General features: G+C 53.4%; 1 protein-coding gene across 4 annotated transcripts; it reads right to left on the minus strand.

The window, feature by feature from the left end:
* Positions 1–698: 698 nt before the first annotated feature.
* LOC127039207 (peptide methionine sulfoxide reductase MsrA-like) lies at positions 699–47,918 on the minus strand. 4 transcript variants are annotated; one of them, XM_050932523.1, is made up of 6 exons: positions 47,816–47,918; positions 25,792–25,860; positions 24,910–25,029; positions 15,728–15,832; positions 10,559–10,665; positions 699–2,967 (listed from the first exon to the last, which is right to left on the minus strand). In XM_050932523.1, exons 1-6 carry the CDS (start codon positions 47,886–47,888, stop codon positions 2,710–2,712), a joined length of 732 nt encoding a protein of 243 aa, XP_050788480.1. In that variant the 5' UTR covers positions 47,889–47,918; the 3' UTR covers positions 699–2,709. The 4 variants fall into 4 exon arrangements, with proteins under 4 accessions (XP_050788480.1, XP_050788479.1, XP_050788482.1 ...); XM_050932522.1 differs by lacking the exon at positions 47,816–47,918 and adding an exon at positions 32,415–32,668; XM_050932525.1 differs by lacking the exon at positions 47,816–47,918 and adding an exon at positions 31,547–31,895.
* Positions 47,919–70,814: the final 22,896 nt, after the last annotated feature.

Below are 70,814 nucleotides of genomic sequence, written 5' to 3' on the forward strand. Positions count from 1 at the left end.
ATGTGAGGCAGGGGGAGTCCCCTTTGCTGGGCCCCAGCCAAGGTAACTTCCACAGAGACTCAGGGCAGACAGGCTCCGCCAGACTTTCGAGGGAGCTTCGGTGGGTGGTCGGGTTTATGGCTCTTTTCCTCCTCCCACACACCAGTTCGGCCTCCTGGCCAAGAATCACAGCTCCTCGGTGCTGAAAGGAAGAGCCGCAGGGGAGCAATCACTGTGCACGGACTGTACTGGGCACTACTGCCCTCTGCTGGACAGAATCAGACCTTCCCACTGGGCATGTCATAGATTCTATACTGCTAATGGGGATTCACCTCTGGCTGTAGGGGCAGGAGGAACCCTACTGGGAAATTGCTAGTGGCAAAGGGATGCAGATATCAAGAGCTATCAAGGATTTGTTACATCTGAAGCCGCGTTAACTCCCCCTTTCTCTACCCAAGCATGTAAGCCATAGGCACTTTACACTCATGTGCTGAATAGACCACGTCTTGTAACTGCACCGCTAGGCACGGGAGCTGTGCGCAAGCCAGCGCCTTTGGCTTCTGGAGCCTGCTGTGCACTACCCCTTTTGCCCTGAACCCCTGTAACATCACACCTCCCATCAAGTCCCAGCACAGGCTAGGAGCTGCATCAATGCTGAGACAACAACACATTCATCAGTCGAGACACAACACGAGCCCCTGCCATTAATCAATCAATCCTTTCATTTATTCGGTGCAGTCCAGGAGACGCTGGATCATTTCAGAGGATCAAAATGACATGGGGCCGATTATGAACAAGGCCAGCCCCACCCAGGTGAGCATCAATTTAAACACCACCTCTCTGCCCAATAGAGTTCAATGCCCACTCACCCGCTGGCAGTAGGCAACACCGGCCCTGAGCCAGACTCTGTGCCAAAGAACAGACTAGACTGGGTGGTGGCTGCTGCCGCTACGGTGGGGGAAAGAGGGGCTGGCCCTTTAAGGGGAGCTGGGCTCAGCCCCGCCTGTGCCTAGCGGGTGGTGGGTTTGGGCATGGACAGAACAGCATGTGATGGGAGCTCAGGGGCAGGGCAGCCTGGCAGACGGAGCTGGCTGGGTTAGAAAGACCGGCAGGGGGTTCAGGAAGGACGCAGGGCCAGGTAGAAGTAGGGAAGACAACGATCTCCCGCCCAGCTAGACAGCACGGCCAAGCTGGTAATCGCTGCAGTGAGGGGCAGGAGCAAACTCTTCAGAGGGCACCAGCAGGCCCTGAAGAAGCAATAGACACATCTGGGGTGCGGGGAGGAACTGCAGGTTCCTTGGGAAGAGTCTGTGAAATAAGTTGCTGGGGGGTGCTGCCACCGGCTGGGAATCCCGACGGAGGGGCAGGACCCTCAGGACCATATGAGCTAGGGCAGCCCCAGCAGGGAGCACAGGAACAGCCCTGGGCTAGCATCGCTCCCCCTTGGGCAGCCGGGGCTTGGGGCAAGTGACTCCTCAGGCAGTGGGAGAGCAAGAGAGTAAAGGCCAGGCGAGCAGACAGAAGCCCACGAGATGCATCTCCTTCCCTCCTGGGCTCAGATCGGGAAGAGGTCAAACCATGCACCAAGGGGAGCCCAGGGACAGCGAGTCAGGATTCAGCAACTGCTTTCCCAATCCCCTCAGGCAGAGCCCATTACAAGCTCCCCCCCACCCATGGCTGCCCCTGGGGCACATTAACAAACCCTGCTGCTCTTGGGCAGGGCAGGGCTGCTGGTTGCTAACCTGGCCAGCACCTGTGTCCACTGCTCGGGGAGCCTCGCTCTCCGGGCCACCAGGGATCCAGGAGACTAGTGGAGCAGGGAGAATTGGTGTCATTGTCAAGGGTGATGAGGGGGGAAGGGGAAGGCTGGAGGCCAGGGCTAAGCCCCAGGAGAGGGGACTTCTTGCCCTGAAGTCTAATGGCTGAAAGTTAATAGGTCCCCGCTCTCTCCAGGGGGAGGCATCAACCACCTTCAGTGATGGCCCAGCTCCTTCTCCACCAAACGTGAGGGGTGAGGCTCCCGCTGGCAGCGGGGGGGCTGGGGAGGGTGCAGCCTTCCCAATGTTGTCTAGCAAAACCAGGTGGAGAAAGCAGAGCATTTGCTGCCTACCCCGAGGCGCCTGCGTCCCCAGGGCTGGGCACCTCTGTCCAGACCCTCCCAAATCCAGCAGCAAAGGCGGCTGAAAACTTTTGGACTTGCCTCACGTTGTGGTGCCGAGGCTGCCCCGTCCCCTGGGCAGTCCTGCTGGGCCCTGTGTGACAGATGCTGTGGTGGCCGTGGCAATGGAGTGAGGAAATTCTCCAGGCAGTTAGCAAGCGAGTTACCCCCTCTCCTATGCTCCAGCCTCCCAGTGAATCTAAGTGACCCCAGAGGATGCTCTGGAGGGAAGGGGGCGCGTAGGCGTGAGCAGATCAGGACAAGGAGCCAGTAGCAGCTGCTGGTTGTGCAGGATCAGCTCTGGGAGGCAAGACCCCCCACCTCAGCCTGGAGGCCACCACAAAGCGACCAGGACCGAGGGGTGATCTCTGAACCCTGGAGCCTTGCCAGGGATCAGACCCATGCACTTGGACATCCCCTGCGCTATGGTAACCGTCCAGAAACGCAGGGCAGGAAGGGACTCAAGGGGCAGTTTGCCTGGTGCAGAACCCGTCACGTCTGTGAATCAGGCCGTCCAGCTGGGTCCAGAGGTGGCCGGGAAAAGAAAAGCCACCTGCGCTCCCGATGGTCGCTTAAAACGAGGTGCTAGGCTGCTTCCGTTCCCATGGCAACTGCTTGTGGGTGTTGATCGTCACGGCTCCCAGGCATACTCCCTTCATGACTTGTTCAGCTGCGGGGCGGATGGGACAGGCCACGCCGGTCCCCTTTTGGCCGCAGTATCCCTTGGGGGTCTTGTGCAGGTACTGCTGGTGGTAATCCTCTGCGTAATAGAACTCCCCGGCTGCCTGGATTTCAGTGGTGATGGGCCCCAGCTGCTGTTTGGCCAGCTCCTAACGAGAGGAGACAGGAGGAAAGGATGTCAAGCTTAGTGCTCCTGGAAGGGGAGCAAGCAGCATCACCAGCTGGAGCCAGGCGTACAGGTTGACAGGCACTGTGGGGGAAGCTCACAGGTCCAGGCCGGGACCTCGGGGCAGAGGCTGTGACGTGATCTGGGGAAAGGAACCGCAGCAGGGACACCACCGGCAAAATCCAGGAGCAGCTAGCGGGAGAGAGAAATGACAGCAGCTGCTGCTTCCCCTGACACCAGGGCCCCTTCCCAGAGCAGGGGCGCTGGACAGAAGCAGCAGTAGGCAGGGAATCGGATCGGGGGCAAGGAGCGGGAAGTGTTTTCTATTCACTTCCATTCAGGGATGCTCTTAGCCGCCAAGTCCCAAGAGCTGCAGCAACGTGCGGCAGCTAAGCTCTGCAGCACCCTGGGAGGCAGGCAGAAGGTATGAACCCTGCTTTACACAGGTGTATGGCCTTGGCTGAGTCAGCTAAAGGGCTGGGACTAGAACCCAGAAGTCCTGACACCCAGTCCCCTGCTCTGACCGCTAGGCAAGTCCCCCAAAAGGAAGCCACCTTAAAAACAGGAGCAGGAACTTGAAGGAGCGGGCTAGGAAGAGACCTGCTCGCAACTGTTCGTCTCCCTGGGAGACCAGAGGTGTTTGTGTCAAACTGCCCCTTCAGCCAACACAAATCCTGCCTGCCTCGAACTCCCACAGCACTTTCCCAGCGCCGGCCCTGCATGCCCAGCCGACGCCTCAGCGATGGGCCCACTGTGAACATGTGTCAGAGTAACAAAACCAGAGCCGACGAGCACCATCCAGGCTGTCAGAGAACAACTTTAAGACTAGGACTGCACCCACCACCCTCGTTCCTTAGACAGCCGCTGTCACTGCCGAGCTAACACTGCCAAGCTAAGGGACAAGAACCAGAGGTGGCTCTAGACATTTTGCTGCCCCAAGCACGGAGGGTCTGCCTGCGGGAAGTCCACGGGACCAGCGGACTCTCCGCAGTGAAGACTCTCCAGTGAAGCCACAGGACCAGCGGACTCTCTGCAGGCATGCCGCCGAAGGCACCCTGCCTGCCGCCCTAACGGCGACCGGCAGAGCGCCCCCGGCACGTGCTTGGAGCGCTGGTGCCTGGAGCCGCCCCTGACAAGAACTGTGTTTCTGAGGGTCTCCTCCAGCCCCTGCCAAGCCCATGCTGGATACCAATGGGACCTGTGCAGGGGTTGCAGTACACCAGACTGGCCACAAGGGGGCTGTAAGAGCCCCATTTCCCTAACAGGTTCTATGCCTGGCTTGGCAGCTACCCGCTAACACCCCCAAACAGAGGCATTACGTGAGCAAAGCCCTTGTGCAGATCCATCCCCCCAGTTAGGGTGACCAGACGGCAAACATGAAAAAAATCAGGACAGAGGGTGGGGGGTAATAGGAGCCTAGATAAGAAAAAGACCCAAAAATCGGGACTGTCCCTATAAAATTGGGACATCTGGTCACCCTAACCTCAGTGTGTTTGTGGGCGAGGCTGGGCTTATGGGATCCCCACAGGGAAGGAAAGAGGGGGAGGGGGAAGGGCAGGGCAGGCTGTGGGGTGACAAGGGAGCTGTCCACCCCCACCACTAATGCCCCTCTACAGGGTCTGAGCTCAGACCAAGCCAGGCCCCTCCACACCCACTCTGCAAAACACCAGGTGCACTGAGCAGAGAACCACCCAGACAAGGTGAGAGAGGGCGCCCCTGGGGCACCCCTCTCCGGCCTGCCGTGAATGAACCCCAGACAGTGTCTCATCGAACACCTGCTCCACCGCACAAGCCAGGCCCCCGCTGGCGGGAGCAGCTCAGCCAGCAGACCCGCGGCGTGGAACAGACAGACACGAGGAGTCTGCCAGGGCAGAAATGCCGCTGCTGAAATGGGGGAGGCTGAAATGGGGGAGGCATCTGCACTCGCTTGGGGAAGGACAGACAAGTTCTCGCACATCACAAACTCATTCTTGCTGAGGCACTAAGCCCCTTGGGATACGCCCCCTGAAATCCTAGCCCTCAACACGGTCCACTGGCTAAGCCGCAGGCGCGACTCTGTGCATTGGGCTCTCTGGGAGAAAGCCAGGACAGGGGTCTGTCCTCAGAGTTAGACAGCAGGGATGAATGCGCACTTCAGAGCTGTCCCTCCACATCAGTACCTGGGGACCCGGCTTCTCCTCCAGAGCCTGCCCTTTGGTGACCATGGGTAGGGGCTCCCAAGGCTGCGACTGGACTCTCACTATGCTTAGCGATTTCTGCCCCCCATGCGTGATGGTGGGTATTTCACAGCTTACATGTAATACCACCAGTCTCTAGTAATCCCCTATACACTAATGGTGGGCTCAGTCTCCCTCCAGTGGCTGGCCCACCTAAGATGTTTAGGAGTCTACTACTGCAGCTGCTCTTCTGACACCAGAGCCCCTAGCGACGGCGGGACCGACTCCTATTTCTAGATCCAGAGGTCTTTGGGTCAAGCCCTGCTCTAAGAACCCGAGTGCCCCCATCTTACTGGAAAGAGCTCAGTTCCCCCAACAAAGGCTTCTGTGGGGCAAGGGGTGAAGGGGGAAAAAAAGATCATGAGAACCGCTATTCTTCCCTTAAGGGAGAAGCGTGTCCTACCTCCATAGCGGAGTGTTATTAGATCCCCAGTATTCCAGCTGGCTTCCATGGAGCCAGTAACCCCACAAGGGCCACCAGTCCTGGCTGTGCAGCTCTCCATCCTGAGTGATTTGGTCCTTGATCACCCCCTTCAGCCAAGGGCTTCAAAGGCCTTTACTAACAGGTCGCCCAGGGGCTAGCTCAGCGGGGGAGGGAGAGCTCAGTGGATTGAGCATTGGCCTGCTAAACCCAGGGTTGCAAGTTCACTCCCTGAGGGGGCCATTTAGAGATCTGGGACAAAATAATCCATCAGAGAGGTATTTGGTCCTGCTGTGAAGGCAGGGGATTGGACTCAAGGTCCTTTCCATTTCTATGATTCTAAGCGCTCTCTCTCTGTAGCCCACATTAGGGCAGCCTCTGAGCCATCCCTGGGTTGGAGCTAAGGACTGTTAGTTTCATTTTACAGAGAGGGAAATTGACTTGCCCAAAGTCAGGCAGCGACAGAGCCAGGAGTTGGACCCGGGAGTCCCAACTCTCCGCATCTGTGCTCTGGTCAAACTCCCTTGCTCGTGCTCAGAGGTCTTAGTTTTGCAGTGTGCAGCTCTCCCCACTAGATCACAGCGCTGGGGAGTCTGTTCTGCTGCGGTGAAAACATACCACACACCAAAATCAGAAGAGAATTAGTCAAATCAAAGCAGCATTGCTCAGAAGGCAGGAGAGGCCAGGAGTGTAACCCGGGGACTGCTGTTAATGTTTACCATGCAAATCCTCTTATAGAGCATGGACACATCGAGGTGCAGCTCTGCTCCCCCCTGAACTCTCTTACGTTCCTTGTCTCCACAGGATACATCTACCTAGTTAGAGCCCAAGCCCCACACAGCCGTGTCTGACTTGGCTCAGCAAGCACTCAGGACCTAGGTCATAGGACCCTGCTAGGGGGAGGATCAGAGCCCAGATCCCACTCCTGACTCCGGCCTAAGCCCTGTCATTTTGCAGTGTGGACACAGGGCAAGCCACAGACCCGAGTCACGAGGTCTGCACAGTGCGGACGTGTTAGCACAACCGAGAGCGCCAGGGTCAGCCATTGTAAACCCAGGTTTGCAATGCAGCGTGGACACTCCAGCGTGAGCCTGGAAACACCGAGTTCCCCGGGCTTACTGCGCATGTAGACATATTCTCAGAGTGCAAGCCCTTTAGGGCAGTGTCTGGACCGAACTATGTCCACACAGGACCTGATACAATAGGGCATCTATTCCTATCAGCTATTTGCAAAGGCTTCTTGGAACCATTATCCCCCATTTGGCAGATGAGGGGAAACTGAGGCAGAGATGCCCCAGAGTCAGTTTATGGCAGAGACAGAATAGAACCCAGATCTCCAGCTGCCAAGCCCTGAGTTCTAGCCCCTGGACACAGCTACCTCTGAAAGGGCTGAACTGGCTGCTCCAAGAAAAGGAGGAATGCCACTTGTCAGGACCGCTGTCAATCACCCACTGAGCCAAGCCATGATGGGTGGAGGTGCTGAGAAGGGGGTTTTATGTCAGGGCGCAGGTATCTACTAGGAGGAGGATACTGGGGAAGGGGAGGGGCTGAGCGGGGTTTGTCTCCAGTCGGGTGAAAGCCCCTTGTGGCTCCCATCAGCGCTCGCCTGTCAGCCTCTTTGATGTGGGGCGCATCCTTAATTGCATTGAAGGAGTCGGTGGCTCTGGAGACTCCAGCGGATGGGAGGGATGGAGGGGGAGCGGGGAGACTTGCATTTCTCCGGGGTCCAGAAAAAGGCAGTTTATCAGCGGGCAGAGTTAATTTACATGCAGGAGGGGGGATGCCGGGTGTGGGAGCCGATAAGGAGGCCCAGTTAATTAACTGGAACCCAGCAGGGGCTGAAGTTGGGGGAGGAGCCGTGGTGGCACCCTAGCGAGCAGCAGCCCCAAACTACTGGCCACTGGAAACGAAGGGAGGGGGATTTGAACCTCTGCTGGTGGCAGCCCAGGTAGAGATGAGATGAGAGCCCTGGAGAGCCACAGCCTCTAGCCCCAGAACCGGGGCAGGGTCTCTCACCCCCATGCCTCTGCCCTGGCCTCTAGAGAAGCACATGGCCATGGGGTCCGTGTCCCTTTCCTGCACAGATCAGGTCAGGCCCCAGCTCCTCCCTGCCTAGGCGGGGGCTTTGGGGATTTTTTGCGGAGGAAATGCAGGACAGGGAGGAGGGCTGAGTTTAGTGGCTGGCTAAGAGGCTAGGTAAGCTCTTATCTGGTGCTTCTCATCCACATAGCTCAGAGGAGAATAAACAGAGGAGGTCAGGGGCATTACCCTCATTTTATAGATGAGGACACTGAGGCACGGAGCGGGGACGTGACTTGCCCCAGGTCACAGAGCCAGGAATGGGGAAACCCATTGGCAGCACACCTGTCACCACGGCAGCTGAGGAAGACGCCCCAGGGCTGTCCCGGGAGAGACGGCCAGTGCTGCGCTGGGTGCTCTTCTCCTCACAGTGGAGGTGGAATCCCAGGAGCGATGGAGCCAGAATCCCAGGAGGCACCTGTCAGCCACACTGCTTGGCTCCCTCAGTCCCATTAATAAATGCAAAGTTGCTGCTGTCACTGAGTCCAGGCCCAGGCTGAGCCTCAGGAAGGGGGTGATGGAATATTTTTCCCCCTGCCAGGGAATAACTTTGCACGGCTAATAGGCTGTGGGAAGTAGAGCTGTTGGCACAGCGCCTCGTTACATCACCGGGGATCCCCGAGACGTGGATGGGTTCTGATCTCCGTCATGCTTCTGGAAATCCACCGTAACCCCCTGGAGATGGAGGGACGCTGGATCAGTGCCAGCGCGGCGGCTCAGAGCCGGGCCCACTGTCACCGTGGAAACAGCAGAATTCAGCCCATCACCACCCAGGGAGGCCATAACTGTACGGGTTGGATTTTCATGAGCACTGATGCTCCGCCGAGCAGTCCCCTGAGCTCCCGGCGCTCCGCACCTCTGAGAACCGGGTGCTACATGGATCTATTTTATGGCAGGTGTCTATGTGGCTTAGGCATTAAGGGACCGATGGACAATTCTCCTAGGAGATTCCCCGGTGTGTCCCTGCTCTAGAGAAGAGCCAGGACTCGGCTGTGCAATAGAACAGGGGATTCTTTTGGGGGGGGTTAATAACACCAATCAGAGTCCCCCCAAGTCCTGGCCTGGAGGAAGCGGCCATAGACGGCTGACGGGGGCAGCATGCGCGGTGCGCACTCGCTCCCAGAGGAGCAGGGAGATGGTAACAGCTCGTTTTTTGTCACCTATACTTCCGCATGCGAATGGGAAATGCCAGATCACTTTTGCTTGGAAGGCTGAGCCCCCCCTCCCCACCCCTTGTCCCGGGGAGATGTCATGTGGTAGAGCAGTGCTAGGCTCACTGTCTGGAGAGGTGGTAAAATCTCTCGCTTTGCTCTTTCCATCAGTGGAGCCCGACCCACTTTAACGAGTGGGTAGGGATCACCCTGTTAGAGATGGGGAAACTGAGGCACAAAGAAGCAGTGACTTCAGCCTTGTCTATGCTTATATTTAGGCCCTTGTGTAGCTACACCGGTGCAGGCCCCTAATGGGAACAGGATTCACCAGTGTGGCTTTCCTCAGCATCAGCCCGAGGAGAGCTGCAAGTTTGTGCCCGTAAGTTTGTGCCAGTAGGTAAAATGCTAGTCCAGACAAGGTCTGGCCCACGGTCCCACAGGTCTAGAACTTGGCTCCCCTGGCACCCAGGCCAGTGTCCTGCTGCCGCAGGGTTTGCTCAACCCACAGCTCAGCACTCAGCAGAGATTGCAGGGGCCACTCTTGTAAAAACAGCCCCTTGATCTTGCAACTGGACTAGCCCAAGGCTGTGCAGCCCACCAGACACTCGCTCCACCAGCCTTGCCCGCGACCCCGTGCCCCGCCCACACACACACGTGCCGCGTCTGCCCGGCACGTGCAGGATTTAAACAGGTCGCCTTTAATTGTCCCAGCGACGGCGGCTGGGGGCAAACCGCTTAAGGCAGTGAATCATTTTCACGGGATGCTGCACCTGTCTCAGTCAATGGCCTTTGCCCCCACCCCCAGCTGCCAGTTGCCGTGGCGGCAGGTTGCCAAGGAAACTGGTTTTCCCCCCAGCCCCCTTCCTCATCAGAAAGGCACGAAGGGCCTTACTGGGGTAATTAACTAAGTAGGCCTTGCCTCCCTTTTGTCTCCCCTCCCTCCCCACCACAGGATGCAGCTCAGAGGGCAGAGCCTACCCAGCTCAGGGAGGGGAAGCAGCTGGGAATGCACGGACATAGCAGAAGCAAGGGCAAGAGCCCCCACCCCCTGCACCAAGGGAGACTCCCGGCATCCATTGCACCCACAGAGCACATTGCATTCCCAAAGCAGCCCAGGCTCGAGAAGCCTCCTTTGGCACTACAGCAGCGGCCCCAGACCCAGCGCAGATGCCAGGGCAGGGGTTCGATACAGCCAGCACACTACAGCAACGCCACTCCAGCCGGGTTCTGCAGAGCAGGAGCTCCCAGGGCTTTAACAAGTGACATTTCTAGGCCTGACAGCTGCAAACAAAGCTTTTCCAGCCCTTTGGCAGGCAACCTGAAGCAGCCGCTGAGAGGTGCAAACAGCTCCCTAGTCACACTGTTAACTCTGGAGCCTACTGATGGCAATACACATGGTTCACTATTTCATCGCCCATTTTAGCGGAAACATCTGGATATTCTGGTCTGCTGAGCAGATTTTGTGATCAAGGTCAGAGTTTGGATGCAAAAAAGCCCACTGATTTCCCACACCAGCCCCCTGCCTTACTGAGAGCTGAAGACCTTTGGGGACAGTAAGTCTGTGAGATGAGCATCCTCTCACACCTGCAGGTGAGTGGAATGCAGAGAGCAGCTCCCAGGCATCTCTCACTGAGGGACAAGATAACGTGTAAGCAGCCTGGTTTGCCCCACCCCATCCCAGAGGAACAGCCTCTGCTCCAAACCTGCCTGTTGATACATCGCCTTCGACTTCAGGGCAGTATCCCTCTGCTGGGCTCCGAATGTGTGGATTACTGAGCGATACTGTGTGCCGACATTCTCCTCTTGCTGCATGCCTGAAAGACAGCAAGCCCCCCATTAGGGGACAGAGGGTGCCCCATGTCCAGGCACACCAGGATCGCCAAAGAGCGGCGCCCAAGCTTAACTTTCAGCCCCGCAAAAAGAGCATTCACACTGAACTCAAGGGCTAACCTCATCCCTTCTGGCACAGTCTGTTTGATTCCTTTGGCTCAGGGCGGGCTGCTGATTTTCAGTGGCAGCCTTCTGCTCCACCATTCAAACAAACCATGACACTGTCTCAGCAGACAGTAGGAGATTCCATTATTAGGGCAGCACCAAGATCAGGGACCCAGCTGCGCTAGGTGCTGTACAGACACATAATGAGACAATCCCTGCACCAAAGAGCTTGCAACTAGACAAGACAAAAGAAGGATCATTATCCCTAATTTACAGATAGGCAATTGAGGCCCAGAGAGATTTAACTTGCCCAAGGGAAATCTGTGCCAGAGCTAGGAATTAAACCCCAATCCCAAGTCCCAGTCCAGTACCTTAACCACTGCGCCTTGCGTGAACACTCCTCCAGAGATACAGCAACAGAGGTTAGCATAAGTGACTAGAGCACTGTTGAGTAGTGCTAAGTTGGCACCCCTGCCAGCTGCCTCCTATCCACAGAAAAGGGATGTGGGCAGAGTCCCTGTGAGTCCCCCTCCCCACATCCTTAATCTGGAGGGCACGGCCAAACACACCAACCATTGGTCTACCCTCATATCCTGTCCCATCTCATCAACTGAAGAGCCAATCAGGAGACACATGGAGAAGTGGCCAGGGCAAAGCTCGAGTGCTTAACTGACCCCTGGGTTGGTCCCCATGAGATGGGGGAGACTGAGGCATGAGGTGGGGAAGCAGCTTCCCTGAAGGTGTCCATAGATGAGGCAGGATTGGAAGCAGAGAGTTCCCGGCTCTCAGTCCCGCTAGGCCCTGCCTCTCTGCAGGGGGAAGGGACACACAAGCCAATCTTGCCATGATCTGAACCTCCCTTTCCCTCACCTCCTTGCCCCGAATGGGCTGCACCCCTCACAGCGCTATCGAAAGGGGGATGGAGTCAGGCTAAACAGGACCCAGGGCCACCAGGAGCTTTTCCTCCCAACCCAGCCCCTAGCCTCTCTTGCTCCGAAATGGATTCTCCATCTCAGCCCTCCTCACCCTCTTCTTCGTCCCAGATCCCAGCAGAGTATCAGCCATCAGCTCCACTGCCCCCCACCTCCAGTACTGGGAGGGGCCCCAGGTGCTCGGAGGATCCTGCCATAACCCACTTCAAGAAAGGGGAAAAGCATTATCCCAGGGAACCGGCAGAGCTCCACCGGAGTCAGTCCATACAGCTGCCCAGCCGCAGAGCTCCATTGGACTTAATGCGGCCCCCACCCAATCCTTCCAGTGACCAGGAACTTCAAAAGGGAGAACTCAGCCCAGGCCAGGAAGTCAAATCAGTGGCATGACTGACCACACAGCCGCCCCCCGCCCCCAGCCACTCCAATTACTATTCCCATCACAGGATGGGCTGTTAATCACCACTGTACACAAATCTAAGGCACCCTCTGAGCTCCTTGTCAGCCCAGTGGCTGCTGCCGGTTATTAATCTGCATAAATTACGGTGCTCAGGTTTGCCACTTACTGGGAACGGTGCTCAGTGCAGTAATGAGCTGCACTGGAGGGGGGCTAGGAGTTATTGGAGGCCCCATGGGCATCCTCTCAGCCAGATACTCTGGGGAGGAGGGGCTGGACTGGCCATAGGGGCCCCTCAAGCTGCCAGGAGGGGGCTAGGGAAGGCAGCACCAAGCCATGCTCAGGCTGTTACCAGGCAGCACAGGGTGGAGGGAGATCTGACAGTGGAGCTGTTTCCTGCCCCTGCTAGTCCAGCTGCCCCAGAGAGAGGCGAGAGCCCCTGAGTTGCGTGGAGAAGGGAGTCAGAGCAGGGGGTGAGCAGGAGGGGCAGACGGTCAGGCTGGTGGGAGCTGGAAGGCTCCTGGCATCACACGCTAAGAGAAGGACGTTCTGAGCCATGGATGGGTATTAAACTCTCCCAGTGGGGGCGCATCAATATCCCGTCTCCACAGCATAGCTGGGGGTGATCTGGTTAAACAAGGAAAGTACAGTTCATCTAAGGGGAGGGGAAACCTCCCCTGCCCTGCAGGGGAGGGAGGGGGGTAATAAGGATCCAATTGGTCCCACAGGACATGGAAAGGGGGTGTTTAGGAGGAGCCTGCCCAGGGCTACCTATCCCTCTTCACCTCTCTCCTTCTGGGAGGACTTTGGCCCCACGGCGGGCACTCCCCGCAGAGGCTGCAGGCAAGGGGCAGCAGAGGCGAGAGCCAGGGGTGATGGCCCAGGGAGCACCTCAGAGCCAGGTAGTGCTAGGAGAGTCTAAAAGCACCACAGGTCCAAGCATTGGGACAATTCCCAGCTCCACCATGCATGTCTTTGGGCAAGAAACTGCACCCCTCTGTGCCTCAGTTTCCCCATCTGTGAAACTGAGGCACGTGCACTTAGTGTGGCGGATGAGCAATGCTATCAGCCAGAAGGGGATGTATCAGGCTTAGGGTGACCAGATGTCCCGATTTTATAGGGACAGTCCTGATATTTGGGCTTTGTCTTACATAGGCGCCTACTACCCCCCCCCACCCCTATTTTTCACACTTGCTGTCTGGTCACCCTAATGAGGCCAGACGCGTGACCATTCACACCCCTTCCACACCAACCCTTTGAGGCCAACTGCATCTTGTCCAAGGGCTTGTAAATCCAGCCCGGGGTCCGAGTGTTCCTTCAGAGGGTTAACCAAGCTCCTCTCCCGCTCCACCCAAAGGCTTGAGGGCCCAACTCCACAGAGTCAATCGCTGAATACGGGAGCCAGTCTGGGGGACATGTGCTGAGCTGCGAGGCGCTATTCCGAGGGCAGCAGTCCATACAGAGGGCACTGGGCCTGCAGCCAGCAGGGAGGGGTGGCCATACAAAACCATATGAGAAACACCCTGAGCTAACCAAGGAGCCAGGCAAAGAGAGTGCAGAGGCCAAGGAAGCTGTTTGGGGCCAGAGGCCCCCCGACTTGCCCTACAGCAGGGCCCAGACCTGGGGACCTCATGGGAGCAACTGCTTGGCGCCTCCCAACTCTGGGAGGATGCAGGACCCTGTGTGGGTAACTTGGGCGCCCAGCAGGGATAGCTCAGCACAGAGCTGGCTTGATGGGGGAAAGCGACCCCCCCCATGGCCCCTCAACCCCTGGAGGCACCCAGACTTTGGGGGAAAAAGCAGGAGAGGGCACAGGACTGCCTTCTGTGACAGGCCTCTTAAGAGTTCGGTGGGCTGGGGGGCCTATGGTCAGGATCCAGCCTGCTACCAAGGTGGCAGAGCCAAGACTGGGCCATTTACATCAGGAGTTAGAGGGTCTTGGGTGGGGTAAAAGGCACAATCCCCCACCCCCCATCGATCCGGGACTGAGATGTCTCCCTGAAGGTCCAGAGCGTAGGCCAGTGGACTGGGATCTATTTCCAGCTCTGCCTCTGACCTGCTGCGACACTGTGGGCAAGTCCTGTACATCGCCCCCCGCCTCCATTTCCCCTCCCACCCTTTCTTCTGTCAATTGCAAGCTCTGGACCAGGCCCTCTCAGAACACAAACCACCAGCCTCCCTCCCGGAGGCTGCAACCACCTCACCCAGTGTAAATCCCGCTTTCTTGGGGGGGGAACCAGGGAGGGTCCCTCCAATGCTGCGGGGCCTGTAGGTGGCCCTCCCCACTACTGCCCATCCGCAGCACAGGCGCACATTGCCCGTTAAAACACAAACACGCAATCAGAAGCCAGCCAGCGACACGCAGAGACTGCTAATCTCCTCATTAAAATTACGCTTCGGTACAACAGGGTCCCAGCCCGGCCTCTCCCCCTCCCCTCCCTGCCGCCGACGTGAGCGGGGTTTCAAACAGTCCTTCCTCCCTGCCCCCTCTTTATTCAATACCCCCATCTCTGCGCAGCTGAGCCCCTCCCCCGCCGGCTTTCCGAGGTCCCTTGTCAGCTGTAGCATCCCCATCAGTGCCGCAGAGCTTTCTACAGAGCTATCCTGGGGCTGGAGCCATTTAAAGAGACAGCGAACCCTTGGGGGGCGCCGGGGGGGGGTGGAACTGCTGCAGACAGTGGAATGAGACCACGTGATTTACAATAGAAAGATGTGGAAGGCCTGGTCAGACGAGGGATTAATAGCAGCACCTTGTCCATGTGGCATCGCTCCTCTGTGTGTGCCCCCGGCCCCCTCAAGACACGGTGACTTCTAGCGGTCAGATTAGATGGTCATGATGATCCCTTCTGGCCTTAATATCGATGAGTCGCTCTGGATGTCAAAGCGGGAGGGAACCACAGACAGACCCACCCCACCCCAAACAATGGCTGTGGGTCCCAGAGGATCCTTCACTTCCAATGCAGCCCATGGATGGAGAGTCAGGGCTTGTGGGTACAATACTGGACTAGGACTCAGGAGATCTGGATTCAATTCCCAGTGCTGACCTAGACTCCTCGTACGAGATCCTGGGCAAGGCACTGAATCCTTCTGCACCTCAGTTTCCCCTATCTGCAGAACGGGGATAAAGATACTTTCACTAGGTGTGTGTGCAGCACCTGGCACAACGGGATGAGTTCTCCAGGCAGCACATCACTGGCCAGGCCTGGCATCGGGCTGCTCTGATTGTGATTACACATGTCTCTGTCTTCCCTGCCCATGGAAGCAGGCGGCACCCATCGTGAGCAGAGAGCGTCTCTCATTCCCAACCACCTAATGTCGACAAGAGTCACAGGGGTAGCGAGCTACAATGTCTGGTGCGGATGGGCACCACAGCCCTTTATTCAGGGGTTTGAGCTCCTGTTACCCCCTAGGGGCAGGATCAAAGCCCCAAGACCAGTGCAGAGATCCAGGCCGGTGGTATGGGGGATGAAGATGGCTCCGGTTCCATCTCTGCTGATAAGGTGGGCAGGGGTGGCAGGGAGCTGCAGCCAAAAACCTGAGTCTACACAGGTAGTTACAGCGGCTGCCTCTAGCACCACTCGCTGACCCTACGGACACAGAGTCCCCTACCCTTACCTTGGGTGGGGTCATGGTTCTCCCAGAAGGCTTTGAGGAGGGCCTCGTAGCTGGTCTTCTGTGGGTCGTACACAACCCTGACCACTTCCGCGTGTCCGGTCAGACCTGGGGGGAGAGGAGAGAGGTTAAACAGCCCCCTCTGCTCAGCAGCGGCTCTTCCCCCTGCCACAGGAATCCGTCAGCAGCAGGACACTCGCCTGTGATAAATTAGCCCGAGATGCAGAGCGACGGCCTGTTCTGTGGCCCCCAAGCTTTGGGTTTTAAAGAAATTTGAACCACGATTCACAGGTTCCATGGCCAACAGGGGACCACAGGCATCAGCTAGTTGGAGCTCCTGCACAACGCATGCCAGAGAGTGCCCCTAAAATACCACCCAGCGCTTCAGCCCCCCGTGCTCAAGAGGGGACGCTGCTCGGCGGCGGTAAGGTGCGCCTGTCACACCCTGCGCCAATTCGGGCTCAGGTGACAAGGCTGGCGATTCGAGGTGGCTGACGGGGTGGGGGCCAGGCCTGGAATGGCAGGGGGGCCAGAGGCAGATGCATGGGTTGGAGACTGAACCTCGCTGGACTGTCAGGCCCTGGCGCCCAGCAATCACAAGACAGGGCCAAATGGAGGGGAGCGCAGGGCCAGAGATGTTAGGCTGGCCGTACGGTGTGGGGGAGGGGACACACCCTCAAGTCTGCAGACCACAGCACGTGAGAGAAACCCTTCCCCCGCCCCCCCAATTAATGGCATCACCGGCTAGAACACAGCAGCCATCCAGCGATTCCATTTCGCCCTTCTATAGCACCTTTCATCACAGGCATGGGGCCTACCTTCCAGCACCCGAGGCAGGTAGGCATCCGTCCCATTTCACAGACAGAGAAACTGAGGCACCGAACAGGTGAGTGACTTGCCCAAAGTTGCATCCCAAGTCAGTGGTGGAGCCAGAATCGTCACAGATCACAGTGTCCCAACACCCAGTCTCCTCCTCTAACCACTAAACCACACTGTCTTCCCGAGCAGTGACGGGAACCCAGGAGTCCTGACTCCCAATCCCCCTGCCCCACCAGAAGAGCACCCCCCTTGCCCCCGAGACAGGAACAGAAGCTAGCTTCCTCTCCTCTAACCACTGGGCCATGCTCCCTTCCCAGAACTGCCAAAAGGCCTGAATCTTGGTCTCTTCTCCAGCCATTAGACTACACCCTCTCCTTGGTGTGGACTGTGCTTGGGACATTTGGTAGTCAAGGGGGTGATAGTTAAAGCTACAGACGCTTCCTGCTCCTTGAGGGGCTGGGAGATGACACTGGTCTCTTTAGCATCAGCAACCTCAAGGGAGGTGGGGGCCAGCATAGAAATTGGGGAAGGAAGGGGTGCGTGGGGAGCCCAGGGAGGCGATAACTGCTACACAAACAGCCCAGCAAGCCGTGCCAGCAGCCGCGGCGGGGACGGGCAGCAGCCGTGGCCAGGGGCTGTTTTGCAGCAGCTCTGTGGGAAGGGCCCAAGTGCTTGCCCAGGATGGGGTCTGCATGCGCAGCAGCAGTAGCAGCAGATTGCAGCTTTCCTGGACATCCCCCACTTTTGGGGAGCTGCTGCAGGGCAGGGTGAAGAAGCAGCAGCCAGAGACAGAGCTGCGGCTGGCAGCCATAACCTATTATCCAGTGCAAGCCCCCACTGCTGGGCACAGCCCTGGCTGTGCAAACCCCACCGTCTTGCAGCAGAGAGACCGACCATCTGCTGTGCCCAGAAAAGGGACTTCACTTTTTCGCTTCTGTTGTGGCTAGCAAGTCTGCCCTGGATGGCATGGAGGCAGCACTCTCCAGTGTGTGTCATAGGCTCCATAAGACAGAGAGTCTGCTTTAGATCAGTTCATAGGGTCCAGATCTAAAGGGCAGGCAGCGTGGGGCTCCAGTAGGGGTTCTCAAGCTGTGTCTTTCTGAGGCCTTCCCAGCATGCTGGAAAAACTCCACGGCCACCTGGGCCACAACAGCTGGTTTTCTGCATATAAAAGCCAAGGCTGGCAAGCAGGGCAGTTGCTCAAAACCCCATGCCACAGGGGACCCCACAATTATCAGGCTTTGGCTTCAGCCCCGGGTGGCAGGGCTCGGGCTTCAGCTTTCTGCCCTGGGCCCCAGCGAGTCTAATGCTAGCCCTGCTCTCTGATTTATTTTGGTGACCCCCTGAAACCTGCACAGGACCCCCAGGGGGCCACACATCCCCAGCTGAGAACCACTGGGCTACAGGGTGGGGCACTGAACTGGGACTCAGAAGCCCTGGGTTCTCCACCACTGACCCACTGTGTGACCATTGGCAAATCATCTCTGTGTGTGCCACTGATTCCCCTTCTGCCCTTTGTCTGTCTTGCCTAGTCAGATTGTAAGCGCTTCAGGAACTGTCTGTACAGCTCCTTGCACAACGGGGCTAGCACAATATAAACCAAAGGATCACAAATGGAAACAAAATGCTTTGATTTTGTCCAAACAATTTTTTTCTTCAACTTATCTAATTTTTGCTCCGATTCAGAACTAAGCCAAAGTCTCAAAATCTCTGTGAAATGGAACTTTGGGCCTCTGCACAACCCCAGCTATGGTTATGCCGGACGGCGTTAACAGCTGCCATCAACCAGTTCTGCGATCTACCGACAATTACCGAGGCAGTTGAAGCTGATAGCTCTGCTCTCCAGACAACAGCTCCCCCGTTTTGCTACACCAGAGGGGGAAAACCTAGCCCAAGGCAGCAGCAGAGATGTTGCCGCTAGCATGCGATGGCCTTTTCCCGTGTTTCTGACACAGCCGGGCTGGTGCTAGCGTTGGCAGTTAAAGTCACAAGGAGCGCTCAGCCGTCTCTCAAGTTGTCTATTAACAGGATCTCCCCATTCCCACTGCGCTCGCTTTCCCTCGCCACCCAGCAGCCGGAAGAGTCCACCATTTATCGCTCTTTGCATCCCGAGGTCTGAGTAGGCATCACACAGCTGACCGACTCATACTTACGCACTCCAAATGGGAAATCCGAGGCGCAGAAAGGTGGCGTGACTTCGCTAAAGCGACTCAGCCAATCGGTGGCAGAGTCAGAAGCAGAAGCTAGGCCTCCTGACTCCAAGGTGCCCTGCACTTCACTACGGCTTTTTGTGCCGTACCTCCCAGTTGCATGACTTGCCCAGTCCACAGTGCAGTGTCCAGGGTTGCTAGCACTCCACCAAACTCCTGAAGCCCAGTGAGCCACAGCCATGTCCTTAGTGCCAGGTGCAGAAGCCAGGCAATGGCCCCACCTCTGCAAACGGCTTTTAAAAGCAATGCAGCCCCTAGGGTGCCTGGCAGATACATTTCACCTGGCCCCACTTCACAAGGCCGGGCCCCCGACCCAGCTCAAGCAGCACAGGAAGAAAGGGGGAAGCCCGAGAATCAGGCTATGTTGAGATGCCACTTTTGCCCAGCACAGATATGTAAAGAGGGAGGCCAGCGCCAGCTCGTAGCCTCAGCCAACCAGCTGGCAAGAGGAAAAGCATCTCCAGGGAGAGATGCACAGCAGAGCCATAAGGGTGAGCTAGGGACCCGCCACCGGCCACCGAGCAGCAGAGGTTTCCAAGTGTTGCAAAGACAGGGAGGTGTTGGGGGTGGCGGCGGGAGGTGGGGAGAGAGAACATCAATACTTCCCTCCCCTCCAGAAAGGCTGTTCTGCTCCAGAAAGATCATTCTGAGCTTTGCATCTGACCGTACCTTTCTCAGGAAATCTCCAGATCACCACTTCTGCCTCTGGGATCAGCCATTAGCTCTCCCTACAGGGGCAGGGCAGAGACATCTCTACCCAAGCCGACCATCCTGACCCACCCTCCTCAGCTATCTGATGACCCTGTGGGCTGGACTCCTGCCCACTCCCCCCCGCCCCAGAGTAATCTTCCCTCCCCTCTCCCTGGACCAGGGCCCAGCATCCCACTGGCTGGGCAGGAGAGACATTCTGGTGCACTGCTCTGCTCCTCCAGGCCAGCCGCAGAGCCAGCCATGTTCCCGTTCTTTGGCAACGTTCGGATTCCACTCCCTGTGCCAAAGATGGTGCTGCCGGGGCGCGGGGGGGGGGGGGGGGCAATCGAATCACACAGCTGCAGCTAACGAGAGCATCAATATGACCCCAAACGACTTTAGTGGTTGTCTCAAAGGCAAGTCCCAGTGAACCTCCTGCTGCTCTTACCAGGTCACAGGGCCGTGCTGCCGGAGAGGGGCAGAAACGTGGGGATACAGCGCAATGCCGAGCACGGTGGTTACTGTACGACAAATGCCCCATGGGCAGGAGTGCTACGCATCACTCCACCGCCTACCGGAGAGGGTCATGATCCGCCTGCAGGAGCGTCAGCTCTCTCTGCCGACTGGGACAGCACAAAGGGCCCTCAGGCTAAGTGGGCTGAGCGAGGGAGTCCCACTATCCAGGAGGGCAGTTAGCAGGTAAACATTGCATCTAGCCAGGGCTGGCTGCACAAGCTGCCTTTAGCAGCTAGGAGGCATGGAGATCTTTGGCTAGAAAGTGCTAGAGAATGGGAACAAACTAGGGGATCTGTCTTCCGCTTTCCCAGCTCCGGCTACCAGTACAGATGAAGCCTGAGCTTGGAAGCCGCCTGGTAACTACAGTCCATTTCCTTATGGCCAGCTCATCATAGACAGGGGTTAGGGTAGAGATAGCAGAGCAAAACCCCCCCCCCCCCAGCCCAGATTTTACAAGATCTGAGACACTGGCTTACATAAACCCTTATGGGGAAAGTCCTAACAGATTTAACAGGGGTGAAGTCATTTGGATGCTGCAGAAATTACTCTAAAACCAGCAGATGGAAGATGAGATCTTTCCCACAGGCTGTTTCTTTTTTTAATCCATCCTGTAGAATTCTAATGTTCTATTCACTTCCACAGGGGACTTTTCCCAAAGGCAATATTCTCTCGGCTGAAATTAACAAGCAGGTGAGTTGCAGGGCTGGGGAAAGGTGCTGGACTGACAGCCTTGCAGACAGAGGTTCTCTCCCCCACAAAGCAGGCAGAGCAGGGACAGGTCCCTTGCAGCACCCCACCCCACTGTCCCCCAAGCCCCAGTACCGCCACCAAACCAGCCTGCCCTGGATCATTAGACCTATCGAACCTTCAACCTGTCAACAAGGTGTTCAGGGAGCCAACGGCACCCATTGCAGTGGTGGGTTTTGTGATCTCTGCATTCACTCCACTAGGAACTGGACTGAGACCCAGCAAACTTATTTCACATGTGCTACCAAAGTGCACTGGGCAACAAAGATTTAGACTCAGACTCATAGACTTTAAGGTCAGAAAGGACCATTATGATCATCTAGTCCGACCTCCTGCACAATGCAGGTCACAGAATCTCAACCATCCACTTCTACAACAAACCCCTAACTATGTCTGAGTTATTGAAGTTCCCAACTCGTGGTTTGAAGAACTCAAGCTGCAGAGAATCCTCCAGCAAGTGACCCCTGCCCCACGCTGCAGAGGAAGGTGAAAAACCTCCAGGGCCTCTGCCAATCTGCCCTGGAGGAAAATTCCTTCCCGATCCCAAATATGGCCATCAGTTAAACCCGGAGCATGTGGACAAGACCGATTTGCTGACTGTCACCAACCTGGGCTGGATTGGCAGCAGCAGCCGTCAGCACATTCACCCACCCACGCCCTCACACCAGCTCACCTGACCTGCCCAGCCCCGCCAAACTCTCGCCAGTGCCCCTGCAGAGTCACATGCACCCGGGGACACCGCCTCCGCTTTGTGCAGTCATTTCAGTCGCTCCTTACATGCGGGAGGATAAGACGCTCTCTCCCCTACTGCATTATGTTAATACCCAGAACTGAGACAACAGACGCGGATAATATTTCTTGTAGACAGGTAATCCTCCGCACCAGTGTGCAGAATGCTTTTGCAGATAAGACATGAAACCGTCTGTTCAGATTTCTGATGAGTTTGTGGGGGCGGGGCTGGAGAGAGAAGGGGAAGTGGGTGAGGGGGATTAGCCTTCCCCATAATCTATTAGCACACTGCACTGCAGCACCTCATGCTGTTCATTAACAAAATCCCCCTCAAATTCATGCTAACAGCTGCTCTGGACTGTGGCTCTAGAGACTAGTGGAGGTTCTGGATAACATGGGGATAGGTAACCCGTGGCTGGGGAAAGCCATAAGCAAATCAGAGACTGGGTCAGTATCATTCCCACTTTACAGATGGGGAAACTGAGGCTTGGAGAAAGGTCACAGGAGAGTCATGGCAGAGCCAGGAGTAGCACCTGCTGCTGAGCGGGTGATGCTCAGGGGAGGGGAGAAGTCACTGATTGAATGGCCAGATTCCAGTCATTTTGCAAAGGAGATCACCAGAAAAAAAACAAACAAACCACCTCCTCCCTCCGTGGTTAGAGGGGGTTCACGTTAGCCCTCAGCTGACAGTCTCATCAACCAGATAATCAAGCCCTTATTAACACAAGCTGGGGGCGCTTGAGTGGCCGCCTCACCCCAAGACAACCCAGCTCAGGCTTCAGTGGGAAGCATCCTCTGACCCAACCCCCAAACTCTGAAGCAAGCCCCAACACCTCCAGACCCAAATACCTCCTGCGTCCCAAGCCTTTCTATTCAGGTCACTCCATCAGATCACCTTGAACGTCCCACCCATGGTCTGCATGGCTGGTTCAGCTGGGCTTCGGGTCCAGCCTGGCTTCGTGTTTGTTTATTGCTTTAACGCATCCCAGGTCCTGTTTCCAGAGGGTTGTGTTAGAAGAGGACAACGGCCTCCTCTTCCGGCTGCCCCTGCTGAACATTTGATAGCTTCCTAAAAGGATACATCTCTCGCAAGAGGTATCCCTCCGCCTCTTAAAAAAACAGGACACTAAGGGCAAGCAAAGCTATTACCCCTCTGCACAGCAGATGAAGGCCAGCACTGTCCCAAAGCGATGAGAGAGCTGGGCCCTGAGAGGCTGCATTTCGCATTAGGGTTGGATCCGTTGCTGGGGAAGGGGAGCGAAAAGCCACAAACCAAAGTCACGCTTAGGGAAATGGGCGTTTGGAAGGTCTGCAAGACAGTACCCACCGGCTCAGAGGAGACTCTTTCATGGGAGCCCAGAAGGGATGGCTGCTTCTCCTGCCACCTACACGCCATCTCTGACAGCCTGGCGTCACCACTTAAAATGTCGCACTTGTAGTTCTACCACTCTGGAGCCTACCTCCAAGCCCATCAGTTCTCATATGCTCAGCCGGCTTGGAGCCGATCCGAACACAGGTGGCAGATCTCCAAGGAAAAGCCAGGTGCTGCAGGAAGCAGCGCTGGCAATTCACTAGATGGCACTCTCCTTCCGAGTCTATGCCCTCACACTAGGTGGCACTGTGCTGCCATCTTCTAGAGGAGACGTAAAGCAGAAATCCCAACATGCAGCTTCCACTCACACACTGATTATTAAAAATCCTGCGACAGGGTATAAACCATTATGTTCCAACCAAACTGAACTGGTGAATTCGATTCTAACTCTCTAAATTTCAACTGCAATTTCAACCGAATAAAAGTATTTTACACTTCCGCTCCTGAGCCATCCCGTTGCTGCATCCTGTTAACAGTGGCCATGCTCTACCCCAGAAGCAGCTGCAGTTCAGCAGTACCTGAAGCAGTTACTGTACAGTGCTTAAAGCACTGAGACAGATGGCATTGTATAGACACGTATAGGATCATCAATAAGTCTCGGAATACTACGGAAGTTCCAGAAGACGGTAAGAAAGCTGCTGTGCTGCCAATATTTAAAAAGGTTAAATAGGATGACCCAGAAATTATAGAGGCTGGTCAGTCAGACATTGATCCCGGGCCACATAATGGAGCGGCTCACATGGGACTTGATTATAAAAAAAAAAGGTAATATAATTAATGCCAATCAATGTCAGTTTATGGAAAATAGATCCTGTCAAACTAACTTGATATTTTTTTTTAACGGGATTACAAATTTGGTTGATGCAGGTAATAGTGTTGATGTAATAGACTTCAGACTTCTGTAAGGCATGTGACTTGGTACCACACAATGATTTGATTAAAAAATTAGAATGGTATAAAATGAACATGGCACACATTAAATGGATTAAAAGCTGGCTGGCTAATAGATCTCAAAATGTAACCATAAATGGGGAATCATTATGAAGTGGGTGTGTTTCTAGTGGGATCGATTCTTGGCCCTACACTACTTAACATTTTTAATCAACGACCTCGAAGAAAACATAAAAACCTCACTGATAAAGTTTGCAGATGACACAAAAATTGGGGATGATAAATAACGAAGAGGACAGGTCACTAATCGGATACGGATCGCTTAGTAAGCTGGGCGCAAGCAAACAATATGCATTTGAATAAGTCTAAATGCAGATGCATCTATCTAGGAAAACAGATCATAGGCCACATGACCATGATGGGGGACTCTATCCTGGAAAGCAGCAACGCTGAAAAAGATATGGGGAAGCGGGTAGATAATCAGCTGAACATGAATTACCAGTGCGACGCTGTGGTCCACAGAGCTAATGGAATCTGTGGATGCATAAACAGGGAAATCTCAAGTAAGAGGAGAGAGGTTATTTTACATCTGTATTTGGCACTGGTGTGACCACTGCAGGAATCCTGTGTCCTGTTCTGGTGCCCACAATTCAAGAAGGCTGTTGATAAATTGGAGAGGGGTCAGAGAAGAGCCATGAGAATGATTACAGGATTAGAAAAAATCTGCCATATAGCAATAGCCTCAAAGAGCTCAATCTATTAAGGCAACAAAGAAATGTTAAAGGGGTGATTTGATCATCTATAAGAACCTTTCTGGGGAACAAATATTTTCTAATAGGCTTCTCAATCTGGCAGAGGAAGGTCTAACACGATGCAATGGCTGGAGGTCGAAGGGAGCCCATTCAGCCTGGAAATAAGGTGTAACATTTTTAACGGTGAGAGTCATTACACACTGGAACAATTTCCCAAGGGTCGTGGGGAATTCTCCAGCATCGGCCATTTTTAAAAGCAAGATGGGATGTTTTTCTAAAAGATCTGCTCTCATTTGCACAGGGAAGTCCTGCGGCCCGTGTATGGAGGAAGCCAGACTAGATGGTCACAGAGGTCCCTTCTAAGCTATGAATCTCCAGGCAATTAAGAGTCCGGTCAATAGGAACCCTTGTGGCAAAGCGAAGCTACAGTTCCCCAAGTAACGAAAAGGGAGGTGTTACCTGTACAGACTTCTTTGTAGGTGGGGTTTGGGGTGAAGCCTCCTGCGTAGCCCACCTGGGTGGAGAAGACGCCTGGCAAGCTCCAGAACATCTTCTCGACTCCCCAAAAACATCCCATGCCTGGAAAGAACAGGAGATCGAGAAGGTGATTTCAATGCAAAGAGCTTAATCTGAAACCAGGGAGCGTCAGTTTGTCCTCAGTCCAACCCTGGCAGGACACAACCTGCTTTGGGGCAGGTCCCTTTCCTGCTCTCCAGTACACCCATGTGCAACGGCCATTGACTTCAACGAGCACACCACGCCCAGGCATCAGGGCCAGGGTTGGGTCCTAGTTCAGCATGTGGCTTTTAACACCACAGACAGGTTTGCAGAGGAGGTGGGTGAACACTGCGTGCAACTAGCAGGGTGTTACAGAGTCTCTGGTCAGATCGAATTCTCCCACTGATCTGAAGGTGGGGGACCTATATGGCCCTTAATAGCCTTCAGGACTGTGAACGGGGGAGCCCGCCAGGAAGGGGCTGTTGACAGTGGGTGGAGGGGCTGACCAGAGATGATGAATGAAACTGAGCAAAGGACAGTTGCCAGCAATTGCTTGTCGGTAGTGAGATCTAGGCTGTGGAACAGCATCCCCAGGACAGAGGGGGCAGCTTCTGCTCTTGGGCTGGAGAATAGACTCCAGGGGGCCTGACAGCTCTCCTCCTCCCCCCCGCCATCTCTAACCTCAATGGTTCATCCTCCCCCCACACGGCCGAGTCTGGTCCCAATGGACAGTTGCTGCTCTGGCCCGAGTTCTAGAAGGAAGGAGGAGGGGGCAGCCCGCACTCTCACCCAACCGATGCCCCACCACCAAGTTAGAGAAGGGAGAGGGAACAAACCACACACCGAAAATGGCCATCTGCATTCCCTCTGGGAACGGCGGGAGCGTCGCGTTCCCGCTGACGGCATGCTTGGCTGCAGGAGGAGAGACAGACATGGATGAGCCCCTTTGCCAAGTCTTTAATAGCCATAATCCCTAGTTCTTATACAGTGCTTGCCATCAGAAGATCTCAAAGCACTTTACCAAAGGAGGTCAGTATCTTTGTCCACATTTTACAGATGGGGAAACTGAGGCACAGGGCAGTGAAGTGACTTGCTCAAAGTCAATCTGGAAGCCGAGGCAGAGCCGGGAATAGAACCCAGGTCTCCTGAGTCCTAGCCCAGTGCCCGAGCCACAAAGTATTGAAAGCTTGCCACCGAAGCGTTAGCTCCCTGCCCGAGAGGGGCACCCGGAATCCCCACCCCCAGCTAGACCCAAGAGTCATGTCAATCTGGGACGCCGAGACAATCTGTGATCCCAGACCCGTCGGTGCCATTCATTGTGCTGCACCAGGAGGTTTTCCAGCTTCCCCCAGAGATGGCCTTGTGGACTCCCCCCGCCTCCCACCGAGGTCTTACTCATTAGGCACAAAGAGCATGCTCAGCCCTGCTCAGACAGGTCAAAGAGACGTTTGGGACCTGGCCCATCGCGACGAACCCACCGCCTAAAATAACCCCATTCCTTCAGCCTCTGGTGCCCTTGTGCTGGGTGTGTCTGGGGTGGCTGCATTCAGATCCACTCACCAGGAAATCTCAGCTCATTTCTTGCACCTGGCTTCCAAGGAGGGGCCCCCCCACACCCCATTCCCCAGTTTTCACAAGGTCAAGGAACTCTCCCTCCTCCAGGGTCACAGGCAGAGCATCAGCAACTCAGCTGGCATAAGAACCCAGAATCCGCTTTTGTTACAGCGACTGGACCACACACACTGGGCTGCGGGTATACAATGGAAACCCAGGAAACGCAGCACGAGGCCCTGCAGCAGCTTCTCTTTGCCTGTCGCCCGGGGCTCCATTGCACACATGATCAGCCCCTCCGGCGGTGTGAAACTCACCCCTCAGGCCCCATGGGGAAGGCGTAAGTGGGACTCAAGATCTGTGCACCCCCCATCCTGGCCCTTTGCTGCACTGGGGTGAAATTTCACCTTCATAGCTCAGCCGTTCCTATAAGGTCAGTGGCACGGCAAGAGAGCACAGAAAAAACAGCCCTTCAGAGTCATCTAAACCCCCGAGTCCCAGGGCCTAAACAGCAGGAGGAACCATGGGAAGGGGAAATCAGCGCTTTGGAGGTTCCTAACGCTAGTTAATTTCATCAAGGACTCAGGGGTCCAAGCCTTTAGTCCCTTCTATCTAGATGCCCCACTGAACTGTATGTTTGGAGAGGGAGTAGCATACCCCGCCATCCATCCCACAACTGCTGGATCCCTGGCCAGGACTTCAGGAGAGTCTGTGTGGGACTATCATAGGCTGTGTTAGCCAAGAGCCAAAGGGGACCACAGGCTCTGTCTGGGTCCAGCAGCTTCCACAGGGAATCCTCTTTCCATTCATCACAGCAGAACCCTGGCCACAGGGGCATCCCCATCAGAAACATGATCTGCTGCAAAAGGGTCCGAGCTCACGGGCATCGGGGGGCGTAGAAGATCATCGGAACCACAGGACCGGAAGGGCTCTCCAGGGTCGGAGAACCCGGGTCCCCTGGTGTGGCAGGTCGCCCCATCCACAAATCGAGCCCCATTGATCTTAAAACGAGTTAGGTTGCTTGCTCGGATGCTGCCTCACAGCGCATCAGCACCACAGCCCCAACTGCTTGCTAATCCCGGACCTGTAATAGGGTTATCCAACACCCCCACCACCAGCTGGGGATCAGCCTGCACAGCCCCGATCTGCTCCTTTGTCTCTTCCCTATGTCTCTATTTTAAGCCTTTGTATCTTCCCGGGGCCTCACGTTCACTTGAGAAGCGAGGACAACTTTTGCAGAGACCTTCCCCGCCCCTCCACCCACACACACACCCACAAATGGGAGAATCCATGTTCATAGACAACCTGGGAGAGATCAGCTGAGAGTCACTGCCTTAGTGCTCCTAGCCGGGACCCCCAGGGTGAGGGGTGGGGAGGAGCACACACAGCCCTGGCAGATTAACACAGCTCAGCTCATGCTGCTCTACATGGGATGAGGATGGCACATAAGCCAAAAGCTCCTCCTGGCAAGCAGGAGATCACCATGCATAATGGCCTGAAGCCTGCTGCTTCGGTGTTAATAGCGGGGCCGCTCCCAGAGCCAGGAGAGCGATGGGGGTTCAACAGGGGCGTGGGGAGAAGGGTGTCTGTATATGGGGCTGCCCGGGGAGGCAGAACCAGCTTCTCTCCCCCAGCCGCCGGGGCAGGTCGCTTCTCGGGAGCGGACTGCAGGATGCGCAGATGATTTATGACCGTGCCTGTACAAGGGAGAGGAGGATAGAGCTGCTTGGCACTGGATGGTGCCAGTGGGGGCAGACGCCATGCTGGATTCCCACACACAGCTCTGTGATGCTCCTCGATCCCGACCCACAGCCCACCCTGTTATTCCAGTCCTGGCCCCTATTCCCAGCCTGCAGCACCTGATTATTCCAGTCCTGTTCCCCCACTTCCCCAGCACTGGCAATGCCCCTCAAACCCAACCCACAGCCCCCTTCTTTGCCAGTCCTATCACCCCAGCTCTGCCAGTGCCCCTCAAGCCCAACCCACAGCTCCCCACCACCACGCTAGTCCAGGCCCAGGCTCCTCACACAGGCAGTTCTGCAGCGATCTCTTTCCCCCCGCCCTTCCGCCTCTCCCAGCTGAGCATCTCCACAGAGGGTTTTCGGAGCTGCTCTAATTCCATAGGAATGACCTGGGGGCAGTTCTCTGGCCTGCATTATACGGGGAGGCCAGACAAGATGATCACAGTGGTCCCTTCTGGCCTCGGAAGCTATGAATAGCACACTGCCATTCTCGCAGCATGGACGCCCCTGGGTCGGTGACGCCGTGAAATACTGAGCACCGTCAGAGTGTTTTCACTTGTGTCCCAGTGATCAGGAGCCAGGTCTGCAGAAGCTAACGACTGGGAGCACGAAGCCCAACGGGGCTTGCTGAGTGGAATCTCCTCCCCCTCTACCCCAGGCAAAGGATCAGCCACTGAGTAGCTGTGGTCACAAGGCAGAGCATCCTTCTCCTAGACCCAGGGGTTTCTTTTTTCTCTGGCAGCGTAGCTCACAGGGAGCCACAAGCAATCACAGAACCTCAGGGTTGGAAGGAACCTCACGAGGTATCTAGTCCAACCCCCTGCTCAAAGCAGGACCAATCCCCAACTAAATCAGCCCAGCCAGGGCTTTGTCAAGCCTTAAAGACCTCTAAGGAAGGAGATTCCACCACCTCCCTAGGGAACCCATTCCAGTGCTTCACCACCCTCCTAGTGAAACTGTTTTTCCTAATATCCCAACCTAGACCTCCCCCACATCAAAACCCATGGCCCATCTCCCACCAAAGAGCCAGATCTGCAGGCAGCAGCGTGCGTGACACAGGTGTGCTCCCTGCCAGCCCACCTGAGGTCAGAGCTGTGTGAGGACCAGCCGAAGTGGGACTCTTTGGAGGAATGGAGTAAAGGGATCTCCACTGGGAACAGGGCGCCTGGCCCCACCCCAATCCAGAGCACCTTGCCTCCCCCATCCCATTCTGCTTACAACTCCCTCCCTGACCCCGCTCCAATACGCCTCCGCCTTCTGCTCCAAGGCAACCCACTTCTCCCACCCCATCAGGGCTTAACACCACACCTGGACAGGGCAGGGCAACACAAGAGGCATTTTGACCTCCCCACTCAGTAACATGGGCTTTCCTCACCCTGCCTCACCATCCCTGCTTCGTCTAGGTGGTAGGTAAGGTCTAGGAAGCAGATAGCCACTCTTACTGATCTGCAAAGTGCCTGCCACTCTGTTGGCACAATATGCAGGGAAAGATTGGAGCCCGGGGGCTCTTAGCCTTATACCAGCTGTGGATCTACTCTGCCCCCAAGTCCTACAGAGAGCTGGTGTGCACAAGAGGGCAGATAGTAAAAACTACCACGTGAAGAGATGTTCGATACACAGCAAAGCAATAAGTGACCCGTGAACTATAGGTGGGTGAGGACGGAAGAATGGAATCCTGCTACTCCAGCGAAAAGGGCATGCATGTTAGGATGACACAGGAGGGCCATAATTTTGGGAGAGGACATGTGTCTGGCCCTTCACAGGGGCCCCTTTTACTATGCGAGCCCACGTTTGATTTCACAGAGGCATAATATGTAAAACTCAGGTTCCTCATGTAGCATTCACACAGCATGTAGTTTGTCCTACATTGGCCCATGGTGGGAACAAATTAGATGAGGAAACTGAGGGTTTAAGACCAACATGTTCAAAGGTGTTCCATTAGTTTTGGGTGCCTGCCACAGGATAATTGGGCTGGATTTTTCATCACGTCTTGAGCAGCTGTTACAGCTGACAGAAGCAGCATGTGCTCAGAAATCAGGCCCAAAGGGTCTCATGATGGGCACCCAAAATTAACAGACCCTTTTGGAGAGAAAGTGGCTTAAGCGACTTGCCCCTGGTCAGACAGCAAGTCGGTGTCAGGGCAGAGAGCGCAACCCAGAGATCCCTGCCCTCTGATGCAGCACGTTACCCTCAGGATCGGCCTTCCTTCCTTCCATCCAGTAAAGGGTTGGAAGAAAAGACCTTTGCCTTAAATGTCTTCAGGGCTTCTCCTCCGCAGATCTCCTCGTTCTCAGATTTACACATCCCCACACAGCACTCCAAGCAACCTAGCAGCTACGCAAGCAATTCCACATGGGGGGGAGACTCCTGCCAGCCTTCACTTAATGCCATATACCGGCTTATACTGTATCTGCATCCGCCTCACGCACTCTCCTAACAGACCTTCTGCCAGAACCTAGCAACCAAATGGGGTGGGCTAGGGACCCTCCCCACTAGGGAATCATCACTAAGGGAACCCTGTGGCCCACCCTCATCAGCTCCCCGCGTCCGTGAGGTGTCGCTGCAGGGTAGTAAGAGCCAGCACCGGCACACAGTCCCACCCCAAGGGAGTAACCCAATCGCCCCCCCACCCCTCCCGGGGCCGTGCCCACCAGCTCACTCTGCAGCCCCCGAGAGCGACCCCAAACGGCCAGACGGGTGCAGCACTGGGACAGGAACGGCTCGGTGGGGCCATACGGGATCATCTCTGCAAGGAGGGGGCCCTACAGAAGGCCGGCAGGTCCCGACGCTGAGCTCTCAATCGACCTGAAAGATCCACTATGCCGATCGCTCCTAGATGGGCTTATCAGACTCTTTCATCCCGTCCCTGCTAATCAAGGAGCCTCCTCCTGCCCTCTCCCACCCCACAAGGCAATGCTGATGAGCCCAGTGTCTGTACATTCCCCCAGCCGTCCACTCAGATGGAACGATGACTCTCCATGGTCCTTATCCCACCTCAGCAGACATAACGCTTTCCAGCTCTAGCCACGGCCTCCCGCGCCGTGCCCCCACCCCCACCACAGCAACAGTGACGCTGCCAGGACACAGCCAAGGAGGCTCCTAGACCTCGGAGCCCAGTCGATCCCAGCGCAAGGGCCACGCCGGCGACTCCAGGGACCTTAAGATCAGGGCGTGTGATCACCATCCACTGCACAAGGGAGCACCTCCAAATGTAGGGAAGAACCCGACTTCACGCAACCCAGCCCCTTACAAGGAGGCCCAAACCCCATTCCCCACCCCGAGCCCCAGCTCCCTTGATCACATACCCGGACTGGAGCCATTTTATTCTGCTTCCAAAGCACACAGCTGCCGCGGAGGTGGGGGTGTCTTGTCCTGATTTTCCTAGCTGCCCTTGGCTACCTGCTAAGGACTCCGAAGGTTTAGTAGCCAAATGTGAACAGACTGGAGAGAGTTGGGGGCCAGGGAGGGGAAGAGACACAAAAGTCCAGAGTTGGGCTCGGGTCTGCGAGGCGTTTCGCTGGCAGCGCAGCCGGGCGGCTTGGCAGCTCGCAGACAATTCCTTCCCTGGCTCCGGCTCTCTCCCGTTTCCCGAGAAGGGCGGGCAGGCTACATAATTTCCTTGGCCCGGATTCAATTCAATCAGCGCAGGAGCGAGCTGCGCTCCCCAAACACCACTCCCGGCTCCGCGGGGAAAAAAAAGAAAATCTCACACAGCCATCGATGGTTACCAACAATATGTGGGAAGACGAGATTTGTTCGTATCATCTTCCCCCCCTCCAAAAAAAGCAAAGGCTTTGAGCCCCCCCAACTTCCCCCCACCTCCTACCCTCAACCTCTCCGCCCCCTGTATCCCCCCCCGCTCCCTGCACCATCAGCCCCGAGCCACGCCAGCCTTCCCTGGCATTGCTGCCAAGCAGCCTTGGCAGCCCTCCAGCCTGTGCCAGCTTTATTCTCTCCCTCTGTCTCACGCCTTCCTTGCCAACCTCCATCTCAACTCCCAGTGTCTCTCCGTCCCCCCAACCCCCCCTTTCCCCGCCCCTCTCTCTCTGGCTGTTTCCCCTGCTTTGCAGATCCAGGGCGTGAGCCAACAAAGTAGGAAGAATCAAAAATTCACAGCAATTAGTTTACTTAAAAAAAAAAAAAAGAGAGAAAGAAAAGCAGCAGTTTACCAACCTCTGAGCATGGGCCTCCCCCCACCATGCGGGCCGGTGCCCGTTGGACCCCTCCGAGATGCCCGCCTTGTGCCCACCGCCTCCGGGAGCTTCTGAACGCCGGGAAGTGGGCAAAGAGAGGGGGTGGGGCAGGAAGAAAGAAAGCGACAGAAGACCAGGCAAGGAGGAGGCTGGCAGGAGCTGGAGATCTCGCATCTGAGCGGTGCCAGGCTCTTCCCCCCCTCCTGCCATCGTGAGGGCATCTGCGGGCAGCAAAAGCAGCCACTCTTTTATATGGCACCAGCCTGCTGAGGTGCAGAGCATCATGGGACAGGGAGAGGGGAAAGATAAAAAAAGAGGGGGTGGGAGAGAGAGAGAGAGAGAGAGAGACAGAGAGACAGACAGACAGAGAAGGAATGAAAAATGACATGCAAGTTTCACCTCTGGAGAAGGTCACTTGGTGACTTCCGAGAACAGGGCTCAGACCCACCCAGGGGATTTAAAGAGAGGGGAAGCTAAGCTGCTGCCAGCTCTTCCTGGGTGAAAGGAGACCAAGGCAGGAGCCCCTGCTCACCACGCAACACCAGAGCTCATTTCCCAGCAGCCTCATCCTGCTGCACCCCCCGATTTGGAACCGGTGCTGACGGATTCCCCGGTCTCCCATGACGGCGCCTGTTGAGATGGAAGCCATAGGTCCCAGACACCGAACCCTTTGCTTTCCCCGCAGTTCATCTCTGAGCATCAAGCCATGCACCTCTGAACGCCCAATCCACGTGTGGGAACCACACACACACACACACCCCTTGAGGGGAAGGTACAAACTTTTTGAAAGAGGAAAATAGCACCCAGTCTAACTTGCCTGTGATTCACTTTAGGCGGGACACTGTTTGCGAAAGCATCTCTACTGCTGTTTACTATACTGCTGGCCTTATTATCAGCATTGTCCCTTATTAAATAGAAAAAGGATTGCAGCAAAAACCCCAAACAAATAGGGCCTGCTTTTCCAGTGCTGATGCCTGCTTGTATTTCAGGGGGCTTAAAGCTAGCCTGGTCAGTTTCACCCCGGTGGCTAGTTAGTTTCACTCGCCCAGCACAAGGCAGTTCCAGAAGCAAATTTCCTCCAAAAGTTAAAAACTATGGAAGCCTTCGCGTTCATTGAGGGACTGCATGTTTAGGGCTAATACTTTGGCCTTGCAGAACGTGGCAGCGTCCATTCCCAGCCTTCCTGGATTCTCACCTGTCGGCCACATTATCCAGCACCTTTTACCTTTCCATCTCTCACCGGCTTTTGGTCCCAGTGTTGGCAACTCTTAGGGTTTTATCACGAGTCTTGCAATACATTTGGTGTTTCTTCTTAAACCCCCAGATCCTGCAGTCCTGGGATGATGCGAGACTCTCTGCGCTCTCCAAAAAAGCAGGTTTCTAGCCCTCATAGGTGTGGAGAAAAGATTAAAACTATGATACACACACACCCCCCACACACGCTCCAGGTGCCGGAATGCAAATAAAGAGACCTCCACCATCTGTTTGGTTTTTAATATCTATGATTTTAAAAGCCTAGCTCATGATTCTGGGGGGGGTCAGCCGCACTGTTCTTCAATGCTTGGGGCTGGTAATGCTGCGGCCGTTTGCACGGTGGGGTTGGCAGAGGGCGGGAGTGAAGACCAGGAAAACCAACTGATGAAAAAGGGACAGAAACAGACATTTACATGGATTACTAATAAGGATCACTCTGGATATTTTTTGTGAAGACACAATTTGGGGAAGGGATATTAAACCTCTGGGCTCAAGCTGCTCTCTAATCACTAGGGATTAGGATGAGACCTAACGTAGGGGGCAGATTATCCCATACCTGTCTGCTGTGGAGTGCTTAAACCTGTTTCTGAGGCGTCTGGTGCCGGCCACCATCACAGACAGGACCCTGGGCTAGGCAGACCTCGGCCCTGATCCAGCCTGGCTATTCCTATGTTCCTGAAAATGCACTGGATTACAGGACCGAGCGACTGTAACAAACAGCCTGAGTTGGGGGAAGGGGGGAAGCACCCCCCCATTGCCAGGGATACAGTAATCAGGGCACAGAGCATTATTGGGACATTCCCCAGCAACCAGTCCAGAGACCAAACAAGACGAGAGGCAGATACAGACCACAGCAGATACAGCCTTGGAGAGAGACAGCCAGAAGCGTTAACACCTTCACTGCCCCCTGCTGGCCAGCAATGGCGGGGTTAGGGCATCAGCATGAAGGGCGCCTGCAGCACTGGAGGCTCCATAGCCAGGCGCGGTCATGCCCACCCTCATCTACCTTGTGCCTGGCTGAGGAGATTCCCCGGCACGTCAGGCAGCAGGAATAGGGGAGCTGCCTTCTCGCAGTGGTTCTCCGACATGGGCGAACATTTGCAAGGCAGGAGGGCTCTGTTCCAGTGTGAGTTCCTTCGTGATCCCAAGAGGAGGGGACTAGAGGTCTCATAAGAACATATGAACGGCCATACCGGGTCAGACCAAGGGTCCATCTAGCCCAGTATCTGTCTATCGACAATGGCCAATGCCAGGTGCCCCAGAGGGAGTGAACCTAACAGGCAACGATCAAGTGATCTCTCTCCTTCCATCCATCTCCATCCTCTGATGAACAGAGGCTAGGGACACCATTCCTTACCCATCCTGGCTAATAGCCATTTATGGACTTCACCACTATGAATTTATCCAGTACTCTTTTAAACGCTGTTATAGTCCTAGCCTTCACAACCTCCTCAGACAAGGCGTTCCAAAAGTTGACTGTGCACTGTGTGAAGAAGAACTTCCTTTTATTTGTTTTAAACCTGCTGCCTATTAATTTCGTTTGGTGACCCCTAGTTCTTGTATTATGGGAATAAGTAAATAACTTTTCCTTATCCACTTTCTCAACATCACTCATGATTTTATATACCTCTATCATATCCCCCCTTAGTCTCCTCTTTTCCAAGCTGAAGAGGCCTAGCCTCTTTAATCTTTCCTCATATGGGACCCTCTCCAAACCCCTAATCATTTTAGTTGCCCTTTTTCTGAACCTTTTCTAGCGCTAGAATATCTTTTTTGAGGTGAGGAGATCACATCTATACACAGTATTCGAGATGTGGGCGTACCATGGATTTATATAAGGGCAATAATATACTCTCAGTCTTATTATCTATCCCCTTTTTAATGATTCTTAACATCCTGTTTCCTTTTTTGACTGCCTCTGCACACTGCATGGACATCTTCAGAGAACTATCCATGATGACTCCAAGATCTTTTTCCTGACTCATTGTAGCTAAATTAGCCCCCATCATATTGTATGTATAGTTAGGGTTATTTTTTCCAGTGTGCATTACTTTACAATTATCCACATTAAACTTCATTTGCCATTTTGTTGCCAAATCACTTAGTTTTGTGAGATCTTTTTGAAGTTCTTCACAATCTGCTTTGGTCTTAACTACCTTGAGTAGTTTAGTATCATCTGCAAACTTTGCCATTTCACTGTTTACCCCTTTCTCCAGATCATTTATGAATAAATTGAAAAGGATTGGTCCTAGGACTGACCCTTAGGTAACACCACTAGTTACCCCTCTTCATTCTGAGAATTTACCATTAATTCCTACCCTTTGTTCCCTGTCTTTTAACCAGTTCTCAATCCATGACAGGACCTTCCCTTTTATCCCATGACAGCTTAATTTACGTAAGAGCCTTTGGTGAGGGACCTTGTCAAAGGCTTTCTGGAAATCTAAGCAGACTATGTCCACTGGATCCCCCTTGTCCACATGTTTGTTGACCCCTTCAAAGAACTCTAATAGATTAGTAAGACATGATTTCCCTTTATAGAAACCATGTTGACTATTGCTCAACAGTTTATGTTTTTCTATGTGTCTGACAATTTTATTCTTAACTATTGTTTCGACTAATTTGCCTGATACTGACGTTAGACTTACCAGTTTGTAATTGCTGGGATCACCTCTAGAGCCCCTTTTAAATATTGGCATTACATTAGCTAACTTCCAGTCATTGGGTACCGAAGCCGATTTAAAGGACAGGTTACAAACCTTAGTTAACAGTTTCGCAACTTCACATTTGAGTTCTTTCAGAACTCTTGGGTGAATGCCATCTGGTCCCGGTGACTTGTTAATGTTGAGTTTATCAATTAACTCCAAAACCTCCTCTAGTGACACTTCAATCTGTGACAATTCCTCAGATTTGTCACCTACAAAAGCCAGCTCAGGTTTGGGAATCTCCCTAACATCCTCAGCTGTGAAGACTGAAGCAAAGAATCCATTTAGTTTCTCTGCAATGACTTTATCGTCTTTAAGTGCTCCTTTTGTATCTCGATCGTCAAGGGGCCCCACTGGTTGTTTAGCAGGCTTCCTGCTTCTGATGTACTTAAAAAACATTTTATTACCTTTGGAGTTTTTGGCTAGCCATTCTTCAAACTCCTCTTTGGCTTTTCTTATTACACTCTTGCACTTAATTTGGCAGTGTTTATGCTCCTTTCTATTTGCCTCACTAGGATTTGACTTCCACTTTTTAAAGGAAGTCTCTTTATCTCTCACTGCTTCTTTTACATGGCTGTTAAGCCACGGTGGCTCTTGTTTAGTTCTTTTACTGTGTTTCTTAATTTGGGGTATACATTGAAGTTGGGCCTCTATTATGGTGTCTTTAAAAAGGGCCCATGCAGCTTGCAGGGATTTCACTATAGTCACTGTACCTTTTAACTTTTGTTTAACTAACTCCCTCATTTTTGTATAGTTCCCCCTTTTGAAATTAAATGTCACAGTGTTGGGCTGTTGAGATGTTCTTCCCACCACAGGGATGTTAAATTTTATTATATTATGGTCACTATTTGCAAGCGGTCCTGCTAGAGTTACCTCTTGGACCAGCTCCTGTGCTCCACTCAGGATTAAATCTAGAGTTGCCTCTCCCCTTGTGGGTTCCCGTACCAGCTGTTCCATGAAGCAGTCATTTAAAGTATCAAGAAATTTTATCTCTGCATTTCATCCTGAAGTGAAATGTTCCCAGTCAATATGGGGATAACTGACATCCCCCACTATTATTGGGTTCTTAATTTTGAAACATCTCTAATTTCCCTTAGCATTTCATCATCGCTATTACTGTGCTGGTCAGGTGGTCGATAATAGATCCCTAATGTTATATTTTTATTAGAGCATGACATTTCTATCCATAGAGATTCTATGGAACATGTGGATTCACTTAAGATTTTTACTTCATTTGAATCTACATTTTCTTTCACATATAGTGCCACTCCTCCCCCTGCATGACCTGTTCTGTCCTTCTGATATATTTTGTACCCCGGAATGATAGTGTCCCATTGATTACTCTCAGTCCACCAGGTTTCTGTGATGCCTGTTATACCAATATCCTCCTTTATCACAAGGCACTCTAGTTCACCCATCTTGTTATTTAGACTTCTAGCATTTATATCCAAGCACTTTAAAAACTTGTCCCTGTTTATGTGTCTGCCCTTTTCTGATGTGCCAGATTCTTTTTTATGTGACTGTTTATCATCTGATCCGGCCCTTACACTATCCTCTTCCATCCTCTGCTCCTCACTATAACCTGGAGATTCTCTATCATCAGACTCTCTCCTAAGAGAAGTCCGTGTCCGATCCACATGCTCCTCTGCAGCAGTCGGCTTCCCCCCATCTCCTAGTTTAAAAACTGCTCTACAACCTTTTTAAGGTTTAGTGCCAGCAGTCTGGTTCCACTTTGGTTTAGGTGGAGCCCATCTCTCCTGGATAGGCTCCCCCCATCCCAAAAGTTTCCCCATTTCCTAATGAACGTAAACCCCTCCTCTCTACACCATCGTCTCATCCACGCATTGAGACTCTGAAGCTCTGCCTGACTACCTGGCCCTGCGCATGGAACTGGGAGCATTTCTGAGAATGCCACCATAGAGGTCCTGGATTTCAGTCTCTCCCCTAGCAGCCTAAATTTGGCTTCCAGGACATCCCTCCTACCCTTCCCTATGTCATTGGTACCTACATGTACCACGACCACCGGCTGCTCCCCAGCATTGCACATAAGTCTGTCTAGATACCTCGAGAGATCTGCAACCTTCGCACCAGGCAGGCGAGTCACCATACGGTTCTCCCAGTCATCAAACTCAGCTATCTATGTTTCTAATGATCGAATCTCCCATTACTAAGACCTGCCTTTTCCTAGAAACTGGAGTTCCCTTCCCCGGGGAGGTAACCTCAGTGCGAGAGGCAACCCCAGCACCATCTGGAAGGAGGGTCCCTACGATGGGAAGGTTTCCCTCTGCTCCCGTTGATTGCTCTGCTTCCCTGGGCCTTTCTTCCTCCTCAACAGTGCAGGGGCTGTCTGAGCGGAGCTGGGACACTTCTAGAGTATCCCAGAAAGCCTCATCAACATACCTCTCTGCCTCTCTTAGCTCCTCCAGTTCCGCCACCCTGCCCTCCAAAGCCCGTACGTGGTCTCTGAGGGCCAGGAGCTCCTTGCACCGACTGCACACATACACCACCCGCCCACAGGGCAGGTAATCATACATGCTACACACAGTGCAATAAACTGGATAGCCCCCACTCTGCTGCTGGGCTTCTGCCTGCATTGTCTCCTAGTTAATGGAAGGGTGGTTTAAAGAAAAAGGTTTTGAAATGTGGTTTGGATTATAGGTTTTAAGGGGACTACAGGGGAACAGATAGGACCGACAAGGGACCCCCGCTCCCTTCCCAAACTTCCTTGCAAAACTCCCTGTCAGCAGCCCCTGGTTGCAAGCTCCCTGGTCGCTTGTGCACAGCTTTATAAAGCCCTGACCTGAGTGAATGCCCCACCCACCGATTAAGGCTCAGCCAATTACCAGAGGCTTCTAGCTTTCAAACCTTCCTTTGAAGCTCACAGCCTCCAACTGCCAGCCACAGCACATGGTCCTTCTCCAGAGACGGAAGGCCAGCGCCCAGCCCCTCCTTCCACACCGCCAGCCCCATTCACTCGAGCGCGATCGAGAGAGAAACCAGCTGCTCTGGGGCAGCCTGCGAGGCACTGAATGGGTCTGCCAGCCCCCCACTCGGCTGTGATTAGCCACTGGGACAGCAGACCACAAGGACCATCACACATCAAACAGGACTCGGGGCTCATCACTCATAGGAGAGAGCAGCAGGGTGGAGACGCTTCCTGGGTTTGCCTTATCCTGCCTCCGTCACCCTCCATTCACTCCCAGCCCCCGGCAGCAGCCACAACTCATCTGACCAGAGGGTCGGCCCAACTCTCCTTTCCCACCTCCCTAAGCCACCTGGCCCAAGGCTCCCTGCTGAGCAGCCATCCCTTCCTCACCCCCATTCCCCACTCACATCACCAGTTCCCAGCCTGAAGCATCAACTAGGAGACCCCAGAGTTTAGCCGGCACCCTGTGCCGGGAGGTGCAGATCATTCACTCCCCCACCTTAGTTGAGCCCTTCCCAAATCCCATCGGTCCCTATTCTCCTATTACAGTAGCCCCAGCAAAAAACACCACATGGCTCCATTGCGTTAGGTGCTGGCCATACATGCTAGAGTTAATCTGACTTCCCGTGGGGTGACCTACTCTGATCCGAGGCACAGGGAGATCAGCCCGCCCCCATTTCTTCTGATTTAACAAACAAGGGGGAGAGTAGAAAGAGCTTCGGGGGAAGAGGGTGATGGTGGAGGACTCGCTGTGGGGACCAGTTTACACAGGGATTGGAGAAACTGGTGGCGACTCCCAATAAGAGTAAGCCAGGCTGGCGCTAGCCCAGCCCCTACCCTGCTGCCCTCTCCTCATTTGCTAGGGAAAGGGGAGGGGCCTGGGTAAGGACCCCACCCCAGAACCAGTGGCTCTGGCTGGATAGAATTCCTCCCACTCCAGGGAGCAGGGCTGCAGGTGCCACAACTTTCTCCCAGCCACTGCCAGAGACTGAAGGCAAAGCTCAGGCTACCTTCACTGGTACTACTGCACCCGCACATCTGTCTGCCCCGTGTTAGCCCCTGCTGCCAGCTGGGAGAAGGAAACCCTCTTAATACCCCACTACAGACCACACAGGAAGAGGACCTGGCTTGTCCACTTCCACCTCAGACCTGCTGCTTAGCTTCATGACATACCTGCCTGACCCTGCCCAGCCTGGGCGTGCCCAGGTGGGCCTTTTGCATCTATACACAGCTGGGTGGGAAGGGCTTTGACACATGCCGGGGTGGGGCTCCTGCCCGGGGATCTTCAGCATAGTTAAGTCATTATCCACATTTTACTGGTGGGGAAACTGATGCAGGGACGTGACCTGCCCAAGGTCACCCAGCAGGCCAGTGGTAGAGCTGGGACCAGAACCCAGGTCTGCCTGAGACCCAATCCAGTGCTCCTTTCACCAGGCCACACTGCCCCTCTAATTATAATGTATGTATTATTAATAAGCTCACCAGCAACCCAAGATCACATTTTACACAAGCCAGGTTAAGCCTTGCCTACCTCCTGGGAGGAGATGGGGTGGGGGGTGTTCACAATCCGCATTTGCAGATGGGCAAACTCCGCAGGCACAGAAAGTGACAAGGCAACATAGACACCCCCTCCCAGCAAAACCGTGGCAGTGCTAGGCATAGAAGCCAGGAGTCCTGACTCCCAGATCCCTCCTCTAACCACTGAGCAACACACCCTCAGGTCTGTTTTGATCAGGATTGGAGGGGGGGTGTCAACGGGACGCGTTAGCAAGCACGCTGCATCCTGACACTTCACCATGACTGGCTCTGCATGTGTCAGAGTCGATGCTGCCAGCACGGGCCAATGCCCCTTTATGCCCTAGTCGTGCGAGGCCTTGACACCAGGGTTTCTTTCCTTGTGCTCCCTCCCGGCCTGTCCCCACCTGCCGTCTTGTCTCACATGTATATTGTAAGCTCTGTGGCATGGGGACTGCCTTTGGGCTCCATGTTTGTGCGGCTAGTACAACAGGTTCCTGGTCCAGGCCTGGAACTGCTAGCACGTGGGTGAGACACCTAATAACCAGCGTGCAGTGCCCAGACCACCGAGGCCTGGGTGCACAACTGGCCTTTCTAGGCACAACTACAACACAAACGGAGAGTAATAATCTGAAGAGCCTAGTGGGGTAGGAGGCCAAGCACTCTCACACTGGGGCCGGAGACACAGTCCCAGGGCACGCTGCCAACATCGCGAGTGAAGAAATCAAAGCCGCCTCGCTGCCACGGGGACAGAGTTCCCCCGGCGCCCGGACACACTGGGGAGGGGGCACCATTTTAGAACCGCACCCTGAGGCTTTCGGAATGGCCTCTGGGAATCATAAACCTGCAACTCCCCACCCCGCCCAGGGGCACGGCCAAGCTCTAGCGCTCTATTGTTCCCCACACGTAGCACCCATTTCATGCATCGCATGGAGCCAGATGCCACAGCAGCACAGGGACCCGTTCCCCCAGAAAGCCACAACAATAGGGCTCCACGGGCACTGGAGGGTGGCGTCCCCTTGTGGCTCTCTCGTACACCTCCCTCCCTTGTGCTCCCACCATCCCTCGGCCTGGCGGGGGGCAGCGTCTCCTGAATAGTCTTGTTCCACAGACACGTGGGGAGCGCTGGGGAGGAGAAGGCGGAGGGGGCAGGGAGGAAGGCTTCTGGGCATCCCTCTCATCCTTTCATTCCTCTGCTGTATCCTAGCAACACCATCTGTTGCCATGGTGAGCACAGCCCACCCTCCTCTCCCCCCATCAGCGTGACGGGAGCCCTGTTGGCGGCGGGGCCTCATTCCGCAGCACAGCCCCCCGCACAAGCCCAGAATACAAACGGGGGCGACCGAGCGCGAAGGTGGGGGCAGGGACACAGGAGGCAGCCCCTCTCACATGGATGCTCAGGGTGAGCTAACAGCATGAGGCACATCGGACAGGCCCCACGGCGCAGGGGGACTTCAGCAGGACATGCACCCCAGGGATCAGCTGCTGGGGGCTTCCTGCTGGTTCCTTCCCCCCAGGCACGCTCCCTTGACAATCCACTGCAGAGCTGGTCACTGGGCCTCCAGACTCCCAGAGCCTTTGGGAGGGTACAGACATGTGTGAGAGCCCCCTCCCCTCATCCTACTAGGGAGGGGGTTGCACATAGGGCCAAAGAATGACCTCTGGTCCCAGCCTTGCTCCCCCTGCCCTGCTCTGCCCTCGGCCCCAGCCTTGCCTCCCCATGGGGCTGACTGGCTCTGCTCCCACCCCCACACAGCCAGCACTCTCCTCCCACAGGCCTCCCCCATGGATAAGCTCGTGGGTGGGAATCCCAGCGAGGGAGGGGGGCAGCGGATGGCTCGGCAGGGCTGCTAACGGGATAGGAAGCGGGTCAGATGGATTGTGGGGTTGGCCCCAGACACCGCCACAGTTGCAGACAGGCTCCAAGGCAGAGAAGTCCCTGGCATGGGAGGAACGTAAGGCTGCCATAAACAGGCTTGCACTTCGGGGCAGGGCGGGGGACAGGGCATGGCCGTAGCAGTGCAGGCTGCAGAGCCGTCCCCAGGGAAGCTGCTGGAAGTCAAAGGAGGCCCAGGGACATTCTCACTTTCATCAGAGTCCCACCAGCCCCCCGCACAGGCAGCATCTGGGCGCACAGCCACCTTTGCCCTCCCGTCTCGCTGGGCTCACCCACACCACACCCCGCTCCGAATCCCCAGCTCATTCCCAGCCAATGGGGCTGATGTATGAAATGAGTTTCAGTGGGTCTCAGCCAGGTCCCAGCAGCCAGCCACTCACCATGCAGAACCCACTTTCCTAATGGGACAGTGCCACAGAAACAAGCAGATTCAGCGCTGCTCTCTTAGCTCCAGCTCCGGGCGGGGGCCCAACGGCACTGGAATGAACACTGGCACCAGCCAGTCAGACCCCGTCCCACCTCACACAGATCAGCCTTTGCTAATGACAATAGCAAAGGCTGACCTGTAATTTCCTGGGGGTGGTAGCCGGCGGGGGGGGGTTGCTTTTCATCTTCAATCAGGCCCTGGCAGGTCTGACGTGGGGAAGGCTGTAGGCAATGGAACGGGTGCAAGGGGTAGACTCCTAGCTATGGCCCTGCCCTGGAGAGGAGGGTTGTTCTGGGGGGCACCCGAGTGCCCAGAAGCGTTGGCTTTCCAAGCCGATCCTAGCGCTAGAAAAGGGAGCTTTTTGCTCTGGGAAGAAGCCAGAGCTGAGTGATTCAGCTTTCCTGCCTGGCCTCCGAGCGAGCCGAGAAAGGGCAGGAAAAGGAGACAGGTCACTGCAGCATTCAGCCCGCCAGGCACACAATCCGAACAAGACTCATTGCTCTCCCGTTGTTGTCAAAAGGCTCAGGAGGGCCCTGTGGCGTGCCCTCCCCTGCCTAGGGCAGAAGAGCTCACACAGGGCCTTTCCCCTACAGCTATGGTATCGAAACAGCCCCTGGCATCCTCTCCCCCACCCCATCACCGTGGCGGCAGCAGCCGTTTAGGACAGGAAGTGAAGAATGCCACAGCCAAGCCACATGACGACAGGAGGGCATTTTGGGAGCCAGGACACCGAGCCAGCCCAGCAACAATGAGCACTCATGAGTCTCCCCGGCCATGTACATGGAAGGTGGGCACTAGACTGGCACTCAGGAGATCTGGGTTTAATTCCCAGCTCCGTCAGTCTCAGCGTGTGCGACAGTGGGCAAGTCACTGAATCGCGCTGGGTCAATTCCCCCATCCTTCCTCCCACCCTTTGTCTGTTGTCTCTTTGGGGGCAGAGACGCTCTCTCAATCTGTATATATAGAACCTAGGGCAACTGGGCCCACCTCAGCTGGGACCTCTGGCATATGCCAAATTGATCCTACCGGTTCGGGTCTGCCAGGATCACAGGGCTGCCCCAAGGCTTTGGGGTGGGGGGGGGGGGCGCGTCAGTGAGATGTTTATAGTGAGTCCACACCAAATGTAACCGCCTCATTCTATGTAAGCCAGGCACGTTTTGAATCTTTACGTCTCTCCCTGCCCCAGCCACTAAATCAGAGCCTCACTGAGTGATCCTTTCAGCCCCAGGATCGGTTTGAGTCCCCAGGAGAAAAATGGCTAGCGGCTGGATCATGAGAAACCGGGGTGAATGAAAGAGTCAGAGGAGGATTAGGGGTAGGGAGGCCCTGAGCCAGAACAAGCGGGGGCCCCTGGCCACTCCTTCCACCTGCAGTCCCCGCCCCTACCCCATCTGGTGCACCCCCGTTCTTGGCAGGAGCACCAGGTGGGCAGAGTGGAGCAAGCCCCCACACACTGACCTCGCTCCCCATCAGGAGCGCCGAGCAGGTTGGGGTGCAGGGCCACCCATTTTTCCTGGAGCCCCCCAATTGGCCGGGGCCCCTGGACACAGGCCCTGGTGGCCCAGTGGCTAATCCACCACTGGAAGGTAACTGGGAACCCTTCCCCCCTAATTCTCTGCGTGGCAATTTTATGGGCCAACAGTTCACAAAGTCCAGCCCTATGGGGCATTTCTTAAAGGGGCCCTGCAAAGAAAGTTACATGGCCCTGTGCCCCTGGTTTTGCTTCTTTATGGTGGAAGCAGTCCAGATTGTTCTTTTAAAAAACAACTAGGGTTTTTGTTTGTTTGTTTTCTTTTCTTTTCTTCCCTGCTTGCTTTCTACCCTAGAAATATCAGGAATGGCAAATCTGGTCTCCTCTGGAGGACTCATTTGATGGCATACAGCTAGAATTGGTGAGTTCTCTCTGAGAAAATAGAGATGACGAATTTCTAACCCTTTTTCTAAGGCGTTTGAGTTAAACAAAATATTTTCACAAGAATCTAAAGAAAAGGCTCACATCACCTCTCCTGCATGACGTACAAGATCTCCAGTCATCCACAGAGTCTCCCAGGAGTAGATAAGACCTGAATTTTTAGTGTTAAAAAAAATCACCCACAAAAAAGTAGAACAAAATCTCTTTTGGAGGCCTTTGTACATCATCAGGAGAAGGGGGGGCGAGGAGGGGGCATGCATGGACTCTCAGAGCTGGTGCACAGCTGATCCAGAGTTAGGTCACAACAGGAACATTGACAATTAACATACAACACTCCTGCAGCAGAGACTCCCCATAGGGGTTATGTGCTGGATTGCAGGCTCCTTGGGGGCAGGGATTGTCTTTTTTTTCTGTTTATACAATGCTACTGATGTAGCCGATTGATTGACTGCACTCGCAGTTCAGTAATAAAAATGTTCATGAGACCAAATAAACAAGCTTAGCCAATTTACTGCCTAAAGACAAAACAGTATGATAAAAAAAGGAGACGTGCCCCTCGCCTTTCGGGAAGCAATTTGCAGCATGTTCACTTCAAAGAGCCACCCTCAACATTACTTTTCTTTATAATAGGGTTGCTTACAAGCTAAAAGCACTTCATACTTCACCTAAGATCCAACCCACCCGTTCCTACCAATTTCTTCTCTCATTTGTCACATTCCAAAGCAGCTGGGCGCAGAGGTACTTCCCAGTCTGGGCAAGGACACACCATTCACGCATCTTGTTTTTTGACACCTTCCCTGTTTTCTAATGCCAAAGCTGACTTCAGCTTTGCCGAGTGTTGTGGGATACCTAATGTAGGTGAACAGAATTGTGGGACGAGCACACGACATTCAGTCAGCACAACTTCCCAACATCTACCCATGTGCATCTCCTATTAACATGGTGTATATCAGAGATTCTCAAAGCCCGTCTGCCGCTTGTTCAGGGAAAGCCCCTGGAGGGCCAGGCCGGTTTGTTTACCTGCCATGTCCGCAGGTTGGCCGATTATGGCTCCCACTGACCACGGTTCGCCACTGCAGGCCAATGGGGGCTGCGGGAAGCGGCATGGGCCAAGGGATGTATGGTGTATACTACACTTAAACTATATGTATTGGCTAACAGCTTAGCATAGGGCGTCCTCATCCAGACCCAGTGCTCTTAGGCATTTCAGTGGGGCAGCCACACTTACTGACCCACCGACAACCTTCAGAAGTCTCAGAGCCGAGGCACGCCTGCTGGGAGTTGGGCCTTCAACCCCTCAGGAGATGCCTGCCAGAGCCCCAGCAGGTGTGTTCTGTGCCCTGAGCCTCCCCACTCCCTGCTGGGCAGAAGCCCCTACTCCACCACCCTGCTGCAAGGCAGAGGTCCCCAGTGGAGAACGGGGAGTGGTCCCGAGAGCCGCACTTTAACTGTAAAAGAGCCGCATGTGGCTCGCAAGCCACGGTTGGTCTACCCCTGCATTACGGTAACACCAGTAATAAACCATCATCATAGAAAAGGGAGGGACACCTAGAGTGCGTCTACATAGCAAGTGTGAAAAATCGAGGTGGGGTGGGGGGTAATAGGAGCCGTCACACCTAGAGTGCGTCTACACAGCAAAAAAACCAAACCCACCTCCGAACATGGCAGTGAATCAGAGTTAAACGCTGCAGTGTAGCACCTGGGCTCCAAGACCCTCTCCCGTCACTGGGTTTCTGAGGCCAGGGTTAGTCTGAGCCCAGACGCCCACCCTACTATTTTCAGCCTGGCTGTAGGTGCCTGAGTCAGCTGAGCCGGGCTCTGAGCCCCTCATAGGTTTGCCTTGGTTTTCGCTGTTTAGGGCTGCCCCTAAGCAGTACCAGAGACACAGCGCAAGGCTAGGCCTGGGATCTGGTCTGTGAAGCCAGCGGCCTCTGCCTGAGTTCAGGGGTCCAATACAACTGGGCCCTAGTTATTTTCAAGTCACCTTTAAACCAGACCAGAGACTATGAGACATGGTGCCAAGATACTGGCTGGCCCATATCTTTGGAAGCAGAGGGGGCTCTGAAACTCCACCTCTTAGCAGGAGTGCAGCGATGTGTCCCCCACCCTCAGCAAACATTACCTGGCCCATCAGCTGAGGCCTTGCAACTCAGTGCACCCATTTGCTTACAAAGACCTCCCCCGGCATCTCCCCCCCGGGGCCTGCTCCGCAAAGACAAAGGGAAGCCTGGAGCTGCCTGGAAGTATAAATGTGTGCAGGTAAGCACCAGAACCCTGCAATCAATGGGAGGGGGAGCGTGTGTGTTGTTGTTGGAGGGGGGCAGGGTTGTCAGGGGAAGAGTAGTGTATCTTTAAAACAACATCACAAGCACCCCCCACCTCCTTCCATGCAGGATTGGGCTGAATGACTCAGTCTGGAGGGAGGGGGGCAAGGAAGGAAGCCCCTGCTCCCCAAGATCCACTTCCCAGCCACAGAGCGTGAACTTGAGACAAGAAGTCCCTTAACACGTGGCCACTCCCAGCAGCCGTGCCTTGGACTTTACACTCCCCTTCCAGCCTCCCTCCCTGAGCCCACTCCCGCCCCTGGCCCCCAGGGCACAGCTTGCACCTCCTTATTACCCCCCGAAGGAGCCAGCCTTGCAAGACAGGAGGAGGGGGGGGAGAATGTCCTTTCCCACCCCCCCACCCTACAGGCGACTGGCCCCCAATACTGACACCCCTCCCCCCAGCAGCCCAGGTGGAAAGTACCTGACACGGTGAGTCTCTGCGGTCTGCCTGGCAGGGCTCGCTCCCGGCTGGGGAGCCGGGCTTTGCCCGCCATGGCTGCGCGCAGGTGACCGGGCTGCCCCTTGTCCAGCCTCCGCATGCAACTAACTAGCCAGCAACTTCCTAGCGCCGTGGGCGTGGCCAGAGGGGCGGGGCTAGTGCAGGGGGCGGAGTTAACGGGGACTGGCTGCCCACCCCATGCAAAACGCTAACAAACGCGTGGATCTTCAGAGTGAATCCTGCTGCTGCGCTGTGTCGTCTCCCCTTAAAGGGTGTCCCTGTGGGAGATGCAATGCAAACCACTATCTCTGCTGCTTAAGATTTGCAGAAGTTGAGGGAGGGGGGGAAGCTCATGAAGTCCATACAAAGATCCCAGGGGACTCATGCGGCCCCGCTCCTGGCCCTGGATCCATGTGGGTGGATCCTTGGGACTGGGCATGGATGTGATGGCAGGATCAGAGTCTAGGGAAGCTGGCTATCACCCTGACTTGGGGCAATTTGTTGAGTCGTCCCTAGAGCTGGGTGGGAAGCGAAGACCTTTCATGATATAGAAAAATGTAAAGAGTAAAAATCTCAGGAAATCTTCAACAACGGAAAATCTGAAGAAATAAGTTAGTTTGGGTCAATCAAAAAGTTTTGTTTTGATCCTTTAGAAATGTTTCAATTTGACCATTTTAAAAAATATTTACTATAATTCACTTTGATTTTGAACTGAAAAGTTGCTTCAAGCTGGACAACTGGGATTTTTTTCATTTAGAAACAAACCCTTTTGGTAATTTCAAAATTTTTTTTTATTGCCTCCCAAAATGTCAAGAAAAAAGCCCTTTGTCAAACCCCACTCGTTTTAGCAAACTATTGGGTTTGATGCAATCACTGGATTAGGAGCATCTCGGCCTGAAGAGCCTTAGTTTCAAATACATTTTTCTGTTTTTCATTGAGCTTATGACCAGGGTCCTAGTGGGAAGCCAGCTGTGGTCACTCAGTGTGAACTGCAAAGAATGGGGCAGACAATCCCCCAAAAGCCAGTGGATATTCCAATATTTAGATTAACCAAGACAGCATAAACCAGCTTCTTTATTACCTTACTGGTTACTCAGAAATCCAAACAACACAGTTCCCTTAAAGTGACCCAGCCTCCGGCCTCCTCCATCCAGGTACCTAAGTCAAATATGATGATTTCTGAAAATCTTATTTCATCATATAAAAGAAAAGGTTCTGTCAATCTCAACGGATCAGACACATTACTTCCCAGGTTATTCAATATTCCAGATCTTAATTAAACAAACACTACAGCCAATTCTTAGTAACAACACTAAAATTTATTTTACAAAAAACAGACAGTATGGTTAAAAAAATTAATATGCATGCAGACATGAGTTTAATTAATTGAAGATCAGATTCATTGCAGAGACGGGGAGCTTTGTGGTTGCAAAGAGTTCTTTCAGAACTAGTTCACAGTTCATAGTCCAATGTCCAAATACCATATTCAGGATGTACCAGCATAACTGAGACCTCAGTCTTGAGACTCAAACTTCCCCTGACAAAGCCTAAGCAGATCTGAGATGACAGAATCAGGACCCAAGGATCTTTTATCCAATTCATGTCTTTTGACAAGTTGGAATTCAAAAGGTAATTAGCCTGACTTTGAAGGTACTTAGCTATAGAATTAACATAAGGCAATTTGCTTGTTCCTCCACCATTCACAGGTTATTTGCTATACATTTCAAAGAGAGATGAATACCGAGATATCCCACATTTACAGATGTTCTTTTGACCTCTGAATTATCAGAATACAGCATAGACAGGGACAGTTGATTACATTGTCGACCCTACTCATACACATGGAAATACACAAAAACACAAACATTCTCTCCCCACATGTCTTTTGAGGGTTATTTATTTTGCAGGATGTTTAACCCTTTCTAGCCATGCCTTACGGAGGTATTCGTCAATTTCATGTACATTGCTGGAGAATTATTAGTAGCATCTAAGAATGATAGCGTGATGATGGCTGCCCTGTTGGCCAACTCACTGGGGACCTCCAAAGCTAAAAGCGTGAGCCACTACAGCATGAACTAAAGAGCCAAAGCTGTGTAGCTAGAGACTGAAAAAACCCCAACTCATATCCTCTATGGATCAGCCCAGAGGGAGTCTCATATCACACACTCACCAGAGAGTTACAATAGCACCTACACAGAGCATCATGTGTTCATGGGAGGGTAATGAGCAGTACTTAAGTATTCCTCACAGTGCAGAGAGGCAGGATCATTGTTCCCATTTCACAGATGGTGCAACTGAGGCATAGAGAAAGAAGGTGATCTGCCCAAGTTCACACAGCAAGTCAGTGCCAAAGCCATGATGGGAACTCAGCCATCATTTTTGCCTCTTGATCATAAATCTGTGCCTCTTCCTAACATCTGTATGCTATAGCACCATATCAGGGTATTTACTTATATATTCTGCATGCAATTTAGCACTCTCTTGGGAACTGGATGTAATAATGTTGGATTATATAGGAAGGCATGACATAAAACTGCTTCCTGTTGTTTCTATGCATGCTCCGAGAATGGTTGATCGGTATAAATCCACACATTGGTCCTAGCCCAGGAGAAGGGCTTACAGCTCAAATGTCCAATTTTAAATGAGCCTGGCTGCTCCGACTGCTTACTGAAGTAATCATAATCCTGTGTTGATGACATAAACATCTCTACGACAACGAGCAGTGATGTCACCATCAGAGGATTATGATGTAAGAAGCAGCAGAAGGAGCTGCAGATAGACTCTTAAAGAACAAAGAGGCACCTTGACACACACACATCCCTGCTGGGAAAATACAGGGAAGGGAAGGTGCAGAAAACAGACATACTGCTTAGCACTTTCGAAAGCAGTTTACTAGCGAGCTGGTCTAACTAATGAAACCTGCTCTAGCAATTGAACAGAGAAGTGGTGTTACCTAATGGTTAGAGCAAGGAGCCAGGACTCCTGTGTTCTGCCCCCTCCTCTTCCTCTGTCTTGCTGTTTGACATTGGGCAAGTCACTTCTCTCTGGGCCTCAGCTTCTTCCATGGGGATAATATACCCACGTCCAGTGATCTATGGGTAGATTAGAACTAATCTAGATTCTTTGCAAGGGATTAGTGATCAGCTACCTACCTCTCAGGGTAGTGTGAGTTTAATTCATGTTTGTGAAGTACTTTGGGTCCTCTGCATGGAAGGCACTTAAAATTAATGATTTCCCCTCATTAGGCATCAGCTTCTCTTTAAAATCAGCCTCTGGCACGGCAGACTAACTGTGGCCTTAATTTAATTCCTAGCCCATGTATCAAATACCAGATGAGGCCTAGTCAAAATAAACAGAGATTCGTTGGTGTTTTGGTGGAAAAGAAACTGCTCTATTTTAACACTCGTTCCCAACAGGAACTTCTGGAGCTACAAAGAACCAACGGTGGGTGGATCCTGGCAAAATGTCAGGATTATCCCAAAATAATTTACTCTAATGATGCTGTGTTTAGCTGAGTAACTGTTAGGGTTATAAAAACAACAAGGCATCTGGCGGCACCTTAAAACCCCACTTCTTCAGATGTCAAGGACTGACAGCCCCTAGGGGCTGATCTTGGAAATGCTCCATCCAGGACCCCTTATGGGAAAGAAGCAGCATCTCTCTGACCCATGACCAGCCAGGAGCAGGATTCTAGGGGGACGCAGGGGTATCCTGGGAAGTATTTAGTGCTTTATCTCATAGGGGGAAGGTTGGATTCCCACCTAGGCCTCCCACCAGTGATCGCTATCAGGAGGGCACCGGCAGCTGTTCCACTGCACTGCTCCAGCGAGCGAAACCAACGGAGAACAGAGAGCCCTAGAGACTCAGCAACCATCCCCGGGCAAGGCTGTGACCTGAAGGGGCAGGGCTGAGTTCCCCAATGCTCTTACTCAGCAGCTCAGCCAGACAGAGGTTACCCTTGGACTTTAGCACCAGCAATTTTGTTTCCTTCTCTGAGTTTCGTAAGCCATTAAGTCCCAGTCTGGTTCAAACTCCATCTCAGCCTCTAATCCTTGTCCCTTCCTCTTGGCCTCTGCCCTGTCCCCTCCCCAGTCTTCACCCCACCCCCCATCAGTCTCTGCTGTTGTCTTCCTTATCTCACCATTAAAGCCCTACAGAGCTATCCCCCGGTGCCCTCCCACCACGCAGGGCTTATTTTCTACTAGTCATCACTGGTACCAAGAACAATTTTAATCTAACGCCAGCTTCCCCCCACACCCATATCCTGCCAATGCCAGCTAGCGTTCCAGCAGCGGGAGCTTCCTCTCTGCACTACCCTGGTGTGGCGAACTTCCTCCCAGTGAGTGACTGACCTAAGCAATGTGAGCTTTACCAAAGCAGTGCCCTATGGTGGGGAACTTCCTCCCAGCAGTGCCCTGAGGGGGGGAAGCTTCCTCCCAGCATGACCATGCTCATGCCATCCCTGCCTCACTTTCCCCTCCCATGTTTCAACTCCAGGGCATAGTGTTGCTCAGACAACAGCCTTTGAACCCAGGCTGTTGTATAAACCCACCCTCTTTTTTTCCCTCTCCTCTTTGTTGAATTTCCCCACAACGAGGGCGCTTGGTGGCCTGGGCTGAGTTGGCACCTGCATGAAGGAGTGTAACCGTGTCCTATAATTTCCTACTTGATGTCGAAAGGCGATTAAGAAGGGCTCTTTGTGAGTGCTTGAGAACACTCTGCTGATGGAGGGAGAGACCTCGGCGCAGCTCCTCTCTTTCTTCCCCAGGTGCTCCATTAATTGCACTTGCAACTCCTTTGTTTCCATTTAATTCTCTGTTTCTTTTTTTTTTTTTTTTTGAAATTAAATGAAATCTTGGAGAAGGAGCCCAAAGCCTTGAAAAGACAAGTCCTAGTTGGTGCACGGAGAAAGCGGGCCAAACACAGCCCTGGTGTAAGTGGGAGCAATCGTTTAGGTTGCCACGAACTCCCCATGTGATGCTGCAGGGCTGAGCCATGTCCCAACATTCCTGCTGAGAGATTCAGTGGCAGACTATAGAATGGGGAGAACTGACATCAGAGCTACCCTCCAGCCATCTCTCTGGTCTCTGGGCACGCCCCCCACCACACCCCAGCCAGCACCCCTGAGAGCTGGGATTTCCACCCACTACACCCCAGTCGGCCCCCCTGAGAGCTGGGATTTCCACCCACCACACCCCAGTAGGCCCCCCTGAGAGCTGAGGGGCTCCACTCACCCCACACCCCAGCTGGCCCCACAGAGAGCTGGGGGCTCTAAGCCCCAGCCAGCCCTCACCATGATCCAGCCAGCCCCCGTGAGAGTTGGGATCTCCATTCACCACACCCCAGCCGGCCCCACGGAGAGCTGGCGAGGGAATGAAATTGAGACGCTCGCTATTAACACACACAGCCCCACACCCCCGGAGACAGAGCCCCTCTCATGTTGTGCATGCTCCCAGTCAGACACAGGCACATGCAAACCCTTCAACATGGTCAGAGAAACACACAAACCCTACAGCTCCACACAGCCAGCACCAGACATTCCCTCCCCCCCAGACATACACACACATGCAATGCCACACACTCCAACCCAGCTACAAAGATGGACACCCTCCCCTCTGCACACCAATGGGCCGGCTTTAGACTTAGGGCCTAATCCAAAGCCCCTGAATTTTCACTGACTCCAGTGGGATTTGGCTCAGCCCCCAAAGGGAGCATGCCTGCCATTAGTGGAGCGTCGGCCTGGGTGTAAGAGGATGCAGAGAGCATTAAAAATGTATTTGCTGACTGCAGGGTTTGATTGCAATGCCCAGGGGAGAAGAGGAGGAGAAGCAGGACAGCTGAAAGGGCTGGGCTATTTACACCAGTATCTGGGCTTTATACCATGCTATGGCTGGGCCTCAAAACCCAAGGTGCCAAACTGAAGCAGCACGAGCCATCGTGATGCTCTATTGTGGGAATCAGTGCAGCGAGTCCAGAGTCATCTAGTCCTTCCTTAATAAACACATGGTTGCAGAGCAGAGGAGGCTGATCCGGGTGGAAATCCAGAGTAAACTCAATGCAGACACTCTGGATTTCCACCAGGCTGAGAGCAGAACCCAGCTCAACCCCCATTGCAGCAGAAACTTTGGGTGCAGGATTGATTTCAGGACACACAGATTCCTATCTTCCTTTGCAAATGCTTCCTCCTTCCCTCACGTCTCCCTCCCCACTCCCAGGACAAAGGAAGAAATGAGGAAAAGAAGCAGATAAATAAAATGGGGGTGGAGGGGTGAGGTACCGATAAATCAATTTAAAATAAAAGGAAGGAAAGACAAAGCAGTAGAGGGGGAAGGGGATGAAGGAAATGGAGGCGCGCCCCACACAATGGAAACCAAGCCAGACAGATCCAAGTTCATTAGATTCTCTAATAATATTGAAATGACATGAAAAACAGAAAGGCCGCTCAGCGGGGGGGGGCTGAGGGAAAGCTGCGTAGCGGGAGAAACTGTGTCATTAAAGGAGCCATCAATGGGGAATTGCATTGTGGATTAAATTGCAGGGTAAAAGTGTGTGTTAGGTGGCAGGGGGGGAAAAGAATCTTAAATTCAAGTGATTATTGCAGCTGAGAATGAATTAAAATCCCTGTGCAAGCAATTTAGGTCACAAACAACGTGCTCAGAAAGTACCATAGAAGGAGCAAATGCGTGTTGGGCTCAGAGGAGCGTATATATTCCAGGGCTGGGCGCTGCCCGGCCATTTAGGGCCTTTATCAAGCTGCCGTCTCAAGCCTCTGACTCTCTTCCATTCCCTCTTCCGTCTTTCCTTTTCACTATCCTCTTTTCTTTCTTCCTTTCCATTCCCCTTCTGCCTTCTCCTGAGACCTGGCCACTCCCACTGTCTCTGGAGGGGCGAGGGTGAGGAGAAGAAGTAAATGCAGATTGAGGTGGGATGTATTTCAATCTGGTTCTGCGCTTTCCCCAGAGGCAGGATTTTGTAATCTGGGGCTTTCCTTCAGCTGTTCTTGAGAGCGCAGTGCCCAAGCTGGGATCAGGTTGCAGATACCCCTAAACAGGAGGGGAGTTTGATTCAGCTCCTGCTTTCGCTAAAGTTAAGAACAGGCCAAGAACTTCCCTGGAAAACCTGAACCAAACCCTGCTCAGGATCCATCAAGGCCCAGAAAATACCAAACGTTTCTGCTGGCTCCTTTGCTTCCCGCTGAGGCCAGAAGCAGAAGCGATCAGGAGAGGGGCGTGAGCCTGTATTCCTGGCCCAGCTAGCTGCAGCGGTCACGTCTCCAGCTGCAGGAGTGTTCTCAAAAATTCACACAGGCCTCCCAGTTCCAGGGCTTTCACCCCCCAGCAAACCGCTGAACCTTGTGATAAGTCTCTGGCCAGGGGGAGCCATGGAAGTGGCTGCAGAACAGGCTCCCTCCTCTGCTCAGAGCCGTGGAGTCCCAGATCAGGGTCGAGCCTCTGAGACTGCAGCTGCGCTAAGGGGCTGATGCCATTAAGGTCCGTGGAAAGACACTGGCTGATTTCAGTGGGCTCTGGCTCAGTGCCTAAGCAAGGACGCTGTTACGGGGACAGCGACAGCGCGGCAGGTCCTTGGTGTTGTTTGGTTTAGCTGGAGACAATGGAGGGAGCCATCTGGGCACATCCAGATCTCAGGGGACACAGCAGTGCATTCTAGGACACCCATCTTCTAGCATCCAGCATTGTCACAAGGAGTAGGGGCTCTTGGGTAATTTCCAAGCATAGGGGCCTGCCTGGTGGGATGGAGTTAGGAGGACCTGTGGTGTCTCTGATTTACACCTGCCCACTGGATCTAGACAAACAAACAAAAAATCTCAGAGATGCCCAACCCAAGACCCGCTAGAATCAATGGAAAGATATCGAGCCACTTCAGTGGCCTATAGATCAGGCCCTAGATGATCCAGTCAACCTCCCTGCCGGTGAAGTGTTGTTCCCTATTGGATAGGACAGAGATCTCGCTCCCCAACCCCCATGATCCAGAGCACAGCCTGAGCATCAGGAGACCCCATGGTCTAGTCCTACCTGTGCCCATGACGGCTAGTATGGCCTTGGGTGTGTCACTGCACGTCTCTGCAGCTGTTTCCCCTCCCACCCTTTGGCTGTAAGTTCTTCAGGGCAAGGACTGTCTCACGCTGTGTTCGTACAGCGCCTAGCACAATAGGGCACAGATCTGAGCTGTGGCCTGTAGGTGATGATAATAATATATGACATCATCATTTCCCGCAGGGGCAAGCTCATTAAAAACTTTGTCCCCTGCTAAACAGGAATATACCCCAAACTCCTATCCAGACAGGGAGAAGATAACGATCCCATGGAGTTTGAGTTGAGACCTGGGGAAACTCGTGCAGCGTGTGAGCCAACAGACCTTTCAGCTGCCTCTGCTTTTTCTCCCCCCTTCAGGGCCCAAATACTACAGCCTTGGTCTTGCTTGGTGTGAGATAAAAGATGCTGCCTGCAGCTGCCTGTCAGGAACAGGTTAAATTTACACACACATCAGGCGGGCGCGTAGTTGGAGGGGGGGACCCAACAACCTGACAATGGTGGTGGCCTCATTCTGGTTCGAAAGGCAACATTGACACCCCCGTATGTCACCCATCAGCTCACCTTCTCACTTGGGCTTCATTTGTCTGCATGCCAGCCTCCTCCTCCCTCTCTGCTGCTCTCCCTCTCTCTCCCCCCTCTCTCTCTCTGCCAGAAAGCAGCAGTTTGGAGAGCTCTGCAGTTCAAACATTAAGGTAATTATGATGCAGTGGGCGTTGGGGAGGGGGAGTGGGTGGGGAGGTTGGGGGTGGGAATGGCTATACACTGTCCTGCAATGCCCTATTGTTTCAACGACTAGATGGAAAATTTGAAAAGCGGGGTGGGAATGGATGGTGGGGGTCTAGTGGGATTTTCGGGGAAGGGGCTGATGCAGGATGCGCTCTGATCTGGCTTCAAGTGGCAAATGGGGAGGTGGTGGTTATGGAGCAATTCATGCAGGCAAGGGCAGCTGCATACCTATAGACGCACCGATAGCCGCATGTACAGACGGACCTGTCAGGAATTGTTTTGGTAGCCAGAGGAAAAACAGTTCTCTCCATATGTGCGTCTTATTGTGGCTGGATGTTGTACCTCCTCGGGTTCTGTAATTTATCGGCGCCTTCTCCATATCCCTGCTAGTCACAGCCTAGTTTGTATAGAAACAGGCTGGCCAGGCATTCTCTTTATGGCCCATTGTTCATTCTCCCCTGCCCTCGTCCGATGCCGACACAACCTCTTTGCAACCTTCTCCATTCTGTCCGCCTTCTCCTACCCCTCCATTGTTCTACTCTGCCTTGTCCCTAGACATCCCTTCCAGAGGCTTATCCAGTCGGTGCAGCCTCATCTACCCGCATGCTCTAACCCCAGTCTTCTATCGATAGAGGATCTTGCAAGTAGGAGAAGGAAGAAACGTATTGTAAGACCATCCCCCCACAATGTCTTGCTCTTCCTATTGTTCAGCTGAACAATATCCATCCATCTTTCCATATTCATACTACACCTCTAATTCTCTGGATGCATCCTAGACATCCCATTCTGCCTGTACACTGGTATTACTATAAATGCTATCATTCTATGTACCACTACCTGTACATCCAGCACGACTATATCCTATTCTTTCAGCGACACTGGGAGTGGCATGGAGGGGCTGGGGACTCAGGGGAAATACAACATTTCTCCGCATTTCTTCTTCAGCAATTTGAAGGAGAGACAAAGACCCAAGGTCCCCCTTAAGAAAATGCCCTTGCCTCGTAAGCTACCTCTAAGGCGAAGCCGGTTGTGAATTTGTGTCAGCGGGATTTTATCCTGCTTCAGACATGCATGAAAGGGGCTGAGGCAGGGAACGAGTCATGAAGAACCGGCTTTGCAGATGAGAATCGATTCCTCTTCTCTGCCATTTCATTAGATACATTTTGTTCAGGCAGTGGCAGGTCAACTTAAAGGAACAGATCTGTGAATGCAGAGAAAAAGCTGTGCAAAGAATGCACCAAAATCTATAACAGAAGGATACTCTGTGACTGAGGAATGAGTGTCTAGGTTAGGTATGATTATTAATAATAATAATCAAGTAGGACCTAGAGGCCACAGCTGAGATCGGGGCCCATTAGGCTAGGTGCTGTATGCCACACACTGAGAGACAGTCCCCCCCAAAAAACTTACAGTCTAAACAGAAAAAGGAAGGATGATGATCATCCCCATTTTACAGATGGGGAAATTGAGGTACAGAGCAACTTGCCCAGTGTGTTACATGGAGTTTGTGGGAGAACTGGAAACTGAACCAGTCTCTCCTGGGTCCCAGTTCAGTGCCTTAGCCACCAGCGCATTCTTCTAGGGAAACTTGTTCAGGTTCATTTCCAGACTCATGAATCTCTTGGGTCTAGGACTTGGGCTGTACATCTTGTCAGATCATTTTGTCTAGCAAGGTATCAGCTTCTTTCTGCCTCGAGGCAGATCACACAGAGGTACCCCCAGATGGGCCTTTGCCTTGGTGTTTGGGCACTTCCTGGCCACGGGCCAGGACATACAGAAGCAGCTGCAAAATTACAAAGCAACCTAGAAAAAAAAATGAACCCAACTATCTAGCACCTCCATGATGATCTGAGTGACTCAGCCATGCGCACTCAGTGTGGCCTGGGGCATGTTCAGCCAGCAGCCCTCACAGTCGAAGGAGCCCCAGGATATTGTATGACCCCAACCCCTAGAAGGCGGCGGGGAGGGGATGTCCAGGCCCAAACTAACCAATGTGCACTCAGTGCACTGGCACAGGGCCCCCATCTCAGGGAGGCCCTGGCCTCGGGAGGGGGGGGAAGGCAAACCACCCACCCAAAACTTCCCGCAGCCAGCCCCAATTAACACCCCACTCCACAGCTTGGCAGGGGGGCAGCCATCAAGCTATGCCAGGGACAGAAAGAGGGCAGGGCGAGACATTGCTCGATAAGGCCCCCCACCAGCACACTGTGGAAAGAGCCAAGGACCACAGAGGGGAGCTGGACCAGCCCCATGGCACTGGAGCCACAAGTGCTCTCCCTCTCTCTCTCCCCCCCCTCAGAAGCAGGACCCAAACCCCCATGTCTCAGTCCAGGGGACAGGACCCAACCCCTCTCCTGGGCCTCCCAACCCCCCTGGGACCAGGGAAGATGGGGGGCCCCTATTTAAATAGTGCACAGTATCCCAAAATTCTTTCAGACGGCCCTGGGAGCAGGCAGAGACCTCCAGGGGAGGCGGGCGTGGACCCCCCTGGGGCAAAATGGGCCCATTAGACTGAAAGAGACAAAACAAAATGCCAATAGAATCAGCCAGGAACCTCCGGCTTCCTCCTTTGCTGCCAGCCCGTTAACCAGCCCTGTGGTCTTTCCTGCACCCTACGGCACTGCCCCACCCCCTCACTTCCTCTGGTCTCTCCACTGCCCCATAGCCTCAGCCCTCTCCAGCAGAGACAGAAGGAGGTTATGGACCCTGATGTGTGGAGCCCAGGGTTCATCACCCCTGCTGGCTCCCTAGTGACTGCATCTGCTTCAGGAAGGGCCCAGCCAGGCCAGCACCATGGAGAGCTCCTGGCCTGGCAGGTACTGCCAAGTTTAGATGTAAACAGCAATTTGATTTTTATGCAGTCAGAACCCCGGGACCGTTTCTCCGGCCCCTCTGCCTCCTCCTCCTCCTCCTCTTGCACCCAGGCCCCCAGCTGCTAGCACTGGGTAGAGGCAGGCAAGGTAGACAGAGGCCTTGTGAAAGCCCTGCCCCCCACACCCTTCTCTCTATCAACACTCCTGGCTTGCCATCCACTTACTGATGCCCCTCAGTTCTGACCTGCAGCAATCCTGCTACTCCCACCCTGGTCCCTCTAGAACAGAGACGGCCATGCACCCCAGCTTGTCCTCGATTCTACAGGGGTGGTTCAGGGACGTGGACTAACTCCTGCTAAGAACTAGGCTGAGACCACCAAACTCGCATCATATGTGGTGCGAACAATAGCGAACTCAGATCCAGCATCTCAGCCTCCTCTTTCCCAAGTGCCTTTCGTGGTCCAGTTGCTCAGGTCAAGAACTGGGACTCAGAAGAGCTGGGTTCTCTTCCTGGCTTGGCATGACCTTTGGCAAGTCTTTTCCCCCACTCTTTCTGCCTCCATTTCCTCTTCTATACAACAGTGATAACGCCATCGCCCCAGCTTTGAGATCCATGGGTGAAAAGCCCCCTCTGCCAGCTCCCAGTCTTATTCCTTCCTCTGCTCACAGCAAAGAGGATTTTCATTTATTTTAGTCTATTCTTAGCTCTGACCTTGAAATTCGCCTACATGCTTCTCCAACCCAAGAGGGGTTTGATTTGCACACAGTCAGCACATGATAGTCAGCACATGTCACATTCACAGTCCTCAGGGAATATTTCAAAAAAAAAAAAAAAAACCTAACAACCCCACACAGCTCACTGAAAACCCACTGAAAACAGGGCTGGCAAATGAGACGGCCAAAGATGAAAAGACGATTGGCAAATGTAGGAAGATCCACTTGTTCCTAGAGTTTTGCTGATGTGGGGAATAATGATTTTTTCCCCAGAAAAATCTTGCAGCCTGATTTTCCACCATTTCCTGCCCCAGCTTTGGCTTCCCCGTGAAATGCAATTAACTTGGCTAGTTTTTTGCTGCAGAAATTCCAGTGTCTAAAATGCTAAAGCCAGGAAGATGGAAATAGGGTAACTGGAGGTGGTGGGGTAGCAGGGGAAAGGGAATTCGCTGCTGGGAGGAAAAGGGGAGTACGTTAGTCTGAGGGAGAGGATCAGGGGAAGGGGACAGAAGGAGGGGCAGCTTCGCTGCTTGGTAGGTGAATCTATCCCCATAACATTCCCTGTGCTCCAGCGTCCATTCCACTGCCGCAAGTTAACGTGCCATGGGGGACGTGTGCACCTACTCCTTCTGTGAGGTGTAATTAAAGCCAGCATGGCTGAGAGAGATGAGGCTGGGGTTGGGGGGAGGGTACTGGCTTGGAGAGAGCCAGATTAGTCTTTGCAGAGCCATTATTACCAATTAGCTAATGATCCAGAGAGCAGAGTCGCCCCTGCAGACAAACACTACGCCACATGCCCCTAAGGGTTTGTCTACACAGGAGAGTAGGGTCTGAATTTAAACTGCAATAGTTATACCGGCATGACTCCCCCTGTGGATACGCCTTTTGGAACAAAAGGGCCATGTTCTGGTTTAGTGTATGTTGCTTTGGAAGTGGTTTAAACTAAACTGAAGAAAAAGCCACTTTTATAGTGGAATGGGCATGTCCACATGGAAAGTGATATGGGAAAACTGTACTGGTGCAACTGGAAAAAAATCTCCCACATAGACAAGCCCTTAGCCAAGGGGTCTGGCCTCACCAAGCCAACAAGATCCAAGCAAGCAAGGCTGCACTTCACCCCCATAATGCAGCCTGCCTCTGGGACTATCCTTCTCCTTCAGCCCTCCCTCATGCCCTTGGAGCAAGGGTGGAGTGAGCGAAAGCCTGAACTGATGCAGAGGGAAAAGCCTGATTCGAGTTCAGAAGGGAGAGGGGCACAGGGACTAGGCCAAGGTCACTGGTCACCTGGCAACCCTTCAATGGCAGGCCTGGTTTGAGGGTTAAAAATCGAGTGCCAGTCAAATGCCAAGCCCAGCTCCCACTGGAGTCCATAGGAACAGAGGGCCCCACACAGGCCTGAGTCCTGGGAGGTTTTCCCAACCCAGGAGATTGGCTCTTTCCTTAGCAGGCACCTTCTGCTCGGCCCTGAGCCCTGCTAGAAACGCCTGGCCCAGCCTACCCCCAGCCAGAACCAGCTGCAGAAACGGAAGTGAATAGGAAACCTTCTCAGCCTCGGGGGAAGGCACTGTCTGGGGGGGACAGAGTTTGGGGAAATGTGTCTCCTGCTTTGGGCCTGACCCTTTATTAATTATTATTATTATATTCCAGTAGGGCCTGGAGACCCCACCCAAGCCCCATTGCATCAACACAGAGCAAGACAGAGCCCCTCCCCCAAAGAGACAGGACAGCCCCAGGGGGACAGAAAGCAGCTCTCATGATCCCCTTTTGTGCACTGGGAACCAAGGCACAGAGAGATGGAGTGGCCTGCTGAGATTATGCTGGGAGGCAGTGGGAGAACCAGGATTTGAACCCTTGGACTGTAGTGCTGCCTTTTCGTTCTGTGTTTGGACAACTCCTGACGCAGTGGGGTCCTGGTCCCTACAAATAAATAATAACCCAGATCACATAAGCCTTAGTCTGGTCCCTCAACCACCAAACTGCCCTTCCTCCCAAGCACTCTGCGGAGGGAACCAGCAGCAGCCCCACAGAGCTCGCGGGGACAGGCGTTAGAAGTGCAGACAGATCAGATAGGCAGACTGGCCCTGGGAGCAGCAGAGCTTGTGTGCATAGAAAGGCAGGGTCACATTTAGCTCACTCTGGGGATTTCACTTATACATAAGGAAGGATTGTACTAGTTGTCATGGCAGGATCTTGGGAGGTCCCCATGTCCCCACTTGGTGCCTCAGTTTCCCTCTCTGTAAAATAAAGGTAAGGGTGTTCATTGGGGGTAGGGATTGTGAGACTATTAATTCTTGCAAGATCCCCTGATGGAGGTGGAAGGGGGGAGCCTTTGCTAGGAGCTGAATAGAAAGCTAGCCTGACTGTGTGAGTATCTGCCCCCAGGTTTTGTACTAGGAAGGGAAGAGGAGAGCATCACGCCTCTCCACACCTGATGGCCGGTCTGGGCAGCAGCTGTGCTACCTGGGCAAAATCGTTGGGGCAGAGACTCCACTGGTTTAATGGGCATAGCTCCACTGAAATCAACAGGGCAGGGGAAGTATGAGCAGCAATTGGCAGAGCAGGAGGGGGCAACTAACAGTGCCCCCTACTGGGCAAAGACTAGGGCGCGCTACAGACAGTCATTGCAGGAGAAAGGAAGGCGGTCGAAGGCACCATGGCCATGACAGCCCCACAAGATGGGGAGAGATTGCCCAAGATGGGGAAAGTTTGCCCAGTGCTTCGATGCCAGGGACCACCCTGAGGACAGAATTAGACAGCTGTGGAAATGAAGGGGGCACACACAAAATAAAAGCCATCCCGTCCTAGAGAGCATGGGCAAGGCTATGACATCACCAGTAGCCAATCAGGAAGCTCCATTCCACCCTGGAGTCCAAAAAAAAAAAACGGTTTCAGAATAAAAGTTGCCCAAGGATCTTTAGCCCAAAATGTTAGTGGGGGCTGGGCCAAGTTCATCTCCTGGTGTAAACTCAACTGACATCAATAGCTTTTCAGTGGAGATCGATGGGAGCTGGGCGGACAGAGAAGATTAGATAGACATCATCCCGAAGGCTGAGGTATGGCGAGGGTTTTCTAGGAACAGAAAGCTGCTCTTCCATTGTCATCACATCAAGAGCCCTTCAGGGGCTTTCCACTTCCTTTGGACCCAGGTGTGGGGTGATGGGGGCGACAAGGATGGGGTCTATGCAAGGGGATGGGGCAGCAGACAAATTATCCCCACTTAGCTGGGCTTTTAATTGAACGGGGTTTAGTGTGGGATTTGTTCTCACCATCAGATCTGTGAACCTGACCTAAATCCGGGAGCAGCAGAGGTGGGCTTAAAGAGACAGTGTCCTTTAAAAATAAATAGGCATATGATTTATTTATTTGCCCTGTGCGGAAGGTCTCCTTTTCCCATCGTTGTCTCTGTAAAACCCATCCTCCCTCATGCAGACAAATAACCGGGGCTGCCTGGCCGTGGCAGCCCAGGGGACAGCATTCCCTGCCCCAGATTCGTTCATGTCACCATAAATGTCTCAGCTGGCCTGTTCTGTTACGTTCGCTCTAACCCTGAGTTCTGGGGTGGGAGCAGGAGTTGAGGGACCTGGCTTCTGTTTCTGGCTTTGCCACTGATTCCCTGGGTGGCCTCGAGAAGCCAGTACTCATGCCTCAGTTTCCCCAGCTCTGCATTGGGGATAACAAGACTCATCGGCCTTTGCAAGGGGTTTTGAGAGCCTCCACTGCAGAGCAAAGCAAGACTCCCAGGTTTTGCTGGAGTGCTCAAGAGAGGTCTTTCAGATTTGTTCCCTGCATCCCCACCCTGCCCCAGATCTAGTCTACACATGCTGTATGCAGGGCCGGCGCTTCCATTTAGGCAACCTAGGCGGTCGCCTAGGGTGCCAGGATTTGGGAGGGTGGCATTTTGCTGCCCTCGGCGGCAATTCGGCGGGAGGGGGTCTTTCCGCGCTCTGGGTCATCGGCAGCAATTCTGCGGCGGGTCCTTCACTCGCTCCGGGACCCACCGCCACAGTGTCCCGAAGACTCGGGGCGCGGAAGGACTCCCCCTGCCGCAGAATTACCGGGAGCGCGGAAGGACCCCCGCCTAGGGCACCAAAAACCCTGGCGCCGCTCCTGGCTGTATGAGACCTAACTGGCTGCTTCTTGCAGGCCCTCCCTGTCTCTGCCCTGTTTCCCCACAACCAGAGGGCCATGCCTACCTCTCTCTCAGCCTGGTGGAGAGAGCAAGCTGCACCCACCACACAGACAGCAGAAGTCACTTGCAGCTGGCTCAGCAGAAAAGTCTTGGGTCCCTTTTACCTGCCCATTGAAGTTACATTAATCACTGGGTCCTCAGCCTTTGATCTACATAAGATCCACCCGAACGTGACGGCAGCCTGGTCACAATGCCTTGTGCTTTAGGGTTTTAGCATTCTGAATCATCCTGATCCATTGCATGATCCTGACTATGATACGGTGACCTGTTACCCAAGCCTTCACCTTCCTGATCACATAAGAGTTTCTCAAAGGGAAGATGTTGGGGACCGTCAAATAAAAGGGGTCTGATTCTCCCCTCCATGGGCTTCACTGCAGTTACCCCAAGTCAGGGCCCAGCCCAAAGGCCATGGATGGACTCCCATTGGCTTCAGTAAGCTTTCGATCAAGGCCTTTTCTCCTCTTACTCTAGTGCATCTGGCTCATTAGCAAAGCCCTGGAGAACAGGCTGTAGGGAACAATCCTCCACCTAGACCCCAGGGAAGGGACAGGGTGACCCAAGAAGTCTTTTTCCATCACTAATTTCTATGGTTCTTTGGAACACAGGGCCCGACAGGGCTTAATTTGTGCTGAGGCTGAGCTCCAGCCCCGCCACGCCATAGCTCCCCCGGCCCCGCGAGGCCGATCAAGTCAGTTATGAAAGTAAAAAAATTGCTTGAACCCCGGCACCTCTTCCTATCAGTGTCAGAGAGAGAATTGGGCCCACAGACAAACAACAACAATTGAAACGTCATGAGATTAGTCACAATAACTTTGAAATCCTCCACTCAAGCTGTCCTATGGTCTCCTCTGGGCATGCTTGTTTATACCAGCTCAGCACCAGTTCCTTCCCACACGCACACATTCCTTTAGCATCAGTTTTCTCGTTGAGTCAGAAAAGGTAATTTACAGCTCCCGGGCCTGCCTCTTCTCTCACTTACACGGGTGAGAATCAGGACTGGCGCTGCCCACATCCCTGGCGTCACAGCCATGTACAATCAGCCAAGGTAGGAAGATGACGCCGATGAAGAATCTGCATCACTGCAGCATCCGGAGGCCCCAGCTGAGATCAGGACCTCCACAGTGCTAGGTGCTGTACTTTCCTAGAGGGAGAATCTGTCACGGGGTGTGGTGTGTCCCTTTAAGGGAACCAGGTCTAATCAGCTACCTCCCTGATTGGGGTGATTAAAGCCAACAAGCAGCTCCCTTCAGGGAGAGACCTGCAGGGAGGAGGGTGAGTAGAGGTGCCTGAGGGAGAACCCAGTTTATACGCAAGTCATGGCTAGATGGCCCAGGAGTGAGATCCTACAAGGAGCAGGTTAGGAAGGAGAAGGGAGCAGTGAGGATGCCCCAGGTTCCCAGACAGAGGGCCTGGAGGGTGAGACGAGCAGCATATGGATAGGCTTCTCCAGGAGACCCCCGATCAGGGAAAAGGCACGATCTAGAGCCTGGCCCTACCTTGAACTGTCTTATTTTGGAGAAATAAAACTCAGCCCTTGAAGAAGAGAGACAGAAATCCTGGGGCTGAAGAGGGGTCTGTGATGCACTGGCCAGTGGGCTGGCCCTCTGCTGGATGCATCCCTGGCCCCAAACAGCTGACACTCTAAATGCACAAAACAGGCCAAAGGTGGGAAGGGAAACTGAAGCAGAGAGAGGGGGCAGCGACGCATCCAAGGTCACCCAGCAGGCCAGTAACAAAGCCAGGAATAGAATCCAGGCCTCCTGAGCCCCAGGCCACCCCCACATCCTTTAGAACATCCTCCTCCAGTCTTGTGCATACAAGGCTCCTAAGTGGTGTTACGGGAGAGAACGTTCATTAAGCCAAAAGGGACATTTTCTCTACTTGAGAAAAAAACGTTTCATTCCCCAAAGCAAATAGGTTCCACACTGCTCAGATCCCTAAACCAGCCCCTTTTACCTTCCTTTTTCTTTAAAGAGAATTAAAAAAAAAAAAATAGACAAACATCGAGATAAAATGTTAATTCCAGCCCCTTTCCCCCAGCTTTTGAGATCAATCACTGAACTGGAGGGCCACAGAGTGAATGCACGTCACTGAAACGGTGATCAAGTCCTTCCATTGACAGATTTGTTATTTTTAAGGCCAGGCCCACTAAGGTTTTCATAGTTGCAGTTCAGAATGTTAAGTGCAGCGGGGGGGACAAACAGAGCCAGCCCCGACACTGCCTTTGATTGTGTTAAAGAGAAATATTGTGGATGTGTTTAGTGCTCGGGAAAGGAGAGAGTTGTCTGGCCGCTGCTGGGCAATTTTCTCTGCCAAACACCTCAGACTGGCCTGCAGCATACGGACCCTCTCTCCTGACCTGCAGCCCCTTCTTACTCTGCCCACACCCCTCACTGATGACCTGCAGCCCCCTTGCTATTCCAGCTCTGCCTATGCCCCCCACTCCTGATCTTCTGCATCCACTTTTAGTCCTGCTCTGGGCCCCTATACAGCTCTGCCAACAGACCAGTCCTGTGCCCCCCACAGCTCTTGCAATGCACCTCAGTCACGCCCCTGCTCCTCCAGTTCTGGGCTCCCCACACAGCTTAGCCCAGGCACCTCAGCTCTACGTACCACTGCCCTCTTGTTCCAGTCCCACATCCCGCCTCTTGAGCGGAAGCAAAGGGCCAGATTCTGAGCTCAGATACATCAGTGTCATTTCTGACTTCGGAGGAGTTACTCCAGCTTCACGCCAGCGCAGCTAAGATCAGATTCTGGCCCCTCTTGTGCAGCGGTGTCATGTAACGGGTAAACGTTTGCTACAGGTTAGGATGAAACCACTGGATCCTCCCTTGAAGTCAGCAGAGTTGTGCCAGGCACGAATTTGGCCAGTCCTCACTACTGATGTGCGGCCGTTAGCTGGGATTTGGACTCTGGGTTCCCAGCGGTGAAAGGCAAGGTGAGGAGGGGTCACAGAGGGGTTTTCCTTTCCATCAAAAAGCATTAGGGCCTGGATCCTCACAGGGTGTGAGCACCCACAATTCCCGCAGGAGTGGAAGATGCTCATCACCTGGCAGGAGCAGGCCCGTAGCCCTGTCTCCGTTTGCCTGGAGGTTGAGCTCTCGGGAATGGTGCAGTGCAGATAGGTTCATTATTAGGGATTGAAGCACCTTCTGTTCTAGCCCCGCAGAAGGGCAGCCTCCATCTAATGCCGTCCCTTGCACGATGCACTGGATGAAGGAACCCATCCCTCCTGTCAAACCAGTTCAGCTTCACGCTTGTTGTGTGCCATCCTCGATAACCCGTAGCCCTGACGCAACCTCCCAGGGAAGGCAGATTGATGGGAAAGAAGCCAGGCAGCCATGACAGAGACTGGGCCAGCACGGAGCCCTTGCTTAGCAGGGCCACGGCTTGCCTCTTTCCGTTCGCCTGCTCTGAAATCTCGCCTCGTTTTCTCCTGTCAAGCTGAAGCATCGACAGAGCTCACCAGTGCAAAAGGACATCTCCCAGAAAGCAGAGCCACTCCCAACAGAAGAGATCCCTCTGTTACCTTCCCAGGGCTATTAGATAGACGAACCACTTTTATTCAGACAAACCTCCAGTCTGCCCCGAGCAAGCACCTTTCTTACACCTCCAAACTTAACATCCCTTATGAAAAATGAAGCAAAGCAACATTCTCTTCCGTGGAGACTTGTTTGTACTGACTCAGGCTTATTGCCTTGGTCAGATCTCTGGGGAAAACGTTGGTTTTCAAGACCACCACCACGTCAGGGTTTGGGAGAGGCGTGAGCTCCAAAGATGGGCTATTAGCACCAAAGAATTGAAAGGGGACTGTAGATTTAGCAGTCTCTCAAAAAAAAAAAAAAAAGGGGGGGGTTGGGGGGACCTTCCTTGCTGTATCATTACTAAATAACAAATTAAATATTGATATTGTGGCAGCGGGAGGCACCAGAATGGCCCTTATTTGGATGTTCTATATTAGGAGTTTCTGTTTCAATTATTCTGGCATTTGATTTGTCTCTGCAGCACCCTCCAAGCCTTTGATGGCAAAACAGGGGTGTACTATTAGTTATTATTATTATTATTATTCACAAAAGATGCCCATCCTGAGCTCTGGGGTTCCCCAGCATAATGGAATTTCACAACCACCACACAATCCAGTGGACTGCTCCCTGGAAAAGTCAGTCCAGAGCAGCAGACCAGAGCCATTTAACAAAACTACCCCTCTGTGAGCGCAGCCCTGCAGACACTTCTGTAGATCAATGTTTGCAGGACTGGGCCCTATCTTAGGTAGTTATAAAAGTCAGATTGCTGAGGGGTATTGTCATTAATATCATATGCATATAGACATGATTATATTTAAAAATTACCATCCCCAAAATGTGCTAAGCGTTTCCCAAACATATGAGCTCAGAGTCCCGGCCTCGAAGAGCAAACAATCAGAGGCCCCATTTCTGGAAACCCTTATGGGAAGGGCCTGATCCAAAACCCACCAAAGTCAATGGGAGCCTTTCAATTGTCTTTAAATTGGTTTTATATCAGGTTTCAGCTGAGGAACTTGATGCAGGTTAGCACTGCTCAGACAGGCTGAGGTTTGCAGAACAAGGGGCTTTAAGAATAATTTAATACCACTCGTGTTATTATTGAACATCTAGGTTGCATTAGCTTCAAGCTGCTAATCAAAACAGGGCCCATTTTTGGTAGGCACATGTCGATGCCCAAAATGGTTTACACTGCAGGTCCCTTCATTTGAACGAAAATCAAAATCATTATCTAGGTATTCGGAAAGCGCTTCATCATCATGAGATCTGGGCCTCACGTAATGTAGATCTGATGGGATAAAATAGAGAGCATCCGTAACACCTGATAAATCAGAATAGAATGGAAACCAACCTGTCTGGCTAGAGATATTAATGAAAGCATCATGTGATTGCTTGGAACACAGCCAGGCCAAATATTTTGGAGGGGTTTTGCGTATGACTGACAAAAAAAAAATTCTCCTGAGGTTTTATTGCAACTAGAATGTGAATATGTTGATGGCAAGTTCACAGGGGGAAATCTGCTGGTCTGGAGATTTCTGTGCATGCGTGGTGACACCCTCCCGCTTTCTATAAAAAGACAGATTCACAGGAGGGACTAATTTCTCTGTGAAATTCTCCCATCTTATTCCTGGTTCTGGCTAGAGACCCAGTCTTCCAATACTGACAATGCAGATGCACCAGTGTCGACGGGATTGCTAGTTGGTTTAACAGTTGCAGCATCAAGCCCGTGAGGCGTATGCGTCTACAAATCTCCTCTCAGTTATGCAGACGTCAATCCATAGCAACCCCATTGAAGTCAGTGGAGCTGGAGCTGCTCAGAATGTACAGTAGCGTAATGAGGATCAGAATCTGGCCCCCACATGCAGGCCCATAGGAAACCATCTGTGTGTATTCACATGTCTTCAAGGGTAGTAACTAATGAGTTCAATCCTACCAAGTGCTGAGCACCCAGGCCTGGTCCAGCATGAACCCTGTATTCCACTCCGGGGAAACGGACCTAGCTAATAAGGGCCGTGTAAGACTCATACACAGACCCTACCAAAATCAGACCGAAGACAAGGCACAAAACCAGAGGGGTGTCAGGTGCAACTGGGCCACGTGATAGGACGCTGCCCAATCACACACTTTCATTTCTATTCATTAGGCACGACTGACTATATCACCTTGGTAGCTGGGTCTCCAGCATCCCTGTGGGTCACAGGATGACCCCCAAAACTGTGAAAATAAAAAAAGGGAGTCCCCTCCTCACCCCGTACTCATTCCACGGCATCAGGGAGGAATCCTAACACTAAGGAAGGCAGAAATCCTATCCAAGACCTTGGCACTGATGGTCACTGCTGTTATCTCAGAGGTGGCTCAGCAAACTACCCTTCCAGGGTTTGCTAAGGGACCTGCAAGTGGCAAGGCTCTTACTGACGTCAGTGGGTTGTGGATCAGCTCCCAAATCACCCCAACAGCTCTGCCTCTCAGTCACTCGACTGAACTCAGTGGCATGGCATGAAGTGACTCCTGCTACTTCCCCATCTCACCGTCCTGGCTCTCCAAAGTAGGCTGGGTCCGTTGCAGATGCACTGGCTGGTGGGCTGGGTCAGAGCCCAACGATGTTCCCAAGCCAGGAGAGCTCCATAGCAGAGCCAACCCCCTGACAGATTTATTTGCACATCAGGGTCCAAGCGACATATCGGTTGCTTCCAATGATCAGCGATAACCAGCGATAAGCGGCCCTTGCAGCATGGAGAAGCCTTAGCGGAGGATGCTAATATACATGTTTGGTCCTTCTCGGTGCGTTTCATTTTCTCCTTGCTGGTACTATGATCAATATCTTTTAAATGATCGTTTTAATCCCAGCACTTGGCTCATCTCTGGCACCCTTTTCGCCAAGGACTGCAAAGAGCTTAAAAACACTCATTAAGCCTCCCAATTGTCCTGGTAGAGATAATAACGCTGATTTGTGTGCGTTTTACA

The sequence above is a fragment of the Gopherus flavomarginatus genome, chromosome 22 (assembly GCF_025201925.1).
Source record: "Gopherus flavomarginatus isolate rGopFla2 chromosome 22, rGopFla2.mat.asm, whole genome shotgun sequence".
Taxonomy (NCBI): Eukaryota; Metazoa; Chordata; order Testudines; family Testudinidae; genus Gopherus; species Gopherus flavomarginatus.

Excerpts from the sequence above, each read along its gene's own strand:
- LOC127039207 (XM_050932522.1), bottom strand. The coding sequence starts at position 32,655 with ATGCCCTCACGATGGCAGGAGGGGGGGAAGAGCCTGGCACCGCTCAGA. Across the intron at positions 25,861-32,414 it reads GGGGAGGCCCATGCTCAGAG|CCAAGCATGCCGTCAGCGGG; the intron begins GTTGGTAAACTG and ends CTCCTCCTGCAG. Across the intron at positions 2,968-10,558 it reads CGAAGGCGATGTATCAACAG|GAGCTGGCCAAACAGCAGCT; the intron begins GCAGGTTTGGAG and ends TCCTCTCGTTAG.